Below are 71,228 nucleotides of genomic sequence, written 5' to 3'. Positions count from 1 at the left end.
ATACGATTCATGCTCGACCTTTCGGTCTCATGTGTTCCGAGGCCATGTCTGCACATGCTAGGCTCGTCAAGCTTAACCCGAGTGTTCCGCGTGTGCAACTGTTTTGCACCCGTTGTATGTGAACGTTGAGTCTATCACACCCGATCATCACGTGGTGTCTCGAAACGAAGAACTGTCGCAACGGTGCACAGTCGGGGAGAACACAATTTCGTCTTGAAATTTTAGTGAGAGATCACCTCATAATGCTACCGTCGTTCTAAGCAAAATAAGGTGCATAAAAGGATTAACATCACATGCAATTCATAAGTGACATGATATGGCCATCATCACGTGCTTCTTGATCTCCATCACCAAAGCACCGGCACGATCTTCTTGTCACCGGCGCCACACCATGATCATCCATCAACGTGTTGCCATCGTGGTTGTCGTGCTACTTATGCTATCACTACTAAAGCTACAGCCTAGCAAAATAGTAAACGCATCTGCAAGCACATATGTTAGTATAAAGACAACCCTATGGCTCCTGCCGGTTGCCGTACCATCGACGTGCAAGTCGATATTTCTATTACAACATGATCATCTCATACATCCAATATATCACATCACATCGTTGGCCACATCATATCACAATCATACCCTGCAAAAACAAGTTAGACGTCCTCTAATTTTGTTGTTGCATGTTTTACGTGGTGACCAAGGGTATCTAGTAGGATCGCATCTTACTTACGCAAACACCACAACGGAGATATATGAGTTGCTATTTAACCTCATCCAAGGACCTCCTCGGTCAAATCCGATTCAACTAAAGTTGGAGAAACCGACACTTGCCAGTCATCTTTGAGCAAAGGGGGTTACTCGTAACGATGAAACCAGTCTCTCGTAAGCGTACGAGTAATGTCGGTCCAAGCCGCTTCAATCCAACAATACCGCGGAATCAAGAAAAGACTAAGGAGGGCAGCAAAACGCACATCACCGCCCACAAAACCTTTTGTGTTCTACTCGAGAAGACATCTACGCATGAACCTAGCTCTGATACCACTGTTGGGGAACGTCGCATGGGAAACAAAAATTTTCCTACGCGCACGAAGACCTATCATGGTGATGTCCATCTACGAGAGGGGATGAGTGATCTACGTACCCTTGTAGATCGTACAGCAGAAGCGTTAGTGAACGTGGTTGATGTAGTGGAACGTCCTCACGTCCCTCGATCCGCCCCGCGAACAATCCCGCGATCAGTCCCACGATCTAGTACCGAACGGACGGCACCTCCGCGTTCAGCACACGTACAGCTCGACGATGATCTCGGCCTTCTTGATCCAGCAAGAGAGACGGAGAGGTAGAAGAGTTCTCCGGCAGCGTGACGGCGCTCCGGAGGTTGGTGATGATCTTGTCTCAGCAGGGCTCCGCCCGAGCTCCGCAGAAACACGATCTAGAGGAAAAACTATGGAGGTATGTGGTCGGGCAGCCGTGAGAAAGTCGTCTCAAATCAGCCCTAAAACCTCCGTATATATAGGTGGGAGGGGGAGGGAAGAGGCAGCCTCAAACCCTCAAGGTTTGGCCGAAATTGGAGGTGGAGGAGTCCTACTCCAATCCTACTTGGAGTAGGATTCCACCTTCCCACTTGGAAACTCTTTCCACCTTGTGTTTTTTCCTTCTCAAACCTTATGGGCCTTAGTGGGAACTTATTCCAGCCCACTAGGGGCTGGTTTATCTCTTCCCATAGCCCATGAGACCCCTTGGGGCGTGACACCCCTCCCGATGGTCCCCGGCACCCCTCCCGGCACTCCCGGTACACTACCGATGAGCCCGAAACTTTTCCGGTAATGCACGAAAACCTTCCGGTAACCAAATGAGGTCATCCTATATATCAATCTTCGTTTCCGGACTATTCCGGAAACCCTCGTGACGTCCGTGATCTCATCCGGGACTCCGAACAACATTCGGTAACCAACCATATAACTCAAATACGCATAAAACAACGTCGAACCTTAAGTGTGCAGACCCTGCGGGTTCGAGAACTATGTAGACATGACCCGAGAGACTCCTCGGTCAATATCCAACAGCGGGACCTGGATGCCCATATTGGATCCTACATATTCTACGAAGATCTTTATCGTTTGAACCTCAGTGCCAAGGATTCGTATAATCCCGTATGTCATTCCCTTTGTCCTTCGGTATGTTACTTGCCCGAGATTCGATCGTCAGTATCCGCATACCTATTTCAATCTCGTTTACCGGCAAGTCTCTTTACTCGTTCCGTAATACAAGATCCCGTACCTTACACTAAGTTACATTGCTTGCAAGGCTTGTGTGTGATGTTGTATTACCGAGTGGGCCCCGAGATACCTCTCCGTCACACGGAGTGACAAATCCCAGTCTTGATCCATACTAACTCAACTAACACCTTCGGAGATACCTGTAGAGCATCTTTATAGTCACCCAGTTACGTTGCGACGTTTGATACACACAAAGCATTCCTCCGGTGTCAGTGAGTTATATGATCTCATGGTCATAGGAATAAATACTTGACACGCAGAAAACAGTAGCAACAAAATGACACGATCAACATGCTACGTCTATTAGTTTGGGTCTAGTCCATCACATGATTCTCCTAATGATGTGATCCCGTTATCAAGTGACAACACTTGCCTATGGCCAGGAAACCTTGACCATCTTTGATCAACGAGCTAGTCAACTAGAGGCTTACTAGGGACAGTGTTTTGTCTATGTATCCACACAAGTATTGTGTTTCCAATCAATACAATTATAGCATGGATAATAAACGATTATCATGAACTAAGAAATATAATAATAACTAATTTATTATTGCCTCTAGGGCATATTTCCAACACTTCTCCATATGGATCTGTTTGGTCCTCCATCATTTGATAGTCTTGGAGGCAGAAAGTATTGCTTAGTGATTGTTGACGACTACTCAAGATATACCTGGGTATATTTCTTTAAAAAGAAGAGTGAAACTCAACAAACGTTCATCAACTTTGCTAATGAAGCGCAACGTCAACATGAAGCAAAGATCTTGATGATCAGAAGTGAAAACGGCACCGAGTTCAAGAACTACACCTTAGATGAGTTTCTAGGTGATGAGGGAATAAAACACCAATATTCTGCACCATATACCCCTCAACAAAACGGCGTGGCGGAGAGGAAGAACCGGACCTTGATAGTCGCTGCAAGGACAATGATGGCATAATTCAAATCTCCATATAACTCTGGGCAGAGGCCATCAACACAGCATGTCATGCATCCAATCGGCTCTACATCCGCAAAGGCTTGAACAAGACTCGGTATGAGATTCTAACTGGAAACAAACCCAATCTCAAGTACTTCCGGGTATTCGGTTGTAAGTGTTTCATTCTCAAGAAAGGTGCACGGTTAGCTAAATTTGATTCTAAAGCACATGAGGGTATCTTTGTTGGTTATGCTACAAACTCTCATGCTTACCGTGTCCTCAACAAGTCCACCGGACTAATTGAGGAGACGTGTAACGTAGATTTTGATGAAAATAATGGCTCCCAAGTGGAGCAAAGTGGTCTTTGTGATGTAGGTGATGAAATTCCTCCCCAAGCCATAAGAAGAATGGGGATTGGTCAAATACTCCCCATTGAGGAACCCCTTGTGGCTGAAGGAGAAGGACGATGCTCTACTCAAGTGGAGCCATCACCTCCACAAGCCCCACACGCTTCCGATGAACAAAGAGAAGACTCTCAACAAAATAAACAAGCTCAAGGTCAAGATAAATTTCCCAACAATGATGATGTGTCTCAGGATATTCAAGAACTACCCCAAGACTCCGAACCTGCTCATGATCAAGATCAAGTGCAACCCCGAGATCCAGACCAAGTAGAAGCACAAGATCAAGATCAAGAGCAACCACAAATACAAGAACAAACTAGTGAACCTGCTCAAGTCGAAGGACAAGATGATCAAGAGACTGTCTCACAATTCCCTTCTGGAGCATCAACAGCCGGCTCAAGACGCAAGGGCAAGCAAAGGAAACAAGTCAATGCTCCCCCGTTATCTAATGAAGAACTCTTGGAGTGTCGAGCAGCCAAGACTGCGAACAAGCTGAGAGTCAAGTCACATCTTATGAAGAATGTACTTGGCAGTTTAAAAAGGGGAGTATCCACCCGTCAACGGATTTGGAATTATTGTGAGCATCACGTGTTTGTCTCGTATTGTGAACCTCAACAGGTACAGGAAGCGCTCGATGATGAGGATTGGCTTATGGCCATGCACGAAGAACTTAACAACTTCGAGCGCAACCAAGTCTGGGATTTAGTGCCTAGGCCAACGGAGGAACATAATGTCATCGGGACCAAATGGATATTCAAGAACAAGCAAGATGCCAATGGGATTGTGATTCGAAACAAGGCAAGATTGGTGGCTCAAGGCTACTCCCAAGTCGAGGGTATCGACTACGGTGAAACCTTTGCCCCTATTGCTCATCCAGAATCTATTCGCATGTTGCTTGCATTTGCTTCTCATCATAACTTCAAATTGCAACAAATGGATGTGAAAAGTGCCTTTCTTAATGGTCCTTTAAATAAGTTGGTCTATGTCAAACAACCCCCGGGATTCGAACATCCCAAGCTCCCCAATCATGTGTACAAACTTAATAAGGCACTCTATGGCCTTAAACAAGCCCCACGCGCGTGGTATGAGTATCTTACTGAGTTGTTACAAGATCGTGGGTTTGAAATTGGGAAGATAGATCCCGCTCTTTTTACTAGGAGGGTTAAAGGGGATTTGTTCATATGCCAACTATATGTTGATGATATTATCTTTGGCTCTCCTAACATTTCCTTCAATGAAGAATTTGCTGCACTAATGACTGAGAAGTTTGAGATGTCCATGATGGGAGAGTTGAAGTTCTTCCTCGGGTTCGAGATTACACAAGGTCTAGAAGGGACATTCATCAAACAAGCCAAGTACACTCAAGACATGCTCAAACGGTTCGAGCTCGAAGATGTCAAACCGGTCAAGTTCCCCATGCCAACAAGATGCAAGCTTGACAGTGATCCCAATGGTAAAGCAGTGGATCAAAAGGTATATCGCTCCATGATTGGATCCCTCCTTTACCTTTGTGCATCTAGACCGGATATTATGTTGAGTGTAGGGATATGTGCACGGTTTCAATCCGCACTAAAAGAAAGCCATTACATGGCTGTTAAGCGAATCTTTCGATATTTGGCTCATACCCCAAACTTTGGCCTTTGGTATCCCAAAGGAGCAAACTTCAATCTAGTTGGCTATTCTGACTCAGATTGGGTAGGAGATTGTGTGGAGAGGAAGTCAACGTCTGGAGGATGCCAATTCCTTGGTCGCTCATTGGTAAGTTGGTCGTCAAAGAAGCATAATTGTGTCTCATTATAATCCACCGAAGCTGAGTATGTGGCAGCTGCAAGTTGTTGTGCACAATTGCTATGGATGAGGCAAACTTTAAAGGATTATGGTGTCACTTGTGACAAAGTGCCTCTTCTATGTGACAATCAAAGTGCTATCAAGATTTCCCTCAACCCGGTGCAACATAGCAAAACCAAACATATTGATATTCGTCATCACTTCATTCGTGAACATATCAAGCTAGGTGATATTGAGGTTCATTTCATCCACACTGAAGAGCAACTTGCAGATATTTTCACTAAGCCTCTAGATGAAGCAAGGTTCCGGGAGTTAAGGCATGAGCTAAATATCATTGATTCAAGTAATGTGGATTGAAACTAGGCATGTTGCACCTCACTTTGTATTCCATCTTGGTCTAGATGTAGGCATGGACATAGGGGGAATGTTGTTCTCTCAATGAACTTTCCCTCCCCCCATTATGCATAAATCAATCTAGTCTTTCACTTTAGCCATTGTCAAATGGCACTTGTGCTTCAAAGACGAGCATTGGTCATGAACCCAAGGATAATTCTTCGCGGTGTCATACCATTGTCTCAAACATAGGTGGCCTCGGCCACCGCCCCTCCCACCTTTCCTTCGTATAGAAGAAAGGAAATACAATGACAAGTCAGTACATGTTTCTAGGTGCTATCTCTTTTTACTTAATTGTCATTTGCCCAAGTTCTTCTCTTATCCTAGGCCGCGTTGTGACATTTGCAGCGGTACTACCGCCAGGGGTAGCGGTACTACCGCCAGGACCCCAGCGGTACTACCGCCAGGGGTAGCGGTACTACCGCCAGGACCCCAGCGGTACTACCGCCAGGGTTGGCGGTACTACCGCCAGGATTCCCATCTAACACGACCTGCTAGGAAATTTTTAGGGATGTCTCAAGGGGGAGCGGTACTAACGTCAGGGGGAGCGGTACTACCGCCAGGACCCCAGCGGTACTACCGCTGCATCCAGCGGTACTACCGCTAGGTCCATAGCGGTACTACCGCTGGCCCGTACCCCTTGGGCTATATAAAGGAGGGGGAGCCCGTTTTTCCCAGGCTCTTTCTTCTTCCTCGCGGCTCCTCCCTCCCCTAGCCCGAAATCCCCCTGTTCGCATCTCGTTTTGTGAAGCTCCTTCTCTCCGTTGGATTGGAGGGGTTGCTCCACTTCTCCTTCCTCCTCCAAGGGCCATGAATCCCGGTAAAGCTCCTCCCCTTCTTCTATTGGTTGATGTTCTTGTTCTAGGGTTAGGAGCATTGGGGGAGTGGATCCATGTCTTTGATCTTGTGCTTTGTTCTTGGATGGCATGAAGGAGATATTTGAGGGGAGTGTAGGTCCTATGAATCGTTGCTGATTATTTTGCCATGCCCTAGGATTTACTTGTTTTAGATCAGGCACTTGAACTATGTTTGGATTAGATCTAAAACTTGCTCTCTCTTGACTAGGCATGTACTTATTTCGGTGATACCTGTGATCCTCATGTGAGTAGGGCTGTGGTGGAGTTCTTAGTGTTCATGTGCAACCCATGCCCCTCGTAAAAATCGTGTAGCCCTATGCATGAGGTCTATTTTATCTGACAGATCTGAAAGTCAACCCCCAACGATACTACCGCCAGGGGTAGCGGTACTACCGCTAGGACCCCCAGCGGTACTACCGCCAGGGGTAGCGGTACTACTGCCAGGAGGATTCACTGTGCATTCTTTTCATGTGCTTGGCAAGAGTGTTTATTTTTCTGCTTTTTCTAGTTCATTGCCTTGACTCTTTTTGTCGCTTCTTTTCGCTGTGTCTTTTGTGTCACAGGTGGTTCTCGCCGTTCGAACCCCCCACGGGACATGCAGTCAAAGCAGTATCGCAACCCAGAGGCTCCCGAGGGTTCCGCCACTTCAGGTCTGCAACCCAAAAAGCAGTCCTTCAAGAAGACCGCGAACAAGGATAAGGGGATCAATGTCCGAACAATGGTCCCCAAGGACTTTCTGCGGTTTCGCACTCAGAACCATTATCTCAAAGAGAAGGCTGTGATCAAGAATGTTGACCATGTTTGGGCAAAGGATCACTGCAGGATCTACCGTGATATTGTCATGCATTTCAAGAAGAACTATGTCCCCGTTCAGTGGATTGACCTAGCTCATCTTTAGCGGAATCTGGACTATTTTGGTGATGCCCTCTCTCTGATTGACAAACTGGGCATCAAGGACATCATCACTTTCAAGACAGATTTTGACCCCACTGCTGTTGCCCAGTTCTATGTCACGGTCCACTTCTCTCCTGATGAAGAGCGCTCTATGGTGTGGATGACTGGGACTCAGAAGATGACCGGTACCTGGCGTGAGTTCATGACATTCCTCAAGATTGACTTCCAGGGAGCTGACACTCCACTTGGGTCGCGTCCTCATGCTGCAGCTCCCACCGATAGGCCCCCGGCAAAAGACAGATTGCAGCAACTCTATGTGAGGAAGGGTGTGCTCCCCAAGCATCTGGACATCATGCATCGGATCCTCCGCAACACCCTCTTCCCTCGCATTGGTAACTTCGACGAGGTTCATGGCTCTTTGGCTGAGATGCTGCTGCTTTGTGAGAAGGCTATGACTAAGGAGTCTGTCCCTCTTGATATTTCTGATGTGATGTTCACGGAGCTCTGGAACTGCATCATCATGCGTAAGGTTCCCATCTACGGGCCCTATCTGTTCGCTTATATTCGTCAGAAGTGGCAAGATACTTATCCGGAGGAGGTGCTCTACGTTCAGTCTGACTACATTGTGCACGACCCGATCAAGCTTCGCGTCAAGGATAAATGGGCCAACCCATCAACTTCCTCTCAGCACATGGATACTGACACAGAGACTGCTGCTGACAGAGGAACCGTCTCTCAGTCCCGCTCTTCTGCCATGCCTTGGGCCATCAAACTGCTGGATAAGATGAAGACTCTATTCTGTATGCAGGCTAAGGTTCAGTACCAGACGCACGTGGCTCAGAAGGAGAGCCGCCAGAGGCACAAGCGTGTTCTAAGGACTCTTGATGTGGACATCTCCAGTGGATCAGAGGACGACATCATTCCAGAGGCTACTTGGATGCAGGCTCAAGGTTACCAGTGGTCTGGCGATGAGGAGGAAGAGGAGGAGCAGGACGATCAGGAGGGTACCGACGAGTCTGGCGATGCTGAGGATGAGGAGTAACCACCTGTGGCGTTAGGTGTCCCCCTTTTTGGTGTCTTGTGCCAAAGGGGGAGAGAGTCTAGGAGCTGGATTTGCTTTCATAGTCGAACCTTGCTTTGCTTCGCTTTCTTTCGTGGTTTGCTTCGAACTTGGTTTGCTTCTAGTTTGTTATCGTTTGTGAGACATGAACTTATGTGAGATTTATTTCCATCATATGCTGTGAGTCATATGCCCCGTATTGTCATATATCTCTATCTTGTTGTTCTCATATTATTCTCTGTGCAAATCCGGTATTGTCATCAATCCACCAAAAAGGGGGAGATTGTTGGGGCATAGTTTATGCTTAAGTAATTTTGGTGATTAATGATACTACCGTAAAGGACTAACTGTGTGTGTTAAGGTTTCAGATAACACACGTCAACGGCACAAGACGACTCGCCTCCTCATTCATGGAACGGAAGCACGGCGCTCTCTACGATTCACTTTATTTGAGTCATAGGAAAGCCGTACTATTAAGAGGGGAACCGTAGTGGAAAGGTTTGAGTGGAATCTATCTTTGCACGCGCACACTTCACAGATTTTCCCTTACCTTCATCTTTGGAGCGGCCCCCGCCACTGTGTTTCTTTCCTCCTTGCAAATTGGTCCCCAACGGTAGTACCGCTGGAATGCTAGCGGTAGTACCGCTGCAGCCAGCGGTAGTACCGCTGGCTGGCGGTAGTACCGCCCCGGGTCAGCGGTAGTATCGCTCCAGGAGCTTAGTACCGCTTGCCTAGCGGTTGTTTGTGGACGGACCTTTTTGTGAAGACTTTCTTGGCGGTGGTAGTGCTTTTGCACTACCAGGGGCCCAGCGGTAGTACCGCTGGAGTGCCAGCGGTAGTACCGCTGCAACCAGCGGTAGTACCGCCCCTTGTCAGCGGTAGTACCGCTGGAGTGCCAGCGGTAGTACCGCTGCAGCCAGCGGTAGTACCGCTGGAGCTCGGGCAGAGAGTGGGAAAACGGTCTGATTCCCCCCCCCCCACTATATAAAGGGTTCTTCTAGCTGTAGAACCTCATCTCTTACCATCCCAAGCTCCATTGTTGCGCCCCAAGCTCAAAAGTGCCCGATCTCTCTCCCTAGCCAATCAAACTTGTTGATTCTTTAGGGATTGGTTGAGAAGGCCTAGATCCACACTTCCACCAAGAGAAAAGTTGATTCCCCCACCAATCCCTTGCGGATCTTGTTACTCTTGGGTGTTTGGGCATCCTAGACGGTTGAGGTCACCTCGAAGCCATATTCCATTGTGGTGAAGCTTTGTGGTCTAGTTTGGAGCCTCCAAGCTTTGTGCGGAGTTTGCCCCAACCTTGTTTGTAAAGGTTCGGTCGCCGCCTTCAAGGGCACCTATAGTGGAATCACGGTACCTTGCATCGTGCGAGGGCGTGAGGAGAATACGGTGGCCTTAGTGGCTTATTGGGGAGCATTGTGCCTCCACACCGCTCCAACGGAGACGTACTTCCTGTCAAAGGGAAGGAACTTCGGTAACACATCCTCGTCTCCATCGGTTCCACTTGTGGTTATCTCTAACCTTTACTTTGTGTATGCTTATGTTGTTAACTATATCTTACTTGTCTTAATAGCTCTCGTTGTTAGCTCCATTAGGGTTCACCTCATTGTCGTAATATTTGTGAACCCATATGTTGTTTACCTTAACTTGCTAAGATTAATTAAAAAGTGGTCGTTGTCTATTCACCCCCCCCCCCCTCTAGTCAACCATATCGATCCTTTCAGCTGGGTCAGCGCTCTTCACGTAGAAGAAGCCTTTCTGCCAATGCTTGATGGATTCTTGCAAAGGCATCTGGGGAAGCCGGACTTCGAGCGGTGATGCACCAACGCGGCCCCGCACGGTGTCATTGGGCGCGGCCCCTTGAGCTTCTCCACCACGATTTCTCCATGGCGATGGATTGCTGCTTGAAGAAGAACAGGTTGCGCCACAGATCGACACGAGGCTCGATCCCCACGAAGCCCTCGCACAGCACCACGAAGGCGGCCAGCTGCAGTATGGCGTTCGGCGCCAGATGATGCGGCTGCAAGCCGAAGAAATGGAGCCATTCGGTGAAAAAAGAGCTAGCCGGGAGCCCGAAGCCCCGGTAGAAGTGCTCGACGAAGACCACGACCTCTCCCGCGGCGGGTGCGGGAGCGGTCTCGGCGCTGGGAAGGCGCACCAGTACTTGGGAGGCTGGTGGCAGCAGTCGATGGTGACGAAGCGCCTCGATGTGCCCCTCGTCGACGCCGCTGCCCAACCAGGCTCCCTGCGAAGATGCCTTCTACGTCGACGACTTCTTCGAGGAAGAACCGCGGCCATGGCTGCGGGCGACGAGAGCTCGAAGTAGTCAGCGATGTCGCGACGGCAAAGATGAAGAAGATGAAGGGCGTGAGCTCTTCTTCTCAGAGCGCAGGGAGGAAGAGAGCACGGATGCGGGGCAAGAAGAGGGGGCGAATGGCTTCCTCGGAACCCTCGCGTCCCATTTAAACCCCCACGAAGCGTCGTGGGGAGGGGATCCGGTGCGCACCGGACCCCATTAATCACGTGCATTACGTGTGGTACCGCTTCCCTAAGCCCAACCGCCGCGGAGTAAATCCACAGAGGATCTCCCGCACGAAGGCCGAGGGGGCATCGTGGCGGGACCCAGGTCCCAGGCCCGTCAGCAGTAATCGCCATCATTACGCCAGGCGGGGCCTGGCACGTGGCGTTCTCCGAGCAAGTTACGACTAGACCGAGGCGTTGCTTCGAAGCCACCCGGTTTCGAAGCCGGCGTCCTTCGTCGCGAATAGCGGCCAAAGTATCAAGACAAATCAACAAGCCGGTGAGGCCGGCCGCCCGCAAGCAGCAAACCTCGCCAGCTTCGGGGACTACTGTCGGGGGGATAACCCCGGGGTAGGCTCATCAAGCCTATTCCTTCATTTCCGGCCCAATGGACATGAACGTATGAAGATTCCCAAGGCCCAAGTCTTCTGGCCGGCTAGGCATCACCTGCCGGCTAGAGGACGAGGCGGCCATCTTTCTGGCCGGCCAGGCAACCCCTGCCGGCTAGAGTCAAGGCGGCCTCCTCTTCGGAGTCGGCCTGGTCTCGCCAGACGGACTGGGAAGGAGGCGGCCACACTTAAGCCGGCTAACCAAGCAGGCTAGCCGGCCGAGGATCACAGGTCACATCAGATCGTAGGTTAGGATAAGACCACACGATTAAAGGTAGCTACGCGTCAGCAAAGGTACTGGATCGGGGCGCCCGACAGGTACGAGCATCGGCGGCCACGTTGCTGACCTACCCCGGCTCTGATCCATCACCTAGCATAGTGTCGGACCGTCACACTCCCACTCCATTACTGCACTCGGCGTGGGGAACAGTGGAGGCGGCCGTACTACCTGCCCATGAAGAATCTCGCGGGGCGACGCTTGACGTACAACGCGTGCTCGACGTCAACCTTACGCGAGAGCCTCATTGGCCAGCCGGCGGGTCCCACAAGCAATTGAGACCATGCAGCCGACGGGCCCCCCAGCGACAAGACAAGACTCTTGTGGGCCCCTGGCCAGTCGGCGAAGCTGCCATCCGGGTCCCACACTAGTACCCTTTATCCATATTGTAGACCGGCGGATTCGTCTATAAAAACCCCCGGTCGCCCTCCATGCAGGGGGGGCTGATCATTCACTAGTCATTCAACACAACACATTCACCAACCACAGAGAGAGAGGTAGAGACGAGCCGGCTGCTCCCCTCTTCCTCCTCGCAACACAGCTCCAGGAGCGACATTGTACTCTGTTCATATACATCAAACACTCCGGCAAGATTAGGGGTATTATCTCTACGGAGAGCCCTGAACCTGGGTACATCGTGCGTCCCATGCGTGTACCAACCTCGTCCCCAGCGCCCACCTTTGTCTCTTCGGTTCTCACCGACTTTAGCCTACCTATGGCATATGTTGTGAGTATTCACCGACAGGAGACAAGCTACAAAATCCGATCATTTCTTTATCTGAAGTTTGGAGGAGCACATGATCAGCTGCTTACGCTTTCCTCCATTCAACTTTCTGTTAAGAAATGATCCTAAAAATTCGATTTGCTTTTGCAGAAGGTACAGCTGCAATCCATCAAAGTACACAAGGCAAAGGTGAAGTGCCCTTAGGTGTTCAAGAACTGTTTGACATGGCTTCATTTCCCATCGAAACATGTGAAGAACTCTGAGATCAATCACTTTAGTTATCATGTTATACTAGATCGTTGATGGCGCGCGTTGCTGCGCCCGCCCATTTGTACAGTAAATGTTACGAATTTTCATAAATATAGATGGGCTCAAGAAACATATTAAATTTACACGAACAAAACCATATCAGACACTAATATTACATGTAAATCTCATATGATTCTATGTAAAAACAAAGCTAATACAAATAACCGGTATTACCACAACAAATAAAAAGTAGCAGAAAAAAATGTAATAGGAGCCATAAATACATAGTGTGTTAATGAAATCTTCACATGGCTTTACACAAAAGGCTCCTACTACAATATTTTTGGAGAACATCCATGAAAATGGAACATCATCAATACCTTGCAACACCTAAAAGAAAATTCCTTCAATTGTCCTGCTCAACAAACCTTGTGTAGCAACAACAAACCTTGAGTATCAAAGTATATATAAACACAATAAGATAATAAACAGCCCACAAACAGATGTGAAAATCAATGAATCGTATTGCCATATCCATATCTTTTTTTCTCTCACCTAAAAGGCTTTGATATAAGGACATCATATTATTCTAGTATATTTGCGGAATTGCAAGGCAAATACATAATAATAAAGAAATAGACTAAACACGTTATGAGATATGGATGGGAAATAACAATAGAACATTATGTGATGCCGTCTGCCCCTAGGGTGACTCGGGGGAGCCCGGAAACCTAGCCGCAGCCAAGCACTCCCTCCTCCTCTTCCTCCGCCACCGCCGCGGAACGTTGTCGGGCTAAGCCCGAGGGCCGACGGCGGTGGCGAGGGATCTCCTCTCTCACGCGTCTCCGGGTTGGGGCGGGACCCCTAGGCGTGTGGCGGCGCGGCCGATCTGGATTCTGCGGCACGGCGGATGGCCGGCCCGTCCTCGGACGGCGGCGGCTAGGCGCGGCAGGCGGCCCAGTCACGGACCGCGGCGTGGGCTGTGGGTGCAGCAGCCGGCCTTTTTAGGCTGCAGTGACGTGCAAACTTTCTTCAGATCGGCAGCGGCGGCGTGGAGGGTCTGGTGGTTTCGTCGGCAGCACATCCGGTCAGATTTGTTCTGACCGATGCGACCGGCGGTGGTGGTCATCTCTTCCGTCAGAGGTGGTCGGCCTGAGGCTGGGTGTTCGGATCTCCGAATCCATGATCCAGTACTGGTTGCGAGTCGGGGAGACATAGTTGCTGGTGAAAACCGAGCCGACGGCGAGCGATGGCGGCGTTCTACGTCGTTACCTTGACGAAGGCATCGTTGTGTGACTTATGTCGACCCACTCGTACTGCTCTAGGGGAAACCCTATGATCTGGTCTTCCAGATCGGACGATGACGGTACTGCGGTGGCGTTTCTCTCTTATGAGCATCGTTTGTGGAGCAGTGCTGGTGGTCAGAGGCAGGAGATGGAGCGGCTTCGTCTTGCACGGAGCTTTGGTGGAGATGTCAAGTCATGCCTCGACGACAGGTGCTACGCTTTTCATGCCTGGTCGGCACATGCTACGCATGACAGATCTTCTAGAAACTTCAAGCTGTGTCGGCTGGTGGTACTTGGCGGCATGGAGCTGAGGTGTACCGGTGGCGACCGCGACGTGTTCAGCAATTCGTGCGCAGGGTGGTGGTGCCGTTGGGCGCCGTGGTGGCGTTGACGGCGGATAGACCAGGCAAGGATGATGCGTCAGTACAGCTCTGAAGATGCAGTAGTGGCAGTTGGCGGCGGCGGCCTCTGAGAGCATGCCGAACCGGTGGGTGCCCCATACCCGGCAAGTGGCTTGGTTGGGGCCTCAGGTCTTAGATGTTAGGCTTCTCTGCGAGGTCTGTGGTATTAGGCCCGGACTATCAGCATCTCTTCATCAGATGGACAGTTGTCGCCTAGTCGGTGGCTTCAGACTTATTGTTATATTTCTTTGTAAGGTCTTTTGTGAATAATTAATAAAATGGTTGCATGCATCGTCCAGATGCAGGCGATCCTCCTTTTCTAAAATAAATGTGATGTCGTCTGCAGCTTTGATGTGGAAACTCACTAATACCAACAGCTAAAAGGGGAAATGTCTGTGCTCTTCAAATCAAAATATTGGCAAAATCATCATTCAACAGTATTATTTGATGTGGAACCTCGCCGATACCTTGCAATACCAAAAGGGAAAATGCGTGGAAATCAGCATGCTCTTCAAATCAAATTATTAGCGAAAGTTAAGAACAGAAAAACTAATGCAAGATCTGACAATTCTGGTTTTTTAAGGGCAATTCACACATTGTCGTGCTAGTCTATTCTGACAAAAGACTGATAGAAGGATTGGAAAAATCTAGAAGGCACAAATATTCGAGAAAAAATGGAAGATACAAAGTCTAAATTGGATATAAGCATATATATGCAGTCTCAAATTCAGCTATGTCGATAGCTCAATGATAAACTGGGAACATGCAAGTCGTAAAGAAATGATACACCAGAGCCACTACTTTGCTTATTGTCCATGTTAACTCTCAAGGATAGCTTCTATTCATATATAGTCTGCGTAAACATGGATGCTTACCTGGCCAGATGGATACCAAAATACAACCAGATACCAGAAGAGTAGAAGACTATGAAGCCTCAACATCCATAGAAAACTCAGTTCTACACAACACCATGTTGACACATAGCTAGGTTTGATCTCAATTAAATATATAACAGATGATTTCAAGAAGTGCATATCACATTCTTCGTCATCTTATCTTAAGTGCTTTGAGTGTCGGTTGCCGACCAGTCTTCTCAAATACAACATTACCTGCAATGGCGTGCAAATGAAGAAACACAAATTATTGCAATTGAGTAAAATCCTAGTAGGTTGCAAAATCTAGAGCTAAGAAGCTAAAAATCACATATATATAGCTATTGCTATTTGTTGTCGATCAAAAAGAATTTAACTTGTTATAGTGACCCTGTTTAGTTTGCATGACTACATATGGCAACATGCGCAATGTTGTTGAATTACAAGAAGCCTGAACATCCATAGAGAACATAGGATTGTACAACACCATGTTGACACATAGGTTTGATCTTAAATAATACATATACGGTAAAAAGCAGAACCTAGGTCAAACGAGGACTGAGTATGGAGTTTCTAGCTAATGATGTCCTCACGTACAACTACAAAACAAAATAACACAGAGCCACCCCATGGAAAATAGACCTCTGGCAATTAATAATATTCATCGTTAATATTGAAGACCTTTTTTTGAGCAAGAACCTCCTGCGTGCAATAGGGAAGAGGGAGCTACCAATACCATGGTGCACACCAGGCCACCAACGTCATCACTTCATTGCAGAGGAGACGAGTCAGGATGGATTACTGCATGAAGGAGATGAATCAATTAGGACAAGAGACCTCCCTCAGTCCATCTCTCACTATGAGCACATCGTATAAGATAGAGGCAAGATATACCAGGAGAAGGAGCAGCCCTGCATGTAAGGAGGACGGAAGCGCGGCAACCATCTGGACAACTGCTCGCTTAGGGACGTCGGTACATACTACCAGCGGCGCCGCCAAGTAGCGTCCGTTCACTTTGCCTTCGCCAGTGTGAACTAAGTCTGCTGCTGTTGTTGCAATTTGGAAAATGCCGAGGAAGAAAATAAGGTGCCAATGCATGCTGAAATCACTTCAGAACAATGATCATCCGGGTGGTTGCTTCATCTGTTGCAAGCTCCTTTCCATTCCGCATAACCTAAATAAAAAAATTAAGTAATAAAACATTTACTAAATTATTCATAGAAAACAAAGCTTGGATATCAAGATGTACTATACTGGTGGATAAAACAATCAACCGTTACACCACATTGCTAAAAGCTGAGATCACGGCCCAAACTCAAAAAATAGATTAATCACGTAAACTTACACATCAAAATGCATGTACACACATGTATTTTCATCGATCTAAGTGCTAGACAGCAGCATATATTGAAATATAGATTGGACAGCACCATCAAAATTTATGGCCATCACTGAAGAAAATCAGATAGCATAGGAAGGAAAGAGAGCAACCAAACTGAACAAACATGAAATAAAATATGGCCATCGTTCACATCTGAATCTCCTATCTATATATCTCTGCTATAACATATACAAGGGGAGTGGGTTAGGATCTGTACTGGTGCCATCGTTGCTAGCCTTCGTACAATCCGCCGTAGCCGCTGCTGGCATGCCACACGCCCGCCAGCCCGCTGCTACTCCATGCCGAGAGAGGGAGAGACGAGGGGTTGTCGAGGGAGAGGTGGCCGCAAAGGCAGAGACGCATGAGTTGTCATTGCCGGAGCAGATCGAGATGGGGCGAGAGTCCAGTGGGCGGCGGCGATGGAATTGGGATAGGGTTCGGGAGAGAGTCGGGGTAGAGGTGAGAGACGAGAGATGAGTGGGCGTTCCGCGTTTGTGGTTAACTGAGATTGGTTACTGGGCCGTGGACCATGGTGCGTAGGCCCGATCAACAGGAACGCTTCGATTTTTTTACCGGAGTAGCGTCCCATGGCCCATTGAGCGAGACACGAACCACCAACATATATCGGACGGCTAGAAACGGATATATCACATAAATGAACAACCACAAAAACTAAATCGCTGAGAAGGCTTCATTTAAGCTCCATTTTACTGTCCTAAATTATTAACTTTTGCCTATTTGTTTGATTAGCCAGTACAACGACACTTTTTCTTCGGATGTCAAATGTTTGTTGGAGAAATTTATTGTACCTGCTAGAGATTAATATAGATAAAAGTAATTAATGTTTGCCTCAACTGCTTTATACCATTCCTCTCGGTTCTGAAGTAGCATCTGTCTCATAGCCGTAGTTGGAAACCAAATCTAAAGTTCCATCTTTTCTTGGAAAATAAAATTGTGGCAATATCGTATTGTCTTACACAATACATACTTCTTCTTTTTACACGACGGAGGTCAACGTTATTAATGGTCGTGGCTGCCAGTGTGATGCCTTCTTTGACATCTCCACTGTTACAAACTCTGAAAGGTTGTTTTCTTTCATTGTAATGCACAGACATATTTACTAGTTCTATACTTTTCTTCCTAATCTCTTCTTATTTTATCTTACTTTTTACCTACTAATAAAGCAAATAGTGATTCTTCCGTACGTCATTCAAATTGCCTTTAAAGTTGACTAAAATTACCCACCAATGCCACCTATAAGTCATAAAAAACGTTTCAAACAGGAAAATATCCGGACTGGGCCGGCCCATGTAGGCACCTCCTATATTACGCTCTGGGCATTGGAAAAAGATGCATCACACATGTTTGGGCCGGCCCATGCGTGGTCGCCTGTTTTTTTAGTTTAGTTCTTTTATTTTATTTTCAGTTCCATTTTGTTTTTCTACTTCAAATAATTTAGAACTTCAAACAACTTTTCTTAATTTTAAGAGACTGATAATTTCGAAATAAAATATACAAAAATACATATATTTTTTGAGAATTCAAAAACTACTCAGGAGTTTTGAAAAATGTTTGCATATAAAAAAAGTTTTAAACTTTGAGAAAATGTCCATAAAAAAGTCAACGATTTTCAACAAAAGTCCGTGTAAAAATCTTAAAAACAGTTCGTGCCTCTGATTTTAGTCTCATTCTTTATTTTCATTTTTCTGTTCTATTTTTTAGTTTAAATAATTTAGAACTTTGAAAACTTTTGCAATTTATAAAACTGGGAATTTTGAAATAAAAGTTTGAAGAAAATATAAAATGTTTGTGAATTCAAAAAATGCTCAGGATTTTTGTAAAAATATTCGGGTATTCAGAAAAATGTTCATAATTTTAAGAACAATGTTGGTGAAAACAATAAAAGTCCATGATTTTGAAAAAAAGTTTGTGTGTTATTTTTTGAGTGCAATTGAAAAAAAGGTTTGCTAATTTAAAAAATGTTCATGCATTTCAAGAAATGTCCTAAAATTTTAAAGACATAATATGATCAGCACCATTGAAGATTATAATTATTTTTCTCCCATTGCAACGCACAGGTCCTTTTGCTAGTCTATACCTAATAATAAAGAGGCTATCGCTTTCATCGAAAAACCCACCGCGTTATTTTTATAAAAAAAGTCCCTGTGATTTTTGTTATTCAACCCACGCTCCATCATTTATCTGCAACCCAAAAGGAAAAAACGATTCGCTGCAAAAATTATACCCGTACGCATCGCCTCCGTCGACCCTGGGACAACCTGGCCTGTGCCCAGGCCGCCGCCACACCACTCGCCGCCGCGGCCGACCTCAACCGCCACCGCTGCCGATCTCAACCCACCCCCCTCTGCGGCCATACCTCTCCCCGCTCACTGCCCCCGTTGCGGCGCTCGAGCGCATCGCGTCGACCCTGGTCCACCCTGGCATGTGCCCAGGCCGCTGCCATACCACTCACCGCCGCGGCCGACCTCAACCACCACTATTGTCGATCTCAACCCACCCGCCTCCGCGGCCGTACCTCTGCCCGCTTGTTGCCCCCGTTTTGGCGCTCGAGCACAACTTCTGGATCAAATCAACGCGACAACTACAGTGATTGGGGATGATGCGTCTGCTCGACGGAGAAGGACGGCGGCGCGCGGGTAAGGCGCGGCGGAGCGAAATACTTGCAGGTGGAGGCGGGCCTCCATGGCTCACACGGGGAACCCCGAGGTTATGGCGCGGCAACGGCGACTCCTTATGGCCAGATAGAGGCGGCTAACCCTTGCTCCCCTCATCGTAGCCCCTCCTCCGGCAGGAACTCATCATCTGGTGAGATCCCCTCCCCATGCCTCCAACCGTGTGCCAAGCACCGACAATAAATTTTGTTTTGTGAGGATTTATTTGCTGATGAATGAATGTATTGAATGTAAGATTGTATTGTTGTATAGACAGAGAATGGAACACCACCTTCAGTTTGTCATCTGATCTCACATTCTCTACTCCATGAGTGAAATAAGATAACAGACCATTGATCAATTCACGTAGCCTCTTCGTTTTGCTTTGCTTGTCCCGCTCAATTTCTCATCATGGTGGAATTGACAATGGACGGGTTGATTTCTCAACAAAATAGGATAGGACTGACTACATTAGTTAGTTAGCTTATTATTTTAATAAATCAAAATGATTATAAAAAGATTAAAAGTGTGTGGTATTTTTTTCTCCCGTTGCAACGCACGGGCCCTTTTTGCTGGTACTAATAAAGCAAATAGTGCTTCTTTCGTACATCATCCAAGATGCTGCACACCTGTTTGGTCCGTCCCATGCGTTGGCGCGTGTCTTTTTAGTTTAGTTTTTTATTTTTCTTTTCAGTTCTATTTTGTTTTTCTACTTTAAATAATCTAGAACTTCAAACAACTTTTCTCAATTTTAAGAAATTGAGAATTTCGAAATAAAATATTCAAAAAAACATTTTTTTTTGAGAATTCAAAAACTACTCAGGAGTTTGAAAAATGTTGGCATATAAAAAAATGTTTAAACTTTGAGAAAATGTCCATCAGATAAAAAAGTCAACGATTTTAAACAAAAGTCTGTGTAAAAATCTTAAAAACAATTTGTGCCTCTGTTTTTAGTCTCATTTTTTATTTTCATTTTTCTATTTCATATTTTAGTTGAAATAATTTAGAACTTTGAAAAACTTTTGAAATTTATAAAACTGGGAATATTGAAATAAAATTTTGAAGAAATTTGTGAATTCAAAAAATGCTCAGGATTTTTGTAAAAATATTCGCATATTCAGAAAAATGTTCATAATTTTGAGAACAATGTTGGTGAAAACAATAAAAGTCCATGATTTTGAAAAAAATGTTTTTGTGTTATTTTTTGAGTGCAATTGAAAAAAATGTTTGCTAATTCAAAAAATGTTCATGCATTTCAAGAAATGTCCTAAATTTTTCAAGACATAGCATCATTGGAGATTATAATTGTTTTTCTTCCGTTGCAACGCACGGGTCCTTTTCCTAGTTAATTAATAATAAAGCAAATACGATTTCTGGTCGTCCGTCTGGAAAATTATCCCTAAATTTGCATAAATTACCCACCATGCCACTGGTAAGTAATAGAAAACGTTTCACAAAGCGAAACATATTGGACTGGGCCGGCCCATGTAAAAATGTCTTATATTACGCTCAGCACGCTAGGAGCATATCCAACACACCGTATGGGCCGGCTCATGCACAGGCGCCTGCTTCTAGTTCCGTTTATTTATTTATTTTTAGTTCCGTTTTATTTTTTTATTTTAAATAATTTAGAACTTTAAATAATTTGTAAATTTTAATAAACTGAAAATTATAAATCAACATATTTTAAAAATTAAAATGTTTGTAACTTCAAAAACTGCTCGGAGTTTTGTAAAAAATGCTCGCATATACAATAAAATGTTTGCAATTTTCGAAAAATGTTTGTACAATAAGAAAAGTCCATGATCTCAAATACAATTCCATGTATTAAAAATTATTAAAAGCATTTAAAAAATGCTTTCTAATTGAAAATATGTTAATGCATTTAAAAAATGTCCTAAAATTTTAAAAATAGCTAATGCCTGTTTTGTTAGTTTCCTTTTTTTATTTAAAATTTTCTGTCCCATTTTTGTTTATTTATAATTTAAATAATTTAGATTTAGAAAAACTTTTGCTTACTAAAAAATAGGAATTTTGAATTAAAATGCTGATGAATTTTTATTTTGAATTAAAAATAGGATTCAAAAAAGCGCCGCATTTTTATATATTTTTTGCAAATTCCAAAACAATGTCCATGAAATTAATAAATATATTACTGATTTATAAAAATGTTTGTTTATTCAGAAAAACTTCATGTGTTTCAAAAAATGTTTGTGTACTTAAAATAAAATCCTCCAACATAAAAAATTATGTACGTCTTTTCTTGAATTGGTCGTCAATTCAAAAGAAAATATTTAAACCCGTTCGAAATATAAAAAAATATTCACGATTTTTAGTAAATGTTTGTAAATTGTAAAAAATGTTATCGATTTTAAAATTGTTCCCATATTTGTAAAATTATTCATGAAAGATCTAATGTTTGTAGTTAAACATTAATGTTTTTAAGTCTATGTGACAATATATCTGTGTGAATTTTAAAGAATTAACTGTTGGATGGATCGGATTATTATTGTATGTTTTCTAAAAAATATCTTGAAATTCAGAATAAATCTTTGAGTTACAAGATTTTTGACAATCATAATATATATTTTTTGAAAATGTAAAGATTGCTTCAACTTATGAATAAATTTAAAAGAAGAAACATTTTTCTTGCATTTGTGCACAAAATTTCTAAATCAAGCGATGATATGTGAACATAATATGGTCATCATCATTGAAGATTATGTTTTTCTTCCGTGGCAACGCACGGGCCATTTTGCTAGTATATATATCTCTTCCTAATAATAAAGCAAATTGGGTTTTTGGTCGTCCGTCATATGTTTACCCTTGAAGTTGTGAATACTTACCCATCATGCCACCGATAAGTGAGAAAAAACGATTCGTTTTCTTTACACAAGTCCCGACAATTTTCTTCATTTATTCAGCGGCGATCTCCAAATTTAACACTCGCATGATGGTTGCCGTAGTGGCTACGGACTGGACTTCTATTGGAGAGACCTGGGTTCGAGCCTAGGTTGTCCCTTTTTTTCTTTTCCCTTTTTTCATCCATTTTCCTTCCTATATGTGGTCTATTACAAGCGATCACTCAGTTTTCGTCTAGGATATTGCTTTTTTTTTTCTTTTTCCTTTTTTTATCTTATTTCTATCCTATCTATACCTACTTTTTTAGTCTTTAATCTATACCAACTAATAAAAAATAAGTATTTTCAATCCGTCACGTATGTTTTACAAAAAAAAACTTCTATTTTTGGACAACTAATCCATAGCCCAATAAAAAGCTAAAAAGGAAACGTTTTCTGTACGTCGCTATCAAAATTATGGACCAAGCGACGTAAGCGAATCTGTAGCCCAGTTACCTCTCTGTTGCGCTTTCTGGACCAGCCTTAGGCTTCTTTCAAAGTAGAAAAAATATTGCAACCAAGTTGAAATAGAACTCACGATCTGTTAGCCTGAACTAACAATGATTAGCTCTAAAGGTGTGGATATACAAGCCCTACATGTGATAATTAGAGAAAAAGAACCTATAAAGAAGGAGATGCATGTTGTGGTTCACTCTAATATATTGTGTGTACTGATTGGCCGACTTGTTATAAGTGGGCATGTTTTTTAAGACCCCACACATATATGTATAGGTATAAATTTTCATATATTGGGCGGGCCACAACACGGATGGCCCAACATAGCTCTGCCACTAAACTGACGGTTTACAATCTATGTGATTTATTCCGAGGGTGTTATAGTGATGTGTATTCCTTCGATACAATTAAAGAATCTTCCAATATTTATGATTTTGCACATGTTTTTTTGGACAAACGTATCATATTGTTGCTCATGTGATATAATGATGGGTTTTCAAATAATTTGTTATTTTATCTTGTGTGTGTGAAGGAGGTGGAGAGGAAGGATTGTTTTCACCCGTTGCAACGCACGTGCATTTGTGCTAGTAATAATAAAGCAAATACGGTTTCTGGTCGTCCGTCTTGAAAATTACCCCTAAAATTTGCATAATTTACCCACCATGCCACCGGTAAGTAATAGAAAACGTTTCACAAAGCGAAACATATTGGACTAGGCCGACCCATATAAAAACGTCCTATATTACGCTCTGCACGCTTGGAGAATATCCAACACACCGTAAGGGCCGGCCCATGCACAGGCGCCTGCTTTTAGTTCCGTTTATTTATTTATTTTCAGTTCCGTTTTATTTTTTTATTTTAAATAATTTAGAACTTCAAATAATCTTTAAAATTTTAATAAACTGAAAATTATAAATCAACATATTTTAAAAATTAAAATGTTTGTGACTTCAAAAACTGCTCGGAGTTTTGTAAAAAATGCTCGCATATACAATAAAATGTTTGCAATTTTAGAAAAATGTTTGTACAATAAGAAAAGTCCATGACCTTAAATACAATTCCATGTATTAAAAATTATTAAAGGCATTTAACAAAATGCTTTCTAATTCAAAATATGTTAATGCATTTAAAAAATGTCTTGAAATTTTAAAAATATCTAGTGCCTGTTTTGATAGTTTCTTTTTTTATTTAAAATTTTCCGTTCCATTTTTTTATTTATAATTTAAATAATTTAGAATTACAAAAAAATTTGCGTACTAAAAAATAGGAATTTTGAATTAAAATGCTCACGAATTTTTATTTTGAATTAAAAATAGGATTCAAAAAAAGCACCGGATTTTTATATTTTTTTTGCAAATTCCTAAAACAATGTCCATGAATTTAATAAATATATTATTTATTTATAAAAATGTTTGTTTACTCAGAAAAAGTTCAAGCGTTTCAAAAAAAATTGTGAATTTAAAATAAAACCCTCCAACATCAAAAATTATGTTCGTCTTTTCTTAAATTGGTCGCCAATTCAAAAAATAATATTTAAACTCATTCGAAATATAAAAAATATTCACGATTTTAGTAAATGTTTGTAAATTGTAAAAAAAAATCTCAATTTTAAAATTGTTCCCATATTTGTAAAATTGTTCACGAAAGATCTAATGTATGTAGTTAAACATTAATGCTTCTAAGTCTATGTGACAATATACGTGTAGTTAAACAACTGCCTCCTGATCCCATCTCGACCTCCAGGCTCCAGCGCGCCGCCAACCTCTGCCACACCGCCGCCCGCCGCCTGGCTCCGCCTCGCCATTGGGCCGCCGGAACTCACCCCGTCGTAGCGTCGCCGGAACCTGCCCAGTCATCGCGTCGCCGAAGCCCGCCCCTTCGGACTCCGCCCCGCCGTTGCGCAGCCCGAACTCGCCCCGTTGTCGCGCCACCAGAACTCCCCGCCGGAGCTCGAAGCCACGGACCACGGTGGCGCATATCTCGATTGCCCGCCGCCACCCGATCCCTTCATCCTCTGCACGCAGGAAGACGTCACGCCGCCGCAGCCCCTCCTCACCTCGCTGCTAGATCGGTATTGAGATCTACAGGCCATAGGTGAGCCCCGATGGAGCTGCCAGGCCATTACCTTAGGCGGACGATTGCATTTCTGTAGTTTCTGTTGATGCCATCTAACATATTAAACTATAACCTCTGATTACTTCAACTCAACAGGCTGATGGGTTACTACATACTACCTGTGGGACACCGAACTATGTTGCTCCTGAGGTAACTGGTCCTTATACATTTGCAGTGATTCTGTTTTAACCAGGAATGAACATGCTTATATTTTAATGCTACCCAATATCCAGGTTATTGAAGATAAGGGCTATGATGGTGCGTTTGCAGACCTTTGGTCTTGTGGGGTAATTCTTTTTGTGATGCTTGCTGGATACCTGCCTTTTGAGGATGACAACGTCTCAGCCCTTTATAAAAAGGTAATATAGAAGGAATAAGTAAATACATAAGTGCCGATATTACTGGATGTATATTTGCATTTACCCTCTTTCGCTTGACAGATCTTTGGAGCTCATTTTACTTGTCCCTCTTGGTTTTCTGATGGAGCTAAAAGACTGATTCCCAGGATTCTGGATCCTAATCCATCAACTGTAAGATTTTTTACTTAACATTCCATTTCTGAAATTTGAGATTAGTCCGCCAAAAGGTCAGCAAAACCGCTCCCAAGTGGTGGTTCTGCACTTTTTTGGTCTATGACTACATTACTTATGGAGTTGTTTCTTACTCGGTTCCTCATTGTCGTTGACCAGCGTATAACTATCCCTCAACTATTAAAAGATCCATGGTTCAAAAAAGGGTACAAGAAGGGAGTCGGCGAGGCGGCCGTAGTGGATGTCGTCGAGGAGGTCGTAGGCGTCGTGGGTAACTTACACAGAAGGTCAGAAACCAATTCAAATGGTTTCAGTACAGCTGTACAACCAGCTGCTAGAAAAGGAAATTACCTTCTATATAGCTATCAGGTTCAGGAAAGGATATTTCAGTGTGAAATTGTGTGATACATGCATAGTATTTTCACTCTGTTCAAATGGCATCCGGAGGAATTCCTGGTGATTTAAATTTAACTGTTAGACCGAAGATGAATGAGATGTTGATGTTCCTAGTCATATAAGAAATTTGCATTTCTCTCTGTAGTTAACCTTTTTTTAGACGCTCGGTGTAATAACCTTGGCTTCAGACTTGCTATGATACTCCATTTGAGATGCATTGCATGTCGATGCGGATAATCTTATTAGCACGCAATAAGATGCTCGCTTTAGGTTCATAAATTTCAAAATATGATGCTCGCTATGATTTGGTTTCCGGGTGAAATTTCATGCATGTGGGAAGGATAGACAAGGCAGGAAACTGAGAAAGAGGGTGAGAGCCCACATAGGGACGTCATGTTTGATGCACATGTTGATGAAGTGGAACAATTTGTTATTCTATAGTATCCCATGTGTATTGGACATCATGAAACAATAAGTATCATGTTGCTACACACGGTTAAAATTTCATAGTAGCTCTAATGATTCAGGTTTGTCTCAAAGTGCTAGCTCATGGTAAACCTCTTCAGAAACAACTCGTAAAAGTTGAAAACCGCATCCATTTATATTATGTTCTGGATAATATAACAAATTGTCTATCTCTTTTAGGGTGATTTGCTAACTTATTTGGCATATCATTTCTAACGACATTAATTGTCCTGTTTGACAAATCTCAAACTGCCAGATATACATGTACGTCTTGATTAGGCTGCCTAATCAAGAGAGCAAACTTTTGTAATATACTTGCAGTTCTCTCAAGTATGAGCTAATCAGAACTATATGTCCTTGGGGAAGTTTTATCTATCTATTTCGGTGTCTGCATATATGACAGGTCTAGACTGTACGGAGGGGGTGATTGATGTTGTCGTGGATGTTAAGTTGTGCTTAACAAATGTTATTCTGCTTGGGAACAAAGAACTGGCCTGTCAAGACTTGCTTCTAATGGTTACACCTTAGATCATGACAAGGTAAAGTGTCAACCGGCTACAACAGAAAATTGCTGGAAGACTCTTTCTTCTCTATGTTACAGATAATCATTCTGTATATGAAGCTGTAGTCTGCCTTGGACATCCAACCGTAAAGAAGATTGGGATAATTTTCAAAATATACAATGATATAGCAGGTGTGTAGGATTAGAAATAGACTGTGAATTGGTGCTACAACATTGTCCCTTGAATATTTTGACTCCCTTCCTAAGGTAAGGCCACGAATGCATGCATTCTTTCTCTGTTTCCTCTTATCCATTTTTTATTAAAAATCAATAGAAGAAACAACATCGTCAAAGATTTGGTATAAAAACATCAGGTCATCAAACCCCATTTGAGTATAATTTTCTTGGCTAAAGATTAAGATGATGCGGAGATGCGTGCACCCTGCAAAAAAACATTCATTGCGTCCTTCATGTTAGTGGAGGAAAAACAATATTTGTGTTCTCTCAAAGATATGATAAGTAGAGCAAGGGTGTGATGATCATATAGATAAAGGAAGGATGACGAAGATTTATATAATGAAGTGGAGCTGAGTTAAAAACAAACCCATGTGTAGATGAACAAAATAAGATGGAAAATTATGCCTTAGTACGTGCGGTAATTGGAAGCTTTAGTTGACATGAGCATCATTTTTTCATGAAAGGGATGCGAGGGTTTGTTTCTCCCGTTGCAACGCACGGACATTTTTCCTAGTATAGATAAAAGTAATTAATGTTTGCCTCAACTGCTTTATACCATTCCTCTCGGTTCTGAAGTAGCATTTGTCTCATAGCCGTAGTTGGAAACCAAATCTAAAGTTCCATCTTTTCTTGGAAAATAAAATTGTGGCAGTATCGTATTGTCTTACACAATACATACTTCTGCTTTTTTACACGACGGAGGTCAACGTTATTAATGGTCATGGCTACCAGCGTGATGCCTTCTTTGACGTCTCCATTGTTACGAACTCTGAAAGGCTATTTCTTTCATTGTGATGCACGGACATGTTTACTAGTTCTATACTTCTATACTCAACCGGACTAAGGCCCTGTTTAGAACCACAATAGATTATGATAATCTGGATTATAAAGATAGATTATATAATCTGATTTATAAAAATAATATAAGTGGACATGTTTGAAGGCCAGATTATATAAACTATAATTCAGGTTTTACATTTCATAATGACTTGTTCGCCCTCTGTTTTTAAAAAAAGAAGAGGGTGGCGGTGGTAGGAATGTAATTAACTTAAATTTTACAAGGATAATGGATCATTAGCAATCCATAATCTGATTTTAGCTGGGTTAGGATAGATTATAAATTTTTAATAATCTGTTCATTTAATTTTTATAATCTATACCGTAATCTGTCCTGTTTGAAGACAAAATAAATTATAAAAACTGAATTATATAATGTGAGTGGTTTCAAACAAGGCCTAAGAGAGACGGGCAACCAAACTCAGTGCCGAACTTGAACCGGACACAAAACCTATTTTTACTCAGCCAGGCTGAGCTGGGCCACAGATGCAGAGGCCCATAAATGATCGTAGTCAACCCGTGACTTATCGGTCGGAAAGGAGGCCCGTTGCACCACGAGTCTAGGCCGAGATAATAGCACTATTCGTGTTCTGCGGTGCGCCAGTCTAGGCTCTAGGGTTATACCCAGCCGCCGTCAAGCCGGCACGGACGGAACGCCGCCGCCCTCGAAGACCGACAAGGTGAGGCCCACGCTTCGTCGCTTGGCTGCTGCCCTCTTTCTCTCCTCGCGTACGTCGTAGGCTGGGTCTGATGTGCCGGATTGATTGCCTTGATTTTCAGGGGCTCGTTAACCTCCCGAACTCTATCCAAGGCAGCTGATTTTCAAGATCCGCTGTTGTTCTGCGGGTGGAAGAGCGTCCCTTTTACAGGGATTTGGCAAGACGGCGGTTGATTTTGAAGGCCGTGAGATGATCCTTTTTACAGGCTGCAATCCCCTCCTCCACCAGCAATAACAACGTGTGGATGTGGATTTACCACGCGGTCGCACATACTCGTAAATAAATTATATAGTCCGTCTTCTTCCAGCTTAAATCATTGTGTCAACGCGGTCGTCGGGCTGTTGTGTGTACGATCCGGTTTCATCTCAGAGAGAGAGAGAGAGAGAAGTCGGGAATTCTCGACTTTTGCCTCCTCCTCGTTGTCAGAATATTAATACAGACGAGCGCTCCGGAAATAAAAGACAATCGCTTTGGAAGGCATACTGGACTCAGAGGAGGTTATTATTCGGTTTCATCTAATAAGACAAGTCCAAGATTCTCTACTTAGATTCTGGTCGGTTTAGAGCATCGTAGTTCTCTCATCCTCTCTGAATAAATAGAGACCAGAGCTCCCGGAATAAACGATGAGCGCGTTGTTCAGGGCTCCCTGGACTCGGAGGTTATTATCCATGGAGTCTGATAGTCCGCACCGCCACGTAAGTTCTTCTTTGCTAGCTGTTCTGCCGACTGTTCATCTGTCCTATATTCTGAAGTTCCAAACAAACGATCTTACACATCACAAAAATGCACTGTTCTTGCTAGAGATGATGCAACGATTACTTATGCTTAGTTAGAGCCTTTTATTCTTAGCATGTTGACCTGACTGTATCCATGGATGATATATATTCTTGTTGCAGAAAGGTGAGGAAGATAGGCTCAGCGCGTTGAGTGATGACATTTTAATCTCTATCCTGGGGAGAGTCGACCTTGCCATGGCAGCAAGGACTAGTGTGTTGTCAACGCGGTGGAGAAACTTGCCGTGGCTACTTCCTGATCTCAAACTTCATGTCATGGACTTCTTTATTGCCCCATGCACAGGGGCTGCACACATTGATCAAGCAATGGCGTCTCTGGCAAGAGCCACTAGCAGCTTCTTGGCTCAGCCCTGCAGGGAACACACCATCACAACGCTACGCCTCAAGATTTATCTCATCGGAAACTACTCGCGTGACATTGGCGTGCTAGTTAGCAATGCCATTGACAGCGAGATGCTAAAAGATTTGGAACTCACCATTTTAACTGAGAAGAAGCCCGAGGACTCCGGAAACGAGGTTATGGTAGGGCAAGCTCGGGATGTCGATGGATTTTTTAGTGAGTACCCTAGTGTTCTTCGCTGTCTCACAAGGCTCCATCTAAATAATGTCAGCTTCACTGAACGCGACATGAATCACTTACTGTTTGATTACTGCAAGCAACTGCTGCACCTTCGTCTGGACCACTGTGACACCGGGGATTTATCTGTATGGAAGATCAATGCGCCACATTCGAAGCTCAGAGTTCTAGAAGTCTACCTATCGTTGAAAAGAGCTGAGGTGCTCTGCCTTCCAAAACTAGAGTGGATCCGTTGGCAGGCTTGGTTGTTTTCCGAGGCCCCCTTGTGTTTTGGTTCTGTTCCATCACTCAAGGAATTGTCCCTTGTCCGTGATGCAACTATCATTCACCAAGACTTTAGTTTAAGCCAGGTTCTAGATGGTGCCACAAACATACATACTCTAACCTTAGACTTTCGAGGAGAAAAGGTAATTTTAGAAGATAGCTGTTATATTGTGGTTTTGTGCTATTTCATTTGTAAGAACTTTATGTTGGAACAACACTGGGATTGTTCTAGTTTTGCTGGCTCATTCCTTGGCCAAGTTATTTGCTTTTGTTTATAATTATAATAATTTCTATGAACCATAACTTTATTTATTTATAATTGATCAAGTTCTAGTTTGCAAATGGTTAACCTGGTCAACACATACCTTGCCTCTATATACATACAAATATACAATTGTTAGATTCTTTTTTTGTGTGCATCAGATCTGGATGCAACCAGAAGGAAAACAACTCTGCATTGCATTCAACAAGCTAAGAAAGCTGTCTATTCATGGTATCTTTATCAAATTTGACCTGTTATGGACATTAAATCTCATCGAGGCTGCTCCATCTCTCGAGGCATTTGATGTTGAGGTACTTCTACTCGTTACTTTCAACTTTTATTAGTTGGAATGTATATAAGTCTATCTGACCCAAAACACCATCGGTGTCTCTTTGGCTTTGATCGGAATCCTACCATAACCCCTTATAATTTAGGTATTGGTGGATGAATGCAGATGTTTGAACATCCATGCCTGGAGGGTGATGAAGAAAGAAAAAGACGGTTTGGTGCTCGGAGATTGGAACCTTCATGGAAGTTGCTTGGATTCACAAGCTGTCACAAGTGGCAATTGAAAGAGTTCCAGTTCGGTGGTTTTAGGCCCCTACTGGAGCATCACTTTCTATTTGTAAGTACCGTGATGAGTCGAGCTCCAGACTTGAAGACGGTTCTTCTGACAGACGGTAAATATCCATGCAAGGGTTGTGACACAAGGATCCCAATACCTCCTCCGATAGGGGGCTTCTTCCCAACATACAGGGATGGGCAAGAAGCAATAGCCAAGCAACTTAGAGAGAGGGTCCGGTCCTCGGCACAGATAATTTTCCGTAGTGGTTCGACTTACCCCTTGCGGGCAACCCGGTCATGTATTTATTAGCTAGGAGCGTGCGAGAGATCTACCGTGCACGGAACCTCCCGTGCCTGCATCGACCGATCGCTAATGCATCATGATCCGAGCACTGCCTGCATCGACCGATCGCTAATGCATCATGATCCGAGCACCGCTGAATCTTTTTTGCTTTGTTTACTCAATACTACACTGTAAAATGTCAACACGGCACAATACAAAGAGATGGTGTGTAAAACCCCCCTCTTTTTTGCCATGCAGAGGTTGTCCTTGCATGAGTACTTGTGTCAGCCTTTTAAAATAAAGGTGGGAGAGAGTGCAGAGAGGACAAAATTTATGTTTTAACCCTTTGTGCTAACAAAATTCTGAATTAACCTGGTTTGTAAAATTATTTTAAATCTTAACTTTTTTTGATAACGCCAACATATCTAACGATTTGGGTTACATGTGAAATGCCATGGTTCATGGTGTTTGGACCCTGGCCCACACGAGCTTAGATGGCGCTGACATGGCGAAGCGGAAACGCAAAGTTTCTTGGCGATTTGGGGAAATGCGATGCATCTTGGCGTTTGGTCCTTGGACATCCAGATTTTCTGATTGCTGAGTTGCAACCATCGCTGCATGTTGTATGCCTCTTGTATCAGCAAAATTGACAAAAATGACCCCTGAGGCGAAAGAACTTACGGATTGACCCCGCGGGGAAATAATTCACCGGCCTGACCCTTTTGTGTGGCGTCCGACACCTAGGCGCCACACTGTACTGTGTGACGCCTAGGTGTTCGGCGCCACACCCCCGACCACGTGGCAGGGAGGGGGCCACCCCCTAGGCAGTGTGATGCCTAAGTCTCAGGCGTCACACATTGTAATGTGTGGCGCCTAACGCTTAGGCGTCACACATGGACTTATACAGCCACGGCCCAGCCCCCCTCCCCACCCCCTCCCCCAGTCTATTTCACATGTGTGGCGCCTAAGCCTAAGGCGCCAGTGTGGCGCCTAAGCCTTAGGCGCCACACATGTGAAAACCTGCTGGAATCTGAATTTAGACATCAAAACAGCATTTTTGACAGCAATAAAGCAATTTAGACAGCAATAAAGCAATTTTGACAGCAATCATATATGTGAAAGCCAAAGAATCATCAAGTGCAACAATTATTGACATCATCATCATAGCCAACAACTAAATGGTTCACAACAAGTGCAACAACAACTAAATGGTTCACAACTCGAAATAGTTCACAACGAAAGTAAATAGTTCAGCTCGACAAGTGCAACACCAACTCCAAATCACTTGGGCCTCGTCCCCTCTTGGATGCTAGCTTCTTCCTTCTCGCAACCACAAATTGCTCCGGGTCATCCGACTCATCGTTATCGTCATCCTCAACCTCATCGTCCATGCTTCTCATCCTTGACAAACGAGAGCCCCCGGCCACCAGATTCTTTCCTTTCGCATAATCATCCGGTGAGTAGCGCTTAAATTCCTTCCTGGGCTTCAACATGTAAGCGGAACGTTGGAAAGCCTTCAACGTCATGTCGTCCGCAGCCTAATCTCTACTATTAAAGCAGGATCAAACGTCGTGATGGTTCAACCTAGCGATGGTTCGACCTCTCCCAGCGATCCCACCTCCTTGTACGACCCTGCACATAAAAAAAGAACGCACCCACGAACGCACGATCCCCTCCTGCGATGCTCCCAATCGAGCCTTCTGGATCTCCGCCCCCTCTCTCTCTGTCTCCACCTCGCTCGATCCGCCAGCGCAACCGACGCCGCCGCGATCGATCCCCGGGATCCATGTCCATGGCCGCCGTCACCAAGAAGAAGAAGGTCATCATCGACACCGACCCAGGGATCGGTCCGTATCCACCCGTCCCACGCTCTCACGATCCCCTCCTCTCTCGCGCGTTGACCGCGGCGTCATATCGCCGTCGCCGGCCTCCGTGGTCTCCCCCAACCCCGCAGTCGACGGCGACCCGGATGCTTGCGCGCAGCGCCGTCCCCGGCCACCTCCTCCGCTCCACCGCCGCCACCGCCAACCCCGCAGTCGCGACGGCGGCGCTGCTGCAACATCGTCGCCGACCCGGATGCTTGCGCGCAGAAGAGGACCCGGCGGACCTGAACTCCTCTTCGCGAAGCCCCCTTAGGAGTGCAGCGACGCAGGCCTCGTGACCTTGGCATGCGCGTGGCGGCGGTGCCTTCGGCACACAACGGCGACGGCCGGTCGAGCGTGTTTGGGCGCCAAGGCGGCCACGGGCGCCGTCGACTTAGTCAAGGCGAGGAAGGGAAACGGCAACGACGACGGCCGGTCGAGCGTGTTTGGGCGCCAAGGCGGCCACAGGCGCCGTTGACTTAGTCAAGGCGAGGAAGGGAAACGGCAACGACGACGGCCGGTCGAGCGTGTTTGGGCGCCAAGGCGGCCACAGGCGCCGTCGACTTAGTCAAGGCGAGGAAGGGAAACGGCAACGACGACGGCCGGTCGAGCGTGTTTGGGCGCCAAGGCGGCCACGGGCGCCGTCGACTTAGTCAAGGCGAGGAAGGGAAACGGCAACGACGACGGCGGTTGCATCACGATTCCACCTGTAGTTGCAACCAGCCACCTCCGGCTTCATTGCAAGGCAAGCTTCCTCCAAATCTTTTCTATTGATTTGTTCTTGATACCTTGATGTACTTGTACTTTGAGATATGAATTATACGATGCCTGATTACTTGGTTATGCTTGGGCTGGATGAATATGTGATTGTGTGTATCTGATATATCATAAATACGATAGGTTGACGCCAAGTATATGTCATATTGATGCTTGCGCTGGATGAAATTGATGTATGTATGTATAAGTATGCATAATATATACATGTAATGCTTAATTGTATGATTGATTTTTGATTTATTCATGATTGAAGCAAAACCGCTAAATAGTGGCATAGCCCGCAGCAAAGCTATAGCTTCAAATAGCTGATGGCTGAGCCGCCGCTAAACGGCATAGCCTGCTTTTTAAAACAAACACGCGTGCCTTATTGTACCTTTGATTTTTTCCAGCAAAGCATCAAGGTGGATTTTTATCTGACTAGAGTTCAAATGGCTCCTCCTCCTGCAGGACACTGGACAAGACAATAGGAAACTTGGAGACGGAGCTTCCGGCTGCAAGGACACTGCAGGAGTCATTCCTCAACGGCTCTCCGGTTTCACAGGAGTATAAGGCCTTCGAGTCGTTTGGAAGGCACAAGTACCTCATGATCATCAGCATCAACACGGCTTTCAGCAGCTGTAAGAGGAGGGATTCCATCCGCAATATGTTGGTATACTGTTGTGCTGTACTTTGGTATCTTTGTGTTAAATTTGTTGATCCTGTCCAATTTTTTTCTCTTATGGCATCCATATTTGTGTAACATTCTGGAAAAAGAAAGCAAAGTCCACCCATTTATCCAGAAAGGGATCACTCATTTTGATATTCCCATGCAGAGGTGCTAGGCTCCGGTGTTGAAGCCGTTGCTGACTTGAAGAAGCTCTTCTCATTTGCTGAGCAATATGGTTATGCTGATTGGATCTGTTTCGATGCATCTGTTGTTCGTGGCCTTGCATACTACACGGGGATTGTTTTTGAGGTCCTGAAAAAGTGGCATTCCATCTTTTTTTTGGCCACCAACTCTTGTTTCATACTGAACTCTCTTGATCCATGTTTTCAGGCTTTTGATAGGGAAGGGGAACTGAGAGCGATTTGTGGTGGGGGGAGGTATGACAGGCTACTGTCAACATTTGGAACTGAAGATGTACCAGCCTGTGGCTTTGGATTTGGAGATGCTGTTATAGTGGAAGTATGATACAATACTAATTTTCTCCCCTTTCTCTGGTTCCTTTTCTCATGCCGAGCGAAGAAAGCTGCTTGGTCAAAGATTAAAGTTCCTATAAAATTGATATTCTGGTAAAGATATGAGAAAGTCCTGCTAATATGAAGTAAAAATAAAGTAACAATAGGAAATTCAGAGAAGGTTGGCTAAGATTTTATCAAGTTGAGTAGTGCTAATAACGTGAATTCATGTGGAAAAGATTGTCATTGTTTACATGTCATTATGAATTTTTTGAGATGCAGTTTAAGTGGCAGTAATACAAACTCTATAATTTACACATTTTCTGACAGCTGCTAAAAGAAAAGGGTCTTTTGCCTGACCTGTCACGTCAAATAGATGACATTGTGTTCCCATTGGACGAGGAGCTTGAAGGGCCAGCATCTAGCGTTGCATCCTCTCTGCGGAAGAAGGGCAGATCTGCAGACCTTGTAGAAGACAAGCGTCTGAAATGGTATTGCCTTCCATTAATTTCTATTTTTCCCATTGTGTTGAATAATTATGTGGGTGGGTGTATCTGTAATTAATGTTTACTATGCTGCAGGGTGTTCAAACATGCGGAGAGGATAAACGCTAGCAGGCTGATCTTGGTTGGGAAATCCGAGTGGGAGCGAGGCATGGTTCGTGTGAAGATACTATCAACCAGAGAAGAGTTTGAGGTCAAGGCGGGCGAATTGCAGTAGCTGTTAGCTGATCTGATCGATTTGAAGGTTTCACTTTTCCCCCTTCTTCTTTCTGATCATCTTCAACGCTGTAAATTTTGCCGTTCACGTCGTGTATACAAAACAAATGTATGGCTTTGAATGCTATTGCTATCTTCTTTCGGATCATTCGTCTTGCAACAAACAAAGAAAATTTAGGTTTTGCCATTCACCAACATGTGTATAAAATGCCTTTGCTGCCTGAGAATAGAATGCTCATCTGCTTCAAACTAATGCTATTCTGATGTGATTATTTTTGGTTCTGTACATGATGCAAAATGGATGAATGAATACAATAAATGGATGAATGAGCGCAAACGGAGGGAGTACGTGCAAAGTACTACTGCCGTACCAGAGAATTGAATCTTGTCTTGCGTGCAGTAAGCATAGTGCTAGCTGTTTCTTTTTTATTATCCTCATGAACTTGGATGGACGTAGCAACAACGTACAGGAGTGCAACAATGACAATAGTAGTTGTGCATGTATGTTGCAGAAATGGAGTTGTAAAGCAGCAGCTTTTGGAGTGAGGCGTTTTGGCTCTGGGCCTCCATGGAGGCCCTTCTAAAAAAAATCAAAATTCAAATTTAAATTTTAAAAAATCTGAAAAAATGTACAAATAAACAAAAATGTTACGCGTATGCGTGTAAAATTTAAGAATGTCGGCGGCTGAGCCATATCACCGGAGCGACGAGCCCCATGTATCAGGATAAGAATGGACCGGGTCGGCCGTATTAGGATGAGAATGGACGACCCAAAAATTCAAGGCCAATGGGCCATGTGAGACGGCCTCAAACAAGATTTGGGTTAACAGAACCGGCGTCGGGTGACCCGCTGGGTCAGCCAGATCGATCCATCATAGAGTATTATATTTACCTAATAATAAAGCGGCTATCGCTTCTGTCGGAATTTCCGTTGAGGCATTTTTACAAAAAAAGTCCTTGTCGTTTGGCTGAATAAACCCGCAGTCCACTGTTTATAGTTGAAAAACGTTTCATTTTTACAAAATCCCCCCTCCCCGCGGTCAGCGTCTTCCTATCCTATCCAGAGACCACGCACGCCCACCGCCGGCATCTCAGCTCGGGCACGAGGAGGCGGGGTCGAGGAAGGGGCGCGCGGGCGCGAGGAGACGGGGGCGAGGATGTGCAGGAGGAGCCGAGGAGGCGAGGAAGCTCCCAGCCGTCGTCGGCTTCGGGGAGGAGGCGACCAGCCGGCCGTCGGCTTCGGCGAGGAGGCGAGGGAGCTCGGGGAGCTCGGCTCAGCCTTGTCGCCGGTGACGTGAGGCCGAGGGGGCGGGGTCAAGTATGCGTAGGAGGACGCCGGCTGCCTGCTTCCAGCGAGGACGCAAGGGAGCTCAGCCCTGTCACCGGTGACGCGAGGCCGAGGAGGTCACCCATCCGTGCAAGCACCGCAATCGCCCTGTCGTGCTCCTCATCCCCCAATCCGGCGGGGTCCTTGGAGCGGCACCACGACAGGAACCGCAACAGCCTCCTGCCCGAATCACTCCTCTCACTACACAAGTCGACCACCCTCCTCACCAGGGCGGCCGATATGGCCAGGTTTAGGCGATCCAGCCTACTTCCCACCTCGTCCAGGCTCCCGGAGCCATACCACACGACATTGCGCACCGCCGCCCTCGGACTCCCCCCCCCCCCCGACACGCGCCGGAGCACAGAGCGCGTCGGATTCGGGCCCGTCTGACCTATGAAGGTCCTCCTACGCCTTGCCTGTCAGTGTTGCCTGCGCTCCCGTGTTTGTTTTGGACTCTGTTTCTGACCGTGACTCTGTTTCTGACCGTACAATGCTCCGGCCCTCTTGATTTCGTTTTGCCAAACCGAGGTGATGACACCGATAACTTACTTTCTCAGCAGACATAAAGCAAACCTTTGTTTTTTTATTACTTGCCACAAATCAAATTAGTATAGTCTAGCACTACTCTGAGCACTTGGTTCACGCTAGCTCCTACCTCTGTTATTTCTCCGTATATAATTATGTTGGCTGCTCGTGGGATATTCGGACTGAAATGTCCCATAAATATATTTCATTTGTCCACAGGCGCCCACGTGCAAGTTTATGCAGCCTAAATTAATTGGCGTGGTATTAAATCATGGTTATTGGGTTAAGAGCGTGTTTTCTTTTTCTCCCGTTGCAACGCACGGGCTCGTTTGCTAGTACATATGAAGGTTGAAAGTTCAAATTTGAAGGTTCAAAGCTGAAGGTTGAAAGTGCAAATTGTATGGCTATGTCATACCTGAGGAGTGTCAACATCATCATCTACAGTATTTCTTTGGGTATTAGCCGCCGAGGTAATGTCACCATCATCCATGCGAGCGCCCGAAGAAGCTGAATCGTCAAGAGTATTTCTTTCGGATGAACCGGATCTCGAAGGTGAAACATATTCAGGGTCACGGCAACCTAAAATGTTGGATAGGCGCTGTAACTTCTTGCCATGTTCCTGTTAGATTCAAATATAAATGACATATATTAGGTAACCTATAATGTTGCATTCGTGGGCAAAATAATAATAATGACACAACACCTTTATAAATAGACGAAGTGCAGATTCTCCCTTTTGTCCTCCAGGTGTGTTATCTAGAATATCTTCGGACTCATCAGCTTGTTTCTTGACCTCTTTGCGCTATGACCACAAGACAATGACAACAAATAAGTGCAAGTGAATAGGTCCACTAGAATTCATAATTTTCATAGGGGAGCACACTTACCACAAAGTTCAGGACAGGGGCGAAGGAAGTTTGGTACCCTTCGCGAATCAACTTGCTGTAACCGCCTTGGGCAAGTGCATCGTACTCAGTGGGTTCTTCCAATATGTCCTCCTCGTAAGGCGGCGGACAAATCTCGACACGAGTACTCTTCTGAAACCATCTTAGGTAGTTGTTGAACGCAAGAGGACAATGCTGGCGGTACTGGGTTCGTTGTATGCTCGAAGTTGCCTGCACACTTTACTCGAACATAACGACATAGCTCTTATGATGCTTCTGCCAATCCTTGATTTTCCGCTGCCTCCTCCTATCCAACCTGCTTTGAACAAAACACATCAGTAGCTCGCTCAACACTAAGAACAAAACTAATCACTACTTATTTTTTGTTACCTGTGAAGCTGTGTGTCCGTGTCCACCCACTCCGGCGGGTGTGGCTGAAAGTAACCAAATTGACGCATCACACGATGCGGGAGATGAAACTCAACCGCCCAATTGCATATTAGGGGACAACGCATTAGCCAAAGATGTCTTTCCTGCACGCATAGTGGATTCAGCTCGAACGTGTGTGCATCACCAAAGTTTGTCCTGACACCATATGGCTCCCATTCAACCTACAACACAAGATGAATACCACAATTCATTTTACTCACAACATAGAAGCTGGAAGTCAACTCTGAAACCATCTTACCTGCTCGGGGGTAAGCGAATCCATCTCGTTGGTGTATTGCTTGTACAATAGGTTCACTTCGCTTGCCACCTCCGATACCAAGTCCCACTTGTAAGCCCATGTAGGTTGCCGTACAGGGTTGTCGTGGTCATCCCAGGTATTCCACTGTGAGCTTTTAGGGCGTCCAACAGGTAGGCGTTCCCAGCTCCATACTGAAAGTAGGAGCATACAACCACCAACTCCACCGTCCTTTGTCGTCCTGCGACAAGCATCGTCCAACTACAAGTAACAACAAACATGCATCAGTTTAGCAGAAGAAGATAACAGAGAGTACTTAATACTAACAATTTATTACCTGTCGATACAAGTAAGCCAGTGCGGCCGAGCCCCAGCTGAACTTGTTGTCGAAAACAGTCAACGCCTTCAGCCACATCCATGGAGCATTCTTGCCTGTGCCGTCCGCAAAGATAGTCCTAGAGATGACGTACCACATGTAGACGCAAGCATACCTGTGGATCACCTCGTCATCTGCGTCCTCAGGACAATGAGCAAAGTTGGCGGCAATCCAAGTGAAAGTGGCGTCGGCAGGGACTCTATCTTTCTTCCCTCCATCTTCTACCTCCGGCTCCTGCGGCGACATACCAATAAGAGCCTCCATTTGTTGCCGCCATCCCTCAGAATCAGTGCTCATACATAGTGGCTTCCCCTCGATCGGAAGAGCGGTGATCATGGAAACATCTTGAAGAGTAACCGTCATCTCTCCGGTCCGGAGGTGAAAACTATGTGTCTCCGGCCTCCAACGATCAATGAGTGTTGTGACTGCCGCAGCGTTCAGATTGGGAGTTGACCGACTCACAAGCAGCACGAATGGAAGGAGTCCCGTCATCTCGATGTACGGGGTGTACCGCTCATCGTAATGCATTACAGAGGATGCCCCATGAGACCGGATCTTCAAGGGCGTAAGCTCGTGCAAACATATAGGAGAAGAAGATATCAAGTGCTTATTACATTTTCAAAAAAATACTCATCTACTAATCATTTTCTACTTACCATCTTCTTCTCCGACATGAAATAGGCCTGGTGTTCAACGTCATAAACATTATTCAGAAGCCACACCATCCTACAAATCATAAAAAATTACTCATATACTCATATTCAAATAAGACTCATATACTCATATAAACTACTACTAATACTAACTACTACTACTAACTACTACTACTACTAACTATTCATATACTCAACCAAAACCAAAACCTAATGCAATTCTATACCTACTACTACTACTAACTACTACTACTACTAACTACTAACTAGTCATATACTCAACCAAATCCTAACTCATATACTAACTAGTCAAATCCTAACTCATATCCTAACTAGTCAAAACCTAATACAATTCCTATACCTACTACTACTACTAACTACTACTAATACTAAGTACTACTACTAACTACTACTACTACTAACTATTCATATACTCAACCAAAACCAAAACCTAATGCAATTCCTATACCTACTACTACTACTAACTACTACTACTACTAACTACTAACTACTCGTATACTCAACCAAATCCTAACTCATATCCTAACTAGTCAAATCCTAAGAACCTACTCAAATCAATCTACTAAAATCAATCTACTCAACCAAAACATAATAAAATTGGATAGAAGAATGGGAAAGGGAAGGGATGGGGGAGGGCATTACCTTGGGGGATCAATCCAAGGAAGAAATCCCCAGATCTGAAGGAGATGGGGGAGGGGATTAGGGAGGGGATGAGAGCCAACCGCCGCCGCAGTGGCAATTTCTGTTTGAATGAGGGAGGGGGTGGGGAGGGGGGCTGGGCCGTGGCTGTATAAGTCCATGTGTGGCGCCTAAGCGTTAGGCGCCACACATTACAATGTGTGACGCATGAGGCTTAGGCGTCACACTGCCTGGGGGGTGGCCCCCTCCCTGCCACGTGGTCGGGGTGTGGCGCCGAACACCTAGGCGTCACACAGTACAGTGTGGCGCCTAGTTGTCGGGCGCCACACAAAAGGATCAGGCCGGTGAATTATTTCCCCCGAGGGGTCAATCCGTGAGTTCTTTCGCCCCAGGGGTCATTTTTGTCAATTTTGCCTCTTGTATCATGCGAGACGTACGGTAGGTCATATGCGTGCATGGGTAAGCATGTCCTTGGGTGGTATAGCCACTTATGATAGTTTTCTACATTTAGAGCAACTCAAACCGATCGAACCAAACAAAAGGTGAATTTATCCGCTATTTGTCCGTTCGGGTCGGCCCGATGAACACCAACGTCCATTTCTGCATTTGAGTCGGCGCATGTGCTCAACGCTCGCTCGACCTATTTTGCCGACGATTGAAATAAAAACAAACATTAATTAAATATTAAAGCAGGCTACAAAGTTCGGGGAGAGTCCACGCGTCCCCATTACATTAATTAATCATTAAAAAAAAATCTAAACTACAAGGCTGCCCTAGGCGGCGGCGGCGTTGACGTTGGGGCCGGTGAGGTCAACCTGCGTCGACGCAGGGCCGCTCCAGGGAAACATCGTGTTCCAGAGCGCCGCTGCGTGCGCCTCCGTCGTCTGTCCCGTCGACATGGGTTGTGCTGGTGGCGGTGGCAGCGCAGCACGGGCGCGCTCCTCCTCCTTCATCTCCAGTCGTTCCTCCTCCGCCTCCCCACCGCACGTTCGGATTAAAAAGGCCGACCGCGGTTGCTGACGCGTGGGCCCGCGGAGGATGGCCGTCATTAATTAAGTTGAGTGTGGGTAGTTGGGCGGACACCAAGAGGGCGCGCGCGTCCGCTTTGCTGACGCATTTCATCCCAAATTTGGGCAAGAAATGGATCGACGCGGACGCGAAACGAACGCGTTTTGACAATGAATCCGCATGTTGTACCATCACTTTTGTCCATGCAAATCCAAACAGACGGCGACGAAAGAAATGGATCACCCGTTGGAGTTGCTCTTACGGACACGATTTGTGAGGATTTTGTGCATTTCACTCGGTGGAGAACCAAAGAGGAACGTTTTAGTGATTTTGGTTCTATGTACTCCGTACTCTCAAAGAAAACTACAATGGCAGGATACTGATGTTGTAATACAGTTGCATGCGAGAGTGTACAGATAATACTCAAGGCTCGGTTGCGAAATCTTAACATAAAGAGGATCATGAAAAAACTCGGGACATTATCACGGCGCATCGCTGATAGTTTTTGAATGTCGGCACGAAAGCTCCAAATTCATTGATTAAAGGAGTCAACTACAGCGCCGCACCCAGGTCCTTCGGTGCGGCGGCTATTATGGTGTTCATGCACAAATATTTACAAAAAGATTAATAAAGGGGACCGGGCTGCAGATATATATTGCTATAGGCTAATTTTTCCTTATTCATTGATATCATTAGAATCTTCTTTAATGTTTAAGCTTTAAAAAGTTTTATTTAAAGAACCGTTAAATCGATCGATGATCCGTTTTCACCGTTGGTTTTCTCGCGACGAGGTCTTCAAAACTAAATCCCATATCGACATGTTTTGAAAACTTTTTTCACGTCCGTACTTGCCACATTGTTTAACTCACTTGTCATATTATTAATCACTTAATTGTCTGAGAGAAATAACTTAATTACCATATTTCAATATTGTTTCGTACAAAGCTTGTTGGTGTTTTTAAATTCAGTTGCCACAGAAAATTGTGCTTGTCATTGTGACAAGTGTATTTTATAAGCAATGAAAAGCATTATGAGACAACATGGCCACTAGGTAGCATTAAAATGATAAGCACATAAAAAATACAACAACTATAGTGTTTATAACAACTCACAAGCTTATATGAGATTTGAGTAGAATTTAACTGACTGGCACAACAAAACACTATCACAACTACGTTTCAGAACAATCAAATGTCCTTTTATTTAAACACAACATAACAACCGAGGATAGAATTCAACAGACAAATACAACAAACACCGTGACAACTATTTTTTTACAATGACTGACAATTTGTATGAGACAGTATGATAACGAGGTAGGATTAAAATGACAAGCACAAAAAATATATGTGGCAACTGTGATTTTATAAGCACCTATAAGCTTTGTGAGACCACATGACAACTTAGTAGAATAAAAATGACAAGCACATCAAAACATTTTGCGGACTGCATTTATAAGTATCGACAAAATCTTTGCACAAAACGACATAAAAAAATATGGCAATTAAGTTATTTTTATTGGGCAAGTAAGTGGTTAATATTATAGCAAGTGAGTGGAACAATGTGGCAATTACGGAAGGAAATTTTTTTTGTCGAAACATGTCGACATGGGATCTAGTTTCGAAGATTTTGTCGCGACAAAGCCAACAGTGAAAACAGATCATCGATTGAATTAACGGTTTTGAAGATAAACCTTTTTAAATTTCAAGCATTTGAGAGAATCCTATAGCTGGTCATGTAGCTCTACAAGATCCTAGTAGTAGGCCTTGCATGCATGCATAGTGCACGTTTTGTACTCAACGAGGAGAAGCATCCAACAGAGAAAATTAGTTTCTTTCCGCAAAAAAAACAAAGAAAACTAGTCATATCCGTCTACCTGCATGTCACAATTTGTCCGCGAGTCAGGACACTCGGGTCTTGCACCACCGCCGCACGGGACGACGCCCGTGCACACGCCACTCGTTAGCTTTTCCCTTGATTAAAAGAAGGCATTATAAAAACATCTCCAAACGAGGAATGCATCACATAAAGGCAAATGCTAAAAAAAAACAAGAAAAATACGAAGTTTATTATGGAAAACTGGGCAAAAATCAAAGATATGTCTAGCTATATTAGACCTAAAACACCATGAAACATACAAGACGTCGGAAGATGAAAATCTACAACACATCCGGTTGGACACTCAAACGCTTTCACTGCTACGCAAGCACACACCGACAACCGACGCATTATACCGGTTAGCCACGAGCATATCCGCAAACCTCGAAAACACCAAAAAAGAACGATTGGTCCGAAAAAGCGAAAAACATATGTGCATCGCTGATAGTCCACGTGCCACACCATCCAACGACCTACTTACCCATACATGCATGCATGCATGCATGAATGCATATGACCTAGTGTACGTCTCATGTTCCTCACGTAAACATGATATAAAGCATACAACATGCATACATGCAGCGATAGTAGCCAGTCAGCAATCAACAAATCTGGATGGTCAAGGACCATGTTAAAGTAAAACGAAAATGAATGAAAGTGAATGGGCGATTAGTCATGTTTCTATTCATTCTCAAGTATATATACATCTGTAAGAGTTGCGAAGAAGAGGTGTCTGTTTGGATGCATCCCTCCAGAACATGTGTCTGTTGACAATAGAGAGAGAGGAGACACGACTGTTCGGGGTTGGACACATCTCTTGGATTAATCTACTAATTAATTTCTAACACTCCCCCTTGTACAACACCACTCCTTGAATGTTTCATCGTTGAAAACTTCTTGCATATAGATCTTCCATCTTGAGAAATCTTCCAGATAATCTTAAGAGTCTTTCCCAAAAACCTTGTGGGAAAATATGAGAAGAATAGAGTAGATATGTTGCTAAAACTCCTTCAAACCCAATGGAAAAAATAAGGAGAAAATGATGCAACATATGATGATCATTGTCTCTTGATAACTCATATGAGAAAACCTTTGAAGAAGGAGAAAACTCATTGATAAGTTTAGAGAACAATTAATATGTCTTGAGTACTTCCTTTAGAAAACCCGGTAGGGAAATAGAAAGTATGACATATGATCTTTGAGAAGATATTGCCTCACTAAAAACCATTATGAGAAACTTTGAGAGAAAACTCATAAGGGAAAAGAGTGCAATCGTACGTGCCATTGAAAACTGCTTTAAAACCTAGTGGGAAAAATACAAGGAGAAAATGATATGGCATATAAAGACACTTGTGTTTATATTGTCTCGTTAAAACCTTTATGAGAAACCATTAGGGGAAAACTCATCAAGGGAAAAATAGTACAATATATGCAATCTGATGATTGTTAATAGGTTATAGTTCAAATATTCTTGTAAAGGAGTTTATCTTGTATTTACTTATGCAAAAAAAACACAAAAAATGTGTTTTAAAATAATTCTCTCAATCAATTACAAATTTAGAACATAAATTCTCTACTTGAAAAAGTTCCTCTTATTCAACAACTTTCCAATGGTATAAAAATATTCTTATTCAAAAACACGTTTACAACAAATTGGCGTATGTTGTTTGAAAATAAAAGTTTAACCACATAAGAAAAAAATTGTGTCTTTTCAATAAGTTTCTAATAGTACATCATTTGTGCAACTCCAAGGAACGGATGACGGTTACGAACAATAATACGTGATCAAAGTTCAATTTGAAAATGTCGAGCAGTTCAACTACTACTAGGAATCAGAAAAACTATCTACATGAAAAAGTTTTGCATTTTTCGTAGCTTTTCAACAATATATTATTTGCCCCATTTCGACAAAATTTGTAAATATTACGACAAAAAAGCTTTAGCCATTTTTAAAATAGACTTAAAATCGTACATAATTGGAAACAATCTACATATAAAAGTTTCACATTTATTCAAGCTTTCAAACGTCATATCATTTGCTTCATTCTGACATATCATCAAAAAAATAACGCAGAAATACAAAATTGGTGGAACTTATGCCGTTTTGTAAATTACATTTAAACCGTTCAAAGTTGGAACAAAGCTTTTTATGAAAACATGCACGTTTTCATAAGCTTTTGAACACCATATCATTTGGATAAATTGGACTAGTCATTTTCAACTTAACCCAGAAATACTAACACAGCTATTCGGTTTTAGAAATTCTGACATTTTTTAAATTCCTCTTTAATCATAGGGAATTTGGAAAACTTTCAACATACGTAATGAGCGGATTTGCAGCAGCTATCCAATGTCATCTCATTTGCCTCATTCTGATAAATGGTTAAAAAATAAGCTCGAAAATACGATTCACGTTTTTTTATAAAGAAAAACGGTTTTCGAAACTGCTTTTAAACCGTGTAGATTTTGAAAACAATTCAACCTAGTCTGTTACCAATGTGTCTATAGCTTTTCAACAATATATCGCAAGCAGCCCCATTTGGACAATATTAGCGGAAGTTCAATCCTACCACTCGGTAAAGGTCAACTACCACACTGCATGAATTTCACATGAAAAATCTTTTAAACCATCGCGAGTATGAAAAAATGATCAACAAGGAAAAGTTGTGTATTTACAGCAGTTTTCCATCGGTATATCATTTTCTCAATTTCGGTGAGAGGATGGAGAGTTACTACCAAAAACACCACGTGAAAAACAGAGTGGAGTTCATGGAGACAAGCCGAGAAGTCCACGTTCTTCACGTGATGCATTTTCGAAGAATGTGTTTCACGCTATAGGCAGAACGCATGATCTCACTATTTTCAAGATTGCTTAAAAACGAGTAGGAATCATAGGAAACTATCAACATGAAAATGTTTTGCATTTTTCGTAGCTTCTCAATGGTATATTATTTGCCCCATTCCGATAAAGTTTGTAAAATTTGTAGCCAAAAAATCTGACATAAAACCGTAAGGAATTGGAAAAAACAATATACATATAAAAGTTTCACATTTGTTGAAGCTTTCCAACGCCATATCATTTGCACCATTCCGATAAACCATTGTGAAATTAACGCAAAAATATGAATTTGGTACAACTTGTGTCGTTTTCTCAATTACTTTTAAACCGTTAATAGTTAGAAGAAACTTTTTATATTAAAAGATGATCATTTTCATAATATTTCCATGGCCATATTATTTGTGTCGACCGGACTAGCCTTTTTTTCAAATTAACCCTGAAATATGAACCTGACTGTTCGGTTTCAGAAATTCCTATTTAACCGTAGGGAATTTGGAAAAAAATTTCAACGTATAAAATGAGCGGATTTGCACCAGCTGTCCAACGCCGTTTCATTTGACTCATTCTGAGAATTGGTTTAGAAATAGGCTAAAAAATACAATTCACTTTTTTTGTATGAACAAAAACGGTTTTTAAATCTGCTCTTAGACCATGAACATTTTGACAAAAATTCAACCCAGGATGTTACCGGGATGTACATAGATTTCTAACGGTATATCGCAAACCCATTTGGATACTTTTTAGCGGAAGTTCAACTTAGCACTCAGGGAAATTCAAGTGCTACTGCTGGGACGAGTCAGTCCGTGGTCAGAATAGTTATTCTCATCCCAGGATCAGAATAGTTTTTGTGTTTATGTATTTATATATATATATTCCAATTTTATATTTCAGACTCATATTAATTAAAATGGATGTGAAACTAAAACGTTAGGAAATTGAAATGGATGTGAAACTAAAACTGGTCTGGAAATTGAAATGGATGTGGTATGAAAAACTCAATTTCATATTCAGTGTCACATTATATGTTGCATTCTAATTTCACATTTGAATCTCACATTAGTTATAATGGATGTGGTACTGAAACTGGTTGAAGATTCCATATTTCAGTCTCACATTATGTATATCGGTTGCATTTCAATTTCATATTTTCAATCTCACTTTAATTGTAATGGATGTGATAATCTAACTGTTTTGTAAATTGAAATGAATGCAGTTTGAAAATTACAATTTCATATTTCAGTGTCACCTTGTATATACTAGTTGCATTCCAATTTCATATTGGAATTGGTCAAAAAAGTAATTGAAATATATTCAACATTGGTCTTTTTCTAAAATTCTTGCTGTGAACTATCCAGATATATAAAAATATCACCAATCAGCTTCATTGTTCAAAAGATACCATCCTCAAAAAAGTACTATGTACGTACTTGTTGGCGGGAGGAAAGAATAGGTGTGAGGGAAAAACAACAACTTTATAAAAGGGCAAGTGATGTTGAAGGCAAAATGTGGCTAACAAAATATATCACACGAGGTGACGTGCTAAAATGAATACAAACGAGCATATAGCAATACTAAAACCAATACATAAGTGCATGGCGAGGAATGTCCAATGAATAAAGGGCTCTTACATGTACGCATGGGCGGATTCAGGCCCCAAGCAGCCCAGGCGGCGGCCTGGGACGTGAGGCCCATCTCCTTTGTACACTGTAGTGTTTGCTGTAGCTAGCCTGCTACAGTGAACAAAGGTTGCCTGGGTCTGGCCGAGTTTGTCTAGGATGTGGCCCATTCCTCGGTCCGCATGCACGGGAACACCCATGCACATGAAAATCTCTTTTATCTATATTTTCATTCTTATAACTAATACTCCCTCCGTTCCTAAATATAAGACATTTTAAAAATTCCACTATGAACTACATACGGATGTATGTAGTCATATTTTAGGATGTAGATTCACTCATTTTGCTCCGTATCTAGTCTATAGTGTAATCTCTAAAAGGACTTATATTTAGAAACGGAGGGAGTAGATGAGACAAATCGTTGGTCCTTATTGAAACAACCTATAAAAGTTGCATAAATGTTGATTGTAAGTACAAGTGTATCCTTCATTTGTTCCCATTTTGTGCAGACTCTTCGAGAAGTTGCACATAGTTTAGCTAGGGAGTCCAAATCTGAACCTTCCATTCGAATCGAAGATTTCCCTAGTTTTATTGCTACATTTCTCATTGATGATCAAATCATTATTAAGTTGCAATAAAGCTTTTAGTTCTGCTTCATCGGACGACTGAGAATGGTCAAATCTAAGAGCTGCCAACCCCTAAAACAAAGGCAAAATAAATAGCTACAAGAAGTACTTTCTCCTTACCTAACTCCCTTTGTGCCTTTTTAAAATAAATAAATAACAAAACCGTAGAATAATGTAAGATTAAAATAGACATGTTTTTGAATTCAAACACATTATCTCTATTTTTTTTTACACATACGCCATTGCCGTTTTAATGGTAAAAACTAAAACCATTATCTCGGACGGACACATCACTATTTTAATATTATTACACAATACTCAATTTAACTCGTGCATGCATTTCTCAAGACATGCATTGTACGTATACACTTATTAGTTTTGTTTTACTTTAGAGTCGCACTAAAGTCAGCCATGATGGCATTTCCTTCAGAAAAAAAGACCACACTCACAACACCACACCCTATAAATAGAAAATCCCTTCATCCGTTTGTTTAGAAACACCTATAAATTTATTCATACTCGTAACAGTTACAGATACATTGATATGAACCTAAGACCTAAAAAATACAAAGTAACTCATATGACTAAAAATTACAGTGAGATTCCTTGAAAGCACCTTCTTCGTTGTATCAATCTATGCTTGAAGAGATACTCAAAAAACTTCGCTAGAGAGGTTGTAATTGGACTGGAGCAACGATGTTGTTACTGTTTCAGCCACAAAACATTACCAATGATGATATTTTAAGGCGACTTGAGTCATCCATCCAGAAAGATGGAAGGTCTTCATCAATGAACATACTTGGGCCGGGGATGATCCCCTGGGAATGCAGAACGTTGGATCACAATATCTTCAACATAGTGTTGATGTAAAATTTCAACTTCACAAAGAACCAAACCCCCAAAAAAGGTTTGACACACCAACCTAACCTTATTAGACCCGAATAATTGAATCTGCGAGGACTGAAAACTCTCTAACGTCATGGTACAACAAAAAATTGAAAATAATCTATTCTCACAACATACAATAATCACTAGACGATGTCAAAAAAGTAACACTCTTAAAGATGCAAGATCACTCACCTCTCCAACGCCAAAATGACAGCCAGAGGCGAGGGGATGAAAAATTACCTTGCAATAGTGACGACTACAGCGGAAGCTCCTATGCGCCGCATTTTACGGCAAATAGTCACAGTTTCGCATAGTCGGGTCTTTGCCTGAGCCGACCCGTGAAGGAGACGGTCGGCGGTGAGTCGTACTGCTCATAAAAGCTAAAAATTAGAACCGCCATCTCATAGAATGAAGACACATGGTCTCAATCAACATACCATGAAATACTACCGGTTGAGCTACGTAAGATTATTAAACATAGAGGAGCGTAAAACTTTAAGAAGCAAGTCAGCAACATCCAGTCCAGATCCGATATATTTTTAGAATTTTGAACACGTTTATTTAAAAAAAAATACCCAAGTGATTTGTGAAAGACAAACATTTTTAAACTTTGTAAAAAGATTAATTTACAAACAGAAACATTTTTAAAAACAGAAACAAAGAGTGGCAAATAGGGTTTTCCGGCTGCACGATTAACAAAACCCTCGTCCCCGATACCAACCTTTCATCCGTTAAGGCAGAGGCAGGCTTATTTGGGCTAAAACGAAAGAAACAAAGACCACCAATTTAGGCCCAGCCCAAATAACTCTCCGTCCACACCATATTTAGACTCCACATCTCATTCCATCCAAAACCCTAGCACCCGTCCCGCCGCCGCCGCTGCCGCCTCGACCCTCGCCGCTGCTGCATCCACCACCGCGGAACCATGGTAATCTCTTACCCCTCTCCCTCCTCGTCGTTCTCCCCTGAACTCTACGCAAGGCTCACACCGTCCGTTCCCGTCGCACCCAGGGTATCGACCTCGTCGCCGGCGGCCGCAACAAGAGGACCAAGCGCACGGCGCCCAAGTCGGACGATGTGTACCTCAAGCTGCTCGTCAAGGTCAGTCCCCCATCGATCCGGTGTTACCGCGTAATCCCCGTCTCAGGGATTCAGATTTACCGCAATTCGCTTTCCTGTTCGTAGCTCTACCGCTTCCTGGTGCGGAGGACCAAGAGCCAGTTCAACGCCGTGATCCTGAAGCGGCTCTTCATGAGCAAGACAAACCGGCCGCCGCTCTCGATGCGCCGCCTCGTCAGGTTCATGGATGGGAAGGTATCCCTCTCTCTCTCTCTCTCGCTGTGCCATTTTTTCTTAATCTTCGGGCTGGATGAATCGATGTGAAGCTTACCTGGGCGGCGTTTGTGGTTGTGCGGGTGTAGGCGGACAAGATCGCTGTGATCGTGGGCACCATCACCGATGACCAGAGGGTCTACGAGATACCGGCAATGAAGGTGGCCGCGCTCAGGTTCACCGAGACGGCGAGGGCCAGGATTGTCAACGCTGGTGGCGAGTGCCTTACCTTTGACCAGCTCGCCCTCCGTGCTCCGCTTGGACAGAACACGGTATGGTTTGACTTCTCCTTTTCTTTAGGTACTGTATTTGCTAATAGTGCTGTTTGATGCATTCCTTATTACACGAGTTGGTATCCAAAGATTTACAACTGAAGCATGTAATTCTTTTAGTTTGTACTATTAAGTATGCAAGACTCCTGTAGGTGGAGAAAACCAAGTTTATTTTTCATGCTCATCTTGTGTTACAGAGAGACTTGTATGTGTAGGTTGTGGTAGGGTATTCAAGGAACAATCTATTATTTTTCTGATGATTCATCGGTTACCCTCTTGTCAGGTGTTAAGAGTACATGTAAACAAAGTTGATATACCTGTCTAAATCTGTATGGTGTACGTACATTGCACTTTTTTCATGGTTGTGCTGGACAGCTGGTGTCCAATTTCAAACCAAAACTAAGTCATTGATGATTGTTAAACTACTATATCTTTTCGCAAAGAAAGTCAAGCTTAACTTCAAATATGGTGCGTATGCTTATTTTATTGGTAGTAGTTGCATTATTGGTTAAAAGTCTTTATGCCCTATGTTTTCCTTTGTTTAAGAGTTGTTTCAAACTTGAATCTGTTCTCTTTGCATAAACATTAATGTAAATGTGTATTGATTCATACATACATGATAATCAGTGTGTAGATTCTTGCACTGTTCCTTCGTGACTTTATCTGTATGATTTCATTGTATTGTCACTATGGTGCTTTGTCTTTAGTACATGCTTACTGATGCTAGAAATTTTGACATTGTACTTATGTAGAGACATTTTCTCCAATTTATGATATCCTTTTCCTTCTCTTTTGAGATGTGCCAAGGTGTGGTATGATGATGGTTCCTCCCTTCCCATAAATCAGCGATGAGCCGATGAGCCTCAGTATTAGCTGCATGCCTTTGAGGCTTATATTCATGAGAATGCCATGTACAATCATTTTAACAATTTACATTTTTCTTTATAGCTTCTCCTGAGGGGTCCCAAGAACGCCAGGGAAGCTGTTAGGCACTTTGGCAAAGCTCCAGGAGTGCCACACAGCCACACCAAGCCATATGTCCGCTCCAAGGGCAGGAAATTCGAGAAGGCAAGAGGAAGGAGGAACAGCAGGGGCTTCAAGGTTTAAGCTGTGGAATTTTGGGCACCCTCGTGTCGTATTTTGCTGTTATCGGTTTATTATCATCACCTTTTTGGGTACCAGAATCATACCGCTTTAGATGTCAGTGTCCTGTGTCAATGAGTTCTCAGAACCAGTTAATTCGTGTTTCGTTGTTTTGCAACTTGAGACCATGCTTGCAAGCCAGTTATGAATATCATTTCTAGCACCAAAATTTCTCTCTGTTTGGCAGTGAGGTTTGTGTTCTGCCGCTTGTGCTCATTATTGCGATGTTATAGTTTTCAAATGTAATGCATCATTTACGTTTGACGATAAATTGGCCACGAGGATGTATTTGCTGGTACACGGAGACAGTTGCCGTAAAAAAAACAAAAATAATTCATCATATGCTGAATAATAATTAGGCAAACGCAATATTACACGCAGAAGAGACCATTTTATATCTATCACATAGGCACTTGAGTGTTGATGCTGTCAAAGCTCCAGAGCTGCGGCACGTACGCCACCTCCGGCGCCGAGGTCGCCGGCGCGGCGCCGTCGGCCATGAACGGCTGGTGGAAGAAGGCGGCCACGTTGTAGCCGCCGTTGAGAAGGTCGTAGTCGTCCAGGTCGAGCGGCGGGTCCTCGTTGGGGAAGTTGACCTTGGCCTTGGTCCCGCGGATGCGGCGTGCGGCGCGGTCGTAGGCGCGCGCGGCGCCCTCGGCGGTGGCGAAGGTGCCGAGCCAGACGCGCGCGCCCTTGGCCGGGTCGCGGATCTCCGCCGCCCACTTGCCCCACGGCCGCCGCCGGATGCCGCGGTACATCGTCTTGCGCTCCCGCTTCCTGCTCGGCTCCTCTGCTGCGCGTACGCGGCACGTACCTTGGTGCTCGGGTGGGAACGTGCAGGCGCCGGCGCCGGTCAGGTCGTCGGGGTAGAAGTAGTGGTGGTCGGTAGGGTCGTCGAACTCGGTGGCGGCGGCGTGCGTCCAGAAGTCGGCGGTGGAGGGGCCCCGCTTGCCGCCGCCGCGGTGGTCTCGCTCCGGGATGAAGTCGGAGATGATCGCGCCGCCACACATGCTGTAAGTAAGTAGATAGAGGAGTGCGCTGATGTGGAGCTGGGCAGTAGGAACTAAGGAACCTGTGAAGAAAGGTGGCGAGATGGGGTGGTAGAGGAGGTGAGGTGAGAGAGGTGAGGAGCGGAGTCGTGTGGCGCGCGCGCTTAAGTAGGGGAGCGGAGCCGGGAATTCGTATGCGGCGCGTGAGTGAATTCCTGGTCGGCGGGGCAGCTCGCAGCTTCCTTCCTCGATCGGACGGGCGAACCGGTGGACGCCGCGCGCCGCTGTTTTTCCTCGGGCGGTGACCGCGAGTGAGACGGTGCGTCTCCTAATCATCTGCTAGCCATGCCGCCTTTGGTTCGGATAGGATTAACAACTCGGTGGCCTACGAGGCTACGACAGTCTCGGACCCTCGGGTTTGATCCCAGACGCGTGGTCTGGGTCTGGCGTCGTGGCCGCCGCCTCTGCTTTGCTCTGCTTTCGTTCAGGAAGCTCTTTGCGAAGCTGCATGCAGCCGCGCAATCGGGGTGTGCTCCACCATGCGGATGCAGGCTGGCAGTGTGGTGTGTGCTGCTGAACGGTGGTGCGGGAGTGCCCTGCTGCTGGACGCGTAACCCGGCGGCGGCCCACCGGATGCCAAGGCATTGGACGCGTATCGTCCCGTGGACGCTCGTCTTCGACCTTTGTGTGACCTGGAGTCCGTCTGACTTGACGGCTAAGCTCGAGTTGCATGGCGTAATTGCACGTGCCAGTAAGTTATGTGTATCTTTTTCAACATAGTACTGACACAAACGCTTCTATACACGGACACGCACTTATCCTATGAATGCGAGTTAGAGCAACGCTTCTATACACGGACACGCACTTATCCTATGAATGCGAGTTAGAGCAACTTGAACGTGTCGCTCTAAACGGACTGCATTTTTGTCCGTTTGGGTGGTCGCCCACTCGGCATTCATCCTATTTAACATTTGAATCGACAGCGCACCCAACGTCCGTGACCCATTTCATATTCGCGCACATATTTGAAAAGGTATGCAGCCGTAGATCAAGCCACCGGTCATATCATCACCCAAAGTTCATGCCGGCACCATGCCAACGGCTGGCATACAATGTCAGATTAAAAAAAAAAAACAATTCATGCTGATGTACTTGTCAGCGGTCGACATACATGCCTACACACAAAAAAGGGTGGAAGTTCGACCATGCCATCGCGACCGTGGTCATGCCATCACACTTGCCGGCATACAAAAAAGGATGGCCATAGCCACCATAGATCACTCATCGTCGAACTTGAGCATGTTGGCCTGCATCTTCTCGAACCATGACCTCTTCCTTGATGATACAGTGTTGAGATCCACCTTCATGATCTTCACCCTTGTCATCATGCTAGCGAGAGCCACTTCTTTCTCCTTGGTCTTGGCATTGGCGGCCTCGACCTCTAGCATCTTAGCTTGCTTCTCCGCCTTCATCTCAACCATCTTGGCTTGCTTTTCCGCATCCATCTCAATCATGCTCCTTTGGATCTCCATGAAGTCGTTCATTTGCTCTTCCCTGTCTTGCCGGCGTTTCTCCTCCCTTGAGTCCTTCTTGGTCATCATGCCCTCCATGGTTGCGATCAAGGCGATCGACGCCGCATCCACCGCTTGTCCTCCTTCTTGGAGTTGGTCTTCCCCCGCGGCCGTGGCCTCTTGCCCTCCTCAAACCTCCTCCACGACTTTCTTCCCCGCACGCGCCATGAGAGCGGCATATTGCGCCTTGAAATTCTCCTCGTATTTGATGATCCTCAAACATTAAGAGAGGTGGAAGGACTTGCCTTCGTGTTGGACCTGGAATCTCCAAAGCTTCGAATGCCTACAAATGAATTGCATGCAAGCATAGTGGCAAATGGATAGGGAAATGCATATGCAAGCATAAACAAAATGAAACAAAGAGGGGCGCATGCATGCATACCATGTCTTGCATGCCGATGCCGCTCATGGGGAGTGCCTTGATGCTTTTAAAAGTGGCACAAAACTTGTTGCACTCTTGTTGGATCACCTTCCATCGCTTTGAAATGGACATCCACCTGCACGTGCTTTGCATTTAGTACGGCGAAAACTTCTTGCATTCATGGAACTCACGATGGGGACGAGTCCAAAAGGTTGATACCATTTGTTTGGTGCCGACCTTGGGGTCTTGCCCAATGTCCATCCAACACTCACAAAGGAGCTTGTCCTTGACCATGCCTTCGTCCGTCTGCTCTTGCGCTTCGGCTTCACCCCGATGGCTTGGTTGGCGATCTTGTCCTCGAACAAAGCCACCCCATCGATGTCCAACTCATCCTCTTCCCCGAGTTCGTAGTCCTCTGGAAACTCGTGGTCGAGCGAGCAGCCGTCCAGGTCTAGGCCGACCTAATATTGCATGAAGGCGGCCTAAATGCCAGCTTGATCATAGGTCGACGGCGTGAATGGCCCTCGACCGTCCTGGTTTTGGGTCTCTTCAAGATCGTAGCCAGCCGCAGCGGCACCGCCAGCGGCCGCCATATACCCTCGAAAATGATGTTCTGCATGAAACGGTTAGCCCTCTCGTCATCGACGGTCGTTGGCATTCTGTCGAACAGGTTGCGCGTAGCGGGGAGCATGTCGGTTGGCATCTCCGCGCGTGTTCCCTTGGCCCATCGTATGACGAGCCACCGGTTACCGATGTGGCGTTGATGTAGATGGGTGCGGGCGCGGGCGCGGGCGTGGAAGGCGCCATCATGCTCACCTCCGTCGAGCATTCCCCGGAGAGTTGGGAGGTTTGTGGGTAGATGTGGAAGCCGAGAATCAGGTGAGTGGCGAACGTGCGGGGCGACTCTAGCAGCACCATACAAGGAAACACAAACGAGCCGATGCTGTCCGCGGCCATGACGGCGTTGATGAGCCCATGTTGGCCAGGGTTTAACCCTAGGTACAATAGCGCCTACCTCGTTGTCGCGTGACATAGGTGGCAGTGTCCTCCTTCTGCGCGGCGGCGGCTATGGCCACAACCGCCGTTGCTTCGTCCCTTGCGTCCGCCGCATGACTCCGACGCTTTCTCTTCGCTGAATCCCTGGCCCGCTCCTTGGGTGTGAGCTTCTTCTTCTTATTGGGCGCGGTGGCAATCTTGCAGGGGGCACGGAGCTTGCCTTTGTCGAAGGGGGCGGTCGTGATGTCGAACGAGGCGAGGGAGGCGAGACCGGCGGCGGCATCGAGGTTGTCGTCCATGGTGAGTGGCCAGGAGTGACGGGGTTATACATTCGGGGTAGGCCTACAGACGTAATTCCCAAGGCCCACATAAGGGCCCTCCCGGACATCTGTGTCCTACAAGTCACCAGTGGAGCTACGACCTGACTCGGTAAACATGCCCTCACTCGATTTACAAAGGTCACTCTGATCGCCTTGCGTCGGTCAGCCGTACCCTGACACTCTGCCATAGCAAGGCGAGGGCATCGAAGAGGCTGCAATGGCTAAGGACTTAAACTATCATATGAAGTGCACTGAAGACCTACGTTACTAGTAACGTTAGAGTTATAGCTCACGCTTCTAGTAACTCCCGTAGTCATTAGCATTAACTCACCTTGTAATGTGGCTCGGTCGGTGATACGTCCCAAACCTATCTATAATTTTTTGCTTGTTCCATGATCTTTTGGGTGACATTGTTATATGTTTTGCTACACTTTTATATCATTTTACACATATTTGGACTAACCTACTAACTCACTGCACCCAGTGCCAGTTTCTGTCTGCTGATGTCTATTTTGCAGGGTTTTTTACCAAACTTTCCGACGCCCGAAAAAATCCAGAAAAATATATAAAAAATCAGCAAAACAGAAGCTTTGGGATCACCGAAGGAGGGCCAGAGGGGGCCAGGGGCCTCCCAGGCAGAGTGCTGGCGCGGCCAGGCCCTAGGCCGCGCTAGGAGGTCGCCTGGGTGGGTCCCACCTCCTCCCGTGCCCTCCTTTAGCCTATATTTCGAGATCCGTGAGGAAACCCTCGCAGAACTTCTGGAATCGCAAATTTCTCCATCGTTCCGTCGCCGCAGCACTTCCAAGATCGAGAGCGTCAGGAGACCTCTTCCCGGCACCCTGCCGGAGGGAGGATTGACCTACGGGAGCTTCTCCACCGCCATGGACGCTTCCCGGACGTGCCGTTAGTAGTCCTCCTTGGACCATGAGTCCATGACCAGTAGCTATGTGATGTGATGTCTTCTCTCCAATCTTGTGCTTCAATGGTTAGTCCTTGTAAGCTTCCCTACATGATCAAGGCATCCATGTAATTCTCTGGCTTTTGCTATGCTTGGTTTGTTGGGATCCGATGGATTATGAGATTATGTTCAGATTGTTATGAGTTATATATTTGATTATCCTTTTATATTATATTCCTTAGTGATTCTTGCATGTTCTCCGTTGCTTTTTATAGCTTTGGCCAAGAAGTAGATCGTAACTCCAAGAGGGAGCATTATGCATGATTGTGGGTTCGGGCCCCTCGATGTCTAGCTTGAGTGACAGAAACATGAGACTAGGGGATGTGCCTGTTGCCACGAGGGAGAAAACAACGGTGCTTGTGACCACGGTTGCAAGGAGTGTTTACCTTACGCATAGTTCGTTAATGTAGTTGTCCGTTACTTTGAGTTTACACTTTGGGTGGGGTATAGCGACCCGACTCAAAACGAGTCATGCCTCTGTGCATCTGTGCCATCCCCGGATCAGTATGCTGGCACACACAGTACATCAATGTATATATCAAAGTGCAATCACATGTAAATAATGTAAAACTGATATATACCTCAAAATCTCAGCGGAAACAGTCAAGGGAGTGGAGTCCCAATAAACACCAACGACAAGTTGAGTGCAGACCGTAACCTTGAATCGTACTCTTACTCATCGAAGAAAGTATCTGCAACATAAGACGTTGCAGCCGTGTAGGTCAGCATACTGAATATGCCGGCAAGTCACAAAAGAGAGAGGTAAAATATCATCTATACTATATGCATATATGGCAGGTGGGGCTGTAAGTTTTTAGGAGAAAGCAAAGTTTTCTCCTACAACAAGAGAGGGGCTAAAAGCAAAATATTACTACGTAGTTGGTTGTTAATGAGATGGTTCCACCAACCAGTTCTCAAACCCAAGTTATCAATATTACCCACATCAAATATATATATATATATATATAATGGTGTTGAGAATTCCTGATAGTTTTAGTTCATTTGGCTCAAGTTGTCCATGACCGTGGACACGGCTAATCGATTAGGTTTGAGTACTCTGCAGAGTTTTGCACACATTCCCCACAAGATTTGATCGCCTCCGTGTATGTCCTCGCACTTCAGGGTGTTTGAAGACCGGATGATCAAAACATGGTCTTTCAACGGGTTCCTCTGATCCTCTGTCGGTGCCCATCCAATCCTACCGTTCTTCTACATCTCGTAGCACCGCCTATCCAGAGTCACCACGTTGTCCAACCAAGCCAGAGCCCATAATGACTTGTGGCTGTGCAGGTAAGCCTTGGGTCTTGAAAATATCCGTCCGTCTCTTTGAGCCTGGGTGAAGCTTTCCGCAAGATGTCATGGCGCTTCCCCATGCATACCGGGTCGTCCACTGGTTTCTCCAGGGAGCCCATCTAAACCATCCTTCACCCAGAGGTATATTTCGTTCTGAGGTCTTGCAAGTCTTGGAGTTTTCAGGTCTTGATTATTAAGTTCTCACAACACTCCTGGTAAACACTCAACCAAAACCCCGTCTACTAGGAGCATAGCATAACAACGTCCCGACCAAAGTAACAAGGGGGTGGGTGCCTACCACATGATACTACATCAAGATTCCAAAATTTCCAAGTACCTACTTTGCATGCAATTGGGTGAAGAAAGGTAGAACTACAATGCATATAAAACATAGGTAATAATATGATCAACGTGACTTGCCTCGCTGATAGTTGTCGTGCTCAAGCGCTTCTAGGTAGCAAGCTTCGCACTCCGGGTAATCTATCGATACAAACAAAATACACACAATAAGCACTACAATCACTAACAATCAAAATAAAATCACTAACACATAAACACTATAGCACAAAGTGATGCAATTCACTTTACATAACCAAAACAAAATCTGTTTTGGTAAAAAACCCAAGTAAAAATATTTTAAAAAACTTGAAACTTAAACTACTGAAATATATGTTCAATAGGAAACAGTAGAAAAAAGAATTAATTTAAAAGCTATTTTAAACTCCCGGTATAAGCAAAACAAGATTTAAATAAAATCTGTTCTAATTCAAAATTTGAAATTTCAAACATAGGCAAATAATATGTTTTCGGAAACTACAAGAAAATTGTGATCTATCGCAAAATGAATCATCTTCATTGGACTTCTAGATTAAAAGATATAAGGGAAAGAAAATTGGAACTGGTTCTGTTTCGGAAACAAAAACTGAAAAAGATAAAAAACGAAAAAGTGACGTGGCGGATCCTGATTGGTTCTCAGGTGTGCACGGTTTAGGCTATCTAGAGGATGACCGCAATATAAGAAAAAAACTATTTGGTTAATAAAAATAAATGGCTGGTTCTTGTTAAAGAACCGAAGGGGTATTCCCTTCTTATCTACACCGTAGGTCTTTGATCTAAGGGTGAAAAACAAAAAAAGCAAAAAAAAAAAAAAAACAGAGGAGGGAGAGAATCTTACAGTGGCTGGCAGGGCTGGGGGCCTTCTTCGGCGAGGGGGAGGTTGCCGGCGGGGATGGGGGGACCGCGGAGGGAGCGACGCTTGGGGCGGAGGGGGCGAGGGGAGGTCGCCGTGGCTCCTGGCAAGAGGGGCGGGGGGGGGGGGGGGGTTCCTGGCGGGGCTACTGTCCAGAGCTCCTGGAGGGGGGCTCGACGGGGTGGGGGGGGGGGGCTGCAGGGGGCGACGAGGCGAGGGGTGGTGAAGTGGGGGGGGGGTAGGGGGTCGAGGGGTAGCCTGGGGCGCTTGGGAAAGCTCTTGGCGAGCTCGGTAGGGAGGGGAAATGGTGGGTCGTGGCGTGGGGGCTGCGGGCAGGGGGAGGTCGTGGTGACGGGGAAAATGGGACGAGGAGAGGGGGGGGGTTCTTATAGGGGGCTCGGGAGGCGCCGGGATGGAAGGACGAGGGAGATCGGGAAGGGAGGATTTCTTGTCACCATTGCTATGGAAGTTCCTCGGAGGAGGGAGAACGTGAGGAAGAAGAAAATCATGTTGGGCCAGTTTTTTGGAAACCTGTTAATGGGCCAGCGCTTTATTTCCAAAAAAATGAGATCTCTTTCCTCTATTCAAAAACTGGAAAGTAAACGATTAAAAAGGAAACCAAATAAATTCATAATAAATAGTTTTTATATACTAAAATTATCAGAAAAATAAAATCTAAATGATGGATATTTTTCCACGGCCAAAATAAAAACTTAATTTTTTTTTTCAGAAAATCCCTAAATGCTTTATTTCTTTTTGCAAATATTTTCTCAATTAAATTTTGGTTTTATTGGCTCAAAATATTTCAATGAATGCCCCTGGTTTTGGAGGCTCATGTTCCTGCTCTCTTTGTTGCTTGGCAAGAATTTATTCCCGGCATTTCCTGAGTGGAGAAGAATAGAATTGCAAAACAAAAATCGAACGAAAATTCAAATGCCACCTTCATTCAAATTCTTTATAGTTCAAGAAGTCATGTCATCTTCTCTCATTGATTTTAAATGGATGAATTAGAATTCACATGAAAAAGGGGAAAGACATTTTATTCCCTCTCATTCAAAAGTTTTTTAAAAAGTTTCAAATTTCACTCAAGTTTCAATCACTCAAACAAACAAACAATCAATCTAATAATTATATTAACATTCCAAAATTTGGGATGTTACAAACCTACCACACTTAAAGTGAATCTCGTCCTCGAGATTCAAAGAGGCTAGAAAGAAAGGTTAGGGTTTTGGAGGTCTTCAAACAAATCCAATCTCGTGCAAAGTGGGATGCTACCACACTTAAAGTGAGAGTTACTGGTCCCTCAAAATTTTAGAAATCCTGTGGGGTCTTGGCATCTGACTCCTCACATTCTTCATACGAACTCCTTTGGTGATGCATCTTTCATTACATTCATAACGTTTCCATCAAAATCGAGGGTTCTTCTGTTGATATAAGTTTCTTCCACCACCGAGTCTCCTTAACTGATAGTCTCACGATCGATTCTAAATAACGTATCAATGATTCTCATGTTGGAATTATGCCCTAGAGGCAATAATAAATGTATAGTTATTATTATAATTCCTGTATCAAGATAATAGTTTATTATCCATGCTATAATTGTATTGAATGAAGACTCATTTACATGTGTGGATACATAGACAAAACACCGTCCCTAGCATGCCTCTAGTTGGCTAGCCAGTTGATCGATGATAGTCAGTGTCTTCTGATTATGAACAAGGTGTTGTTGCTTGATAACTGGATCACGTCATTGGGAGAATCACGTGATGGACTAGACCCAAACTAATAGACGTAGCATGTTGATCGTGTCATTTTGTTGCTACTGTTTTCTGCGTGTCAAGTATTTATTCCTATGACCATGAGATCATATAACTCACTGACACCGGAGGAATGCTTTGTGTGTATCAAACGTCGCAACGTAACTGGGTGACTATAAAGGTGCTCTACAGGTATCTTCGAAGGTGTTAGTTGATTTAGTATGGATCAAGACTGGGATTTGTCACTCCGTGTGACGGAGAGGTATCTCGGGGCCCACTCGGTAATACAACATCACACACAAGCCTTGCAAGCAATGTAACTTAGTGTAAGTTGCGGGATCTTGTATTACGGAACGAGTAAAGAGACTTGCCGGTAAACGAGATTGAAATAGGTATGCGGATACTGACGATCGAATCTCGGGCAAGTAACATACCGAAGGACAAAGGGAATGACATACGGGATTATACGAATCCTTGGCACTGAGGTTCAAACGATAAGATCTCCATAGAATATGTAGGATCCAATATGGGCATCCAGGTCCCGCTATTTGATATTGACCGAGGAGTCTCTTGGATCATGTCTACATAGTTCTCGACCCGCAGGGTCTGCACACTTAAGGTTCGACGTTGTTTTATGCGTATTTGAGTTATATGGTTTGTTACCGAATGTTGTTCAGAGTCCCGGATGAGATCACGGACGTCACGAGGGTTTCCGGAATGATCCGGAAACGAAGATTGATATATAGGATGACCTCATTTGATTACCGAAAGGTTTTCGGAGTTACCGGGAATGTACCGGGAATGACGAATGGGTTCCGGGAGTTCACCGGGGGGGGGGGGGGGCAACCCACCCCGGGGAAGCCCATAGGCTTTGGGGAGACACACCAGCCCTTAGTGGGCTGGTGGGACAGCCCCAAGGGGGCCTATGCGCCAAGAGAAGGAAATCAAAGGAAAAAAAGAGGGAGGAAGTGGGAAGGGAGGGGGACTCCTCCCACCAAACCAAGTCCAACTCGGTTTGGGGGGGGGAGTCCTCCCCCCCTTGGCTCGACCGACCCCTTGAGGGTCCCTTGGACCCCAAGTCAAGGTCCCCCTCCCTCCTCCTATATATATGGGGCTTTTAGGGCAGATTTGAGACGACTTTCTCACGGCTGCCCGACCACATACCTCCATAGTTTTTCCTCTAGATCGCGTTTCTGCGGAGCTCGGGCGGAGCCCTGCTGAGACGAGATCATCACCAACCTCCGGAGCGCCGTCACGCTGCCGGAGAACTCTTCTACCTCTCCGTCTCTCTTGCTGGATCAAGAAGGCCGAGATCATCGTCGAGCTGTACGTGTGCTGAACGCGGAGGTGCCGTCCGTTCGGTACTAGATCGTGGGACTGATCGCGGGATTGTTTGCGGGGCGCATCGAGGGACGTGAGGACGTTCCACTACATCAACCGCGTTCTCTAACGCTTCTGCTGTACGATCTACAAGGGTACGTAGATCACTCATCCCCTCTCGTAGATGGACATCACCATGATAGGTCTTCGTGCGCGTAGGAAATTTTTTGTTTCCCATGCGACGTTCCCCAACAGTGGCATCATGAGCTAGGTTCATGCGTAGATGTCTTCTCGAGTAGAACACAAAATGTTTTGTGGGCGGTGATGTGTGTTTTGCTGCCCTCCTTAGTCTTTTCTTGATTCCGCGGTATTGTTGGATTGAAGCGGCTTGGACCGACATTACTCGTACGCTTACGAGAGACTGGTTTCATCGTTACGAGTAACCCCCTTTGCTCAAAGATGACTGGCAAGTGACGGTTTCTCCAACTTTAGTTGAATCGGATTTGACCGAGGAGGTCCTTGGATGAGGTTAAATAGCAACTCATATATCTCCGTTGTGGTGTTTGCGTAAGTAAGATGCGATCCTACTAGATACCCTTGGTCACCACGTAAAACATGCAACAACAAAATTAGAGGACGTCTAACTTGTTTTTGCAGGGTATGATTGTGATGTGATATGGCCAACGATGTGATGTGATATATTGGATGTATGAGATGATCATGTTGTAATAGAAATATCGACTTGCATGTCGATGGTACGACAACCGGCAGGAGCCATAGGGTTGTCTTTATACTAACGTTTGTGCTTGCAGATGCGTTTACTATTTTGCTAGGATGTAGCTTTAGTAGTAATAGCATAAGTAGCACGACAACCCCGATGGCAACACGTTGATGGATGATCATGATGTGGCGCCGGTGACAAGAAGATCGTGCCGGTGCTTTGGTGATGGAGATCAAGAAGCACATGATGATGGCCATATCATGTCACTAATGAATTGCATGTGATGTTAATCCTTTTTTTGCACCTTATTTTGCTTAGAACGACGGTAGCATTATGAGGTGATCTCTCACTAAAATTTCAAGACGAAATTGTGTTCTCCCCGACTGTGCACCGTTGCTATAGTTCGTCGTTTCGAGACACCACGTGATGATCGGGTGTGATAGACTCAACGTTCACATACAACGGGTGCAAAACAGTTGCGCACGCGGAACACTCGGGTTAAGCTTGACGAGCCTAGCATGTGCAGACATGGCCTCGGAACACATGAGACCGAAAGGTCGATCATGAATCATATAGTTGATATGATTAGCATAGGGATGCTTACCACTGAAACTATACTCAACTCACGTGATGATCGGACTTGGGATAGTGTAAGTGGATCATGAACCACTCAAATGACTAGAGAGATGTACTTTTTGAGTGGGAGTTTAGCATATAATTTGATTAAGTTGAACTCTAATTATCTTGAACATAGTCTAAGTCCACTTTGAATATATTTGTGTTGTAGATCATGGCTCACGCAAGTGTCATCCTGAATTTTAATACGTTCCTAGAGAAAGCTAAGTTGAAAGATGATGGAAGCAACTTTGTAGACTGGGCTCGTAATCTTAAGCTAATCTTACAAGCTGGAAAGAAGGATTATGTCCTTAATGCTGCGCTAGGAGATGAACCACCCGCTACGGCTGATCAGGATGTTAAGAACGCTTGGTTAGCACGTAAGGAGGACTACTCAATAGTTCAATGTGCAGTCTTGTATGGCTTAGAACCGGGACTTCAACGTCGCTTTGAGCGTCATGGAGCATTTGAGATGTTCTAGGAGTTGAAGTTTATCTTTCAGAAGCACGCCCGGATCGAGAGGTATGAGACCTCCGATAAATTCTATGCTTGCAAGATGGAGGAAAACTCGTCTGTCAGTGAACATGTGCTCAAAATGTCTGGGTACTCAAACCGTCTAGCTGAACTGGGGATTGAACTCCCGCAAGAAGCTATCACTGACAGAATCCTTCAATCACTGCCGCCAAGCTATAAAGGCTTTGTGTTGAACTACAACATGCAAGGGATGAACAAGTCTCCCGGCGAGTTGTTTGCGATGCTGAAAGTCGCAGAGTCTGAACTCCGTAAAGAGCATCAAGTGTTGATGGTGAGCAAGACCACTAGTTTCAAGAGAAACGGCAAAGGCAAGAAGGGCAATTCGAAGAAGAGCGGCAAGCCTGTTGCCAATCCGCCGAAGAAACCCAAGGCTGGACCTAAGCCTGAAATAGAGTGCTTCTATTGCAAGGGTATAGGTCACTGGAAGCGCAATTGCCCCAAGTATCTGGCAGATAAGAAGGCGGGCAAAGAAAAATCAGGTATATTTGATATACATGTTATTGATGTGTACTTAACCGGCTCTCGTAGTAGTGCCTGGGTATTCGATACCGGTTCTGTTGCTCACATTTGCAACTCGAAGCAGGAACTGCGGAATAGACGAAGGCTGGCGAAAGACGAAGTGACAATGCGCGTAGGAAACGGTTCCAAGGTTGATGCAATCGCCGTCGGCACAGTGTCACTTCAACTACCATCGGGATTAGTGATGAACTTAAATCATTGTTATTTAGTGCCTGCGTTGAGCATGAACATTATATCTGGATCTTGTTTATTGCGAGACGATTACTCTTTTAAGTCTGAGAATAATGGTTGTTCTATTTCTATGAGTAACATCTTTTATGGTCATGCACCGAATGTGAGAGGATTGTTCATATTGAATCTTGATAGCGATACGCATATACATAACATTGAGACCAAAAGAGTTAGAGTAAACAATGATAGCGCCATATTTTTGTGGCACTGCCGCTTGGGTCATATTGGTGTAAAGCGCATGAAGAAACTCCATGCCGATGGACTTTTGGAGTCACTTGACTTTGATTCACTTGACACGTGCGAACCATGCCTCATGGGCAAGATGACTAAGACTCCGTTCTCCGGAACAATGGAGCGTGCAAGTGACTTGTTGGAAATCATACATACCGATGTGTGTGGTCCAATGAGCGTGGAGGCACGCGGCGGATATTGTTATTTTCTCACCTTCACTGACGATTTAAGTAGATATGGTTATGTCTACTTGATGAAGCACAAGTCTGAAACATTTGAAAAGTTTAAGCAATTTCAGAGTGAAGTGGAAAATCATCGTAACAAGAAGATCAAGTTCCTACGGTCTGATCGTGGGGGTGAATATCTGAGTTTCGAGTTTGGTACTCACTTAAGACAATGTGGAATTGTTTCGCAGTTAACACCGCCTGGAACACCACAGCGTAATGGTGTGTCCGAACGTCGTAATCGTACTTTGTTAGAGATGGTGCGATCTATGATGTCTCTTACTGATTTGCCGTTATCATTTTGGGGTTATGCATTAGAAACAGCTGCATTCACTTTAAATAGGGCACCATAGAAATCCGTTAAGACGACACCATACGAACTGTGGTATGGCAAAAGGCCAAAGTTGTCGTTTCTTAAAGTTTGGGGATGTGATGCTTATGTCAAAAAGCTTCAGCCTGAAAAGCTGGAACCCAAAGCGGAAAAGTGCGTCTTCATAGGTTACCCAAAAGAGACAGTTGGGTACACCTTCTATCTCAAATCCGAGGGCAAAGTGTTTGTTGCTAAGAACGGAACTTTTCTCGAGAAGGAGTTTCTCTCGAGAGAATTGAGTGGGAGGAAGATAGAACTTGACGAGGTTGTCGAACCTCTCATCCCTCTGGATGGTGGCGCAGGGCAAGGGGAAACCTCTGTCGTTGCGACGCCGGTTGAGGAGGAAGTTAATGATGATGATCATGAAACTCCAGTTCAAGTTTCTGTTGAACCACGCAGGTCGACGAGATCACGCACTGCTCCAGAGTGGTACGGTAATCCCGTCTTATCAATCATGTTGTTAGACAACAATGAACCTGCAAATTATGAAGAAGCAATGGTGGGCCCAGATTCCAACAAATGGCTAGAAGCCATGAAATCCGAGATAGGATCCATGTATGAGAACAAAGTGTGGACTTTGGAGATACTACCTGAGGGCCGCAAGGCTATCCAGAACAAATGGATCTTTAAGAAGAAGACGGACGCTGACGGTAATGTGACCGTTTATAAAGCTCGACTTGTGGCAAAGGGTTTTTCACAAGTTCCAGGAGTTGACTACGATGAGACCTTCTCACCCGTAGCGATGCTTAAGTCCGTCAGAATCATGTGAGCAATAGCTGCATTTTTCGATTATGAAATCTGGCAGATGGATGTCAAAACGGCGTTCCTTAACGGTTTCCTTAAGGAAGAGTTGTATATGATGCAACCCGAAGGTTTTGTTGATCCTAAAAATGCTGACAAGGTGTGCAAGCTCCAGCGATCCATTTATGGACTGGTGCAAGCATCTCGGAGTTGGAACAAACGCTTTGATGAGGTGATCAAAGCATTTGGGTTTATACAAGTAGTTGGAGAATCTTGTATTTACAAGAAAGTGAGTGGGAGCTCTGTGGCGTTTCTGATATTATATGTGGATGACATATTACTGATTGGAAACAACGTAGAGCTTTTAGAAAGCATAAAAGGTTAGTTGAATAAAAGTTTCTCTATGAAGGACCTAGGAGAAGCTGCTTACATTCTAGGCATTAAGATCTATAGGGATAGATCAAAGCGCCTGATAGGACTTTCACAAAGCACATACCTTGATAAAGTTTTGAAGAGGTTCAAAATGGAACAGTCCAAGAAAGGGTTCTTGCCAGTGTTACAAGGTACGAGATTGAGTAAGACTCAGTGCCCAGCAACTGATGAAGATAGAGAGCATATGCGCTCCGTCCCCTATGCTTCAACCATAGGCTCTATCATGTATGCAATGCTGTGCACTAGACCGGATGTTAGCCTGGCCATAAGTATGGCAGGTAGGTTCCAGAGTAATCTAGGAGTGGATCACTGGACGGCGGTCAAGAATATCCTGAAGTACCTGAAAAGGACTAAGGAGATGTTTCTCGTGTATGGAGGTGACGAAGAGCTCGCCGTAAAAGGTTACGTCGATGCAAGCTTTGACACAGATCCGGACGACTCTAAGTCGCAAACCGGATACGTATTTATTCTTAATGGGGGTGCAGTAAGCTGGTGCAGTTCCAAGCAAAGCGTCATAGCAGATTCTACATGTGAAGCGGAGTACATGGCTGCCTCGGAGGCGGCTAAGGAGGGTGTCTGGATGAAGCAGTTCATGACGGATCTTGGAGTGGTGCCAAGTGCACTGGATCCAATAACCTTGTTCTGTGACAACACTGGTGCCATTGCCTTAGCAAAGGAACCAAGGTTTCACAAGAAGACCAGACACATCAAACGACGCTTCAACCTCATCCGCGACTACGTCGAGGAGGAGGACGTAAATATATGCAAAGTGCACACGGATCTGAATGTAGCAGACCCGCTGACTAAACCTCTTCCACGGCCAAAACACGATCGACACCAGAACTGTATGGGTGTTAGATTTATTACAATGTAATTCACATGGTGATGTGAGGGCTAGATTATTGACTCTAGTGCAAGTGGGAGACTGTTGGAATTATGCCCTAGAGGCAATAATAAATGTATAGTTATTATTATAATTCCTGTATCAAGATAATAGTTTACTATCCATGCTATAATTGTATTGAATGAAGACTCATTTACATGTGTGGATACATAGACAAAACACCGTCCCTAGCATGCCTCTAGTTGGCTAGTCAGTCGATCGATGATAGTCAGTGTCTTCTGATTATGAACAAGGTGTTGTTGCTTGATAACTGGATCACGTCATTGGGAGAATCACGTGATGGACTAGACCCAAACTAATAGAAGTAGCATGTTCATCGTGTCATTTTGTTGCTACTGTTTTCTGCGTGTCAAGTATTTATTCCTATGACCATGAGATCATATAACTCACTGACACCGGAGGAATGCTTTGCGTGTATCAAACGTCGCAACGTAACTGGGTGACTATAAAGGTGCTCTACAGGTATCTCCGAAGGTGTTAGTTGATTTAGTATGGATCAAGACTGGGATTTTTCACTCCGTGTGACGGAGAGGTATCTCGGGGCCCACTCGGTAATACAACATCACACACAAGCCTTGCAAGCAATGTAACTTAGTGTAAGTTGCGGGATCTTGTATTACGGAACGAGTAAAGAGACTTGCTGGTAAACGAGATTGAAATAGGTATGCGGATACTGACGATCGAATCTCGGGCAAGTAACATACCGAAGGACAAAGGGAATGACATACGGGATTATATGAATCCTTGGCACTGAGGTTCAAACGATAAGATCTTCGTAGAATATGTAGGATCCAATATGGGCATCCAGGTCCCGCTATTGGATATTGACCGAGGAGTCTCTCGGATCATGTCTACATAGTTCTCAAACCCGCAGGGTCTGCACACTTAAGGTTCGACGTTGTTTTATGCGTATTTGAGTTATATGGTTGGTTACCGAATGTTGTTCGGAGTCCCGGATGAGATCACGGACGTCACGAGGGTTTCCGGAATGATCCGGAAACGAAGATTGATATATAGGATGACCTCATTTGATTACCGGAAGGTTTTCGGAGTTACCGGGAATGTACCGGGAATGACGAATGGGTTCCGGGAGTTCACCGGGGGGGGGGGGGGGGGGCAACCCACCCCGGGGAAGCCCATAGGCTTTGGGGAGACACACCAGCCCTTAGTGGGCTGGTGGGACAGCCCCAAGGGGGCCTATGCGCCAAGAGAAGGAAATCAAAGGAAAAGAAAAAAAAAGAGGGAGGAAGTGGGAAGGGAGGGGGACTCCTCCCACCAAACCAAGTCCAACTCGGTTTGGGGGGGGGGGAGTCCTCCCCCCCTTGGCTCGGCCGACCCCTTGAGGGTCCCTTGGACCCCAAGGCAAGGTCTCCCTCCCTCCTCCTATATATATGGGGCTTTTAGGGCAGATTTGAGACGACTTTCTCACGGCTGCCCGACCACATACCTCCATAGTTTTTCCTCTAGATCGCGTTTCTGCGGAGCTCGGGCGGAGCCCTGCTGAGACGAGATCATCACCAACCTCCGGAGCGCCGTCACGCTGCCGGAGAACTCTTCTACCTCTCCGTCTCTCTTGCTGGATCAAGAAGGCCGAGATCATCGTCGAGCTGTACGTGTGCTGAACGCGGAGGTGCCGTCCGTTCGGTACTAGATCGTGGGACTGATCGCGGGATTGTTCGCGGGGCGGATCGAGGGACGTGAGGACGTTCCACTACATCAACCGCGTTCTCTAACGCTTTTGCTGTACGATCTACAAGGGTACGTAGATCACTCATCCCCTCTCGTAGATGGACATCGCCATGATAGGTCTTCGTGCGCGTAGGAATTTTTTTGTTTCCCATGCGACGTTCCCCAACATCTCAGGTGGTCTACCATTTGTGGTTATCCTGCAGAGAGAGAGGTCTTGTCTTCATCCTCACCGTAAAATTTCCTACGTGTGACAACAAGTGCCATGTACATGGGCTTTCATTATACCATTCTAAGGCTTAAACAAAGCTTCAAAGTGCGTCGTCCCTTTCTATGGGTAAGTCTCTCAGATTTACCATTCCGAATAGCAAGAGAACGATAAGAGTAAGTCGTCATGGTGGCCAAGCCATGTCGCACTGAAATCATTACCTTGTATAAGGCTTAGCGAATCTCGTATTCTAACACTTGGGCATCCTCACAAGCATTGCGGAATTTCTCTTGTCCACGAACGAAGTTCGGAAAATCCATTGGTTCTGCAAGCTGAACAAAACATCTATCGTATCTTCACAACTCTCAGGTTTTCGTATGCTCCTAAGAAAACGTTTGCTGATCCATCATAGCTTCTTCCAAGTTTCTTTCTTCATAAAGGTAGTACTTGATCCTTATTAGTCCCGGGGTCTGTGGGTTGCAGGCTTACCTGGAATTACTCTGCCTTTAAATCCTATAGTATTTCATTCCATCATACTCTTGGGGTAACCATCATATAATAAAAATCCT

The 71,228-nt window shown here is 44.6% G+C and overlaps 4 protein-coding genes and 2 long non-coding RNA genes across 8 annotated transcripts; 4 read left to right on the top strand and 2 right to left on the bottom strand.

Moving 5' to 3' along the window:
• Positions 1–13,660: 13,660 nt before the first annotated feature.
• LOC123429463 lies at positions 13,661–17,146 on the bottom strand. 2 transcript variants are annotated; one of them, XR_006622679.1, is made up of 4 exons: positions 16,906–17,146; positions 16,202–16,481; positions 15,989–16,108; positions 13,661–15,544 (listed from the first exon to the last, which is right to left on the bottom strand). It is a non-coding gene; the product is annotated as an uncharacterized LOC123429463 (long non-coding RNA). The 2 variants fall into 2 exon arrangements; XR_006622680.1 differs by having other exon boundaries at positions 16,044–16,108.
• A 7,681-nt stretch (positions 17,147–24,827) lies between these two features.
• LOC123429462 lies at positions 24,828–25,876 on the top strand. Its single transcript, XR_006622678.1, has 4 exons — positions 24,828–24,981; positions 25,065–25,190; positions 25,272–25,361; positions 25,521–25,876. It is a non-coding gene; the product is annotated as an uncharacterized LOC123429462 (long non-coding RNA).
• Positions 25,877–28,350: 2,474 nt separating this feature from the next.
• Positions 28,351–31,603, top strand: LOC123429461. Of its 2 annotated transcripts, none has more exons than XM_045113496.1 (5): positions 28,351–28,478; positions 28,579–29,212; positions 29,414–30,295; positions 30,576–30,725; positions 30,849–31,603. In XM_045113496.1, exons 2-5 carry the CDS (start codon positions 29,141–29,143, stop codon positions 30,984–30,986), a joined length of 1,242 nt encoding a protein of 413 aa, XP_044969431.1. In that variant the 5' UTR covers positions 28,351–28,478; positions 28,579–29,140; the 3' UTR covers positions 30,987–31,603. The 2 variants fall into 2 exon arrangements, with proteins under 2 accessions (XP_044969431.1, XP_044969430.1); XM_045113495.1 differs by having other exon boundaries at positions 28,352–28,478; positions 30,869–31,603.
• Positions 31,604–33,047: 1,444 nt separating this feature from the next.
• Positions 33,048–36,004, top strand: LOC123425295 (histidine--tRNA ligase, chloroplastic/mitochondrial-like). Its single transcript, XM_045108977.1, has 6 exons — positions 33,048–33,418; positions 34,348–34,538; positions 34,713–34,855; positions 34,937–35,065; positions 35,389–35,549; positions 35,640–36,004. The coding sequence occupies exons 1-6, from the start codon at positions 33,048–33,050 to the stop codon at positions 35,776–35,778; spliced, it is 1,134 nt and encodes a 377-aa protein (XP_044964912.1). The 3' UTR covers positions 35,779–36,004.
• A 14,561-nt stretch (positions 36,005–50,565) lies between these two features.
• Positions 50,566–52,665, top strand: LOC123424740 (60S ribosomal protein L18-2-like). Its single transcript, XM_045108415.1, has 5 exons — positions 50,566–50,670; positions 50,754–50,843; positions 50,928–51,056; positions 51,164–51,346; positions 52,295–52,665. Exons 1-5 carry the CDS (start codon positions 50,668–50,670, stop codon positions 52,451–52,453), a joined length of 564 nt encoding a protein of 187 aa, XP_044964350.1. The 5' UTR covers positions 50,566–50,667; the 3' UTR covers positions 52,454–52,665.
• On the bottom strand, positions 52,500–53,988 carry LOC123424739. Its single transcript, XM_045108414.1, has one exon. The coding sequence runs from the start codon at positions 53,812–53,814 to the stop codon at positions 52,891–52,893; it is 924 nt and encodes a 307-aa protein (XP_044964349.1). The 5' UTR covers positions 53,815–53,988; the 3' UTR covers positions 52,500–52,890.
• Positions 53,989–71,228: the final 17,240 nt, after the last annotated feature.

The sequence above is a fragment of the Hordeum vulgare genome, chromosome 2H (genome assembly GCF_904849725.1).
Source record: "Hordeum vulgare subsp. vulgare chromosome 2H, MorexV3_pseudomolecules_assembly, whole genome shotgun sequence".
Taxonomy (NCBI): domain Eukaryota; kingdom Viridiplantae; phylum Streptophyta; class Magnoliopsida; order Poales; family Poaceae; genus Hordeum; species Hordeum vulgare.
This window is presented reverse-complemented; position numbering and strand designations above follow the sequence as displayed.

What these genes read in the sequence shown, in the direction of transcription:
- LOC123424739 (XM_045108414.1), bottom strand. Translation starts at nt 53,814, where the DNA reads ATGATTAGGAGACGCACCGTCTCACTCGCGGTCACCGCCCGAGGAAAA.
- LOC123429461 (XM_045113495.1), top strand. Translation starts at nt 29,141, where the DNA reads ATGAGCGCGTTGTTCAGGGCTCCCTGGACTCGGAGGTTATTATCCATG. An exon ending in CTGATAGTCCGCACCGCCAC is followed by an intron (nt 29,213 to 29,413) that starts GTAAGTTCTTCT and finishes TTCTTGTTGCAG; the next exon opens with AAAGGTGAGGAAGATAGGCT. An exon ending in TCGAGGCATTTGATGTTGAG is followed by an intron (nt 30,726 to 30,868) that starts GTACTTCTACTC and finishes GGATGAATGCAG; the next exon opens with ATGTTTGAACATCCATGCCT.
- LOC123424740 (XM_045108415.1), top strand. An exon ending in ACCTCAAGCTGCTCGTCAAG is followed by an intron (nt 50,844 to 50,927) that starts GTCAGTCCCCCA and finishes TCCTGTTCGTAG; the next exon opens with CTCTACCGCTTCCTGGTGCG. An exon ending in TCAGGTTCATGGATGGGAAG is followed by an intron (nt 51,057 to 51,163) that starts GTATCCCTCTCT and finishes GTGCGGGTGTAG; the next exon opens with GCGGACAAGATCGCTGTGAT.
- LOC123425295 (XM_045108977.1), top strand. Translation starts at nt 33,048, where the DNA reads ATGTCCATGGCCGCCGTCACCAAGAAGAAGAAGGTCATCATCGACACC. An exon ending in AGTGCAGCGACGCAGGCCTC is followed by an intron (nt 33,419 to 34,347) that starts GTGACCTTGGCA and finishes CTCCTCCTGCAG; the next exon opens with GACACTGGACAAGACAATAG. An exon ending in ACACGGGGATTGTTTTTGAG is followed by an intron (nt 34,856 to 34,936) that starts GTCCTGAAAAAG and finishes CCATGTTTTCAG; the next exon opens with GCTTTTGATAGGGAAGGGGA.